The following is a 64,282-nucleotide window of genomic DNA, read 5'->3' on the forward strand; positions in this document are numbered from 1 at the left end:
TCTATTATTCTCAGGCCGGCTTCACCCTTGTGTCTACGTTTTCCATGCACCCACGCCATAGTGATATCTTCTTCCGTTTCTTTCTCGAAAAAGTATCGTTGGTATTAGTAGACTTGGAACGTCATTCTAAGTCGCGAGTTTCGGGCTGCTCGCATTGCACGGAGAGTTTACCCTGTTGAGCTCCATCCGCAAGCTTTTCAGTTATTGAGATAGTCTAGACACTCCATGTGCTCCATTATGTATTCCATTTGCTCCATCATGTACGTCATCTGCTGCACGACTGAAATTTCTATGTATCTCTTCCCATTTGAAAAGCATCGTTCTGTATGTTTGTCAAGCTTATTTACCATTCCCAGTGCGTCCCTCTACGACGCTAGAGATATTGACGGAAAATCGAGTGGGAGGCGAGTAAGTGCTCATGTGTGAACTCGTAAACCACTCGCTTCGCGTTCCAAGCACCGCTGAATAATTTGACGCCACAGGGGCGACAAATTTGGTACCCTAGACGCGTGCACACCCTGAAGAACATGCGAATTTGCAGCAACGTGCTTGATAGCTTAAGACAATGAATTTATCCCTTGAGAAACCTTCGCACTGTATTGAGTTCATAATTCAATTCCATTTTGCTCGAAGCTTTGCGTCACAATCACGAAAATGTGGAGCGCGGTATAGACACTGTTGAAAACGTACACAAACTGTCACTTCGTGGCCTTAGTTTTTCTGCTGTCAACACGGCACGTTTACGAGTAGTGGTCGCACACACGGCTCCTCAGTGTACGCATCCCCAATCATCATACCGTGCACCTTTCAGAGCGACTATAAATAAACTATCATTGAACTATTGTTATAAATTTACGAGCAGGTGCTGTGGGCATGACCCAGAAAATTTTGACCAATCATTAACAGCTAACGAACTATACGGAAGGAAACAATGCGGGCTAGTTTAACGTTGTAATCGCTCACAGCTTTTCGAGGAAAATTTGAGCTTACACAGTTTACGTAGGCTATTTACTTGGAGGAACCGGAGGGGAGGAGTACAGGGCCACTTCACCGCTTTTTCGTCCACCCACCCAAGCTGGTAAAAGTAGGAGGGCAAGGAACGAATCCTATTATATAAATTCGTAGTCATTTATAATCTTACAACTATACATAACCAGCTCAATGTGGTTTGCTTAAGTATTAATCGACTGAACTTGGTCTTCTTCTTAAGAAAGACTTTATATTAGAGGACTCTAAGAGGAAAAAAATGGCACTCGGAATATCCTGAAGACTTCTGCGAGGTACCTTGCTTTGTCAGCCACATGTTTTGTTTAATAAGTGAGAATTGAAGGTACTAGAGTCATAACAGGTTCTTCATACTGATCGTATCTACAACGCCAAACTATGTCTGGGAAGTCTGCTGATGCAATGCTCAGATGAACAGGTTAAATGTGGGTGTACTTTTTAAACTTCACGGTAATATTTCCAAAATGTTATTAACCACTGCCGTAATGTCGCGATATAGGGCGGCTCAGCCTGCACAATCTGTTTGTGCAGATTCTTCCTTGACTTAAAACGAACAGTTTTGAAAAGCAAGTCAACTGATCTGTTCTGGGATGGGACACTGCGCTTCTGCGTTGATTATCGGCGCCTGAACAAAATCACGAAGAAGGACGTGTACCCCCTCCCACGGATAGACGACACCCTGATCGACTTCACAACGCGACGTACTTTTCGTCGATGGACCTCAAGACCGGCTATTGGCAGATAGAAGTAGACGAAAGAGACCGAGAAACGACCGCTTTTACAACACCCGACGGCCTCTTTGAGTTCAAGATCATGCCTTTCGGTCTTTGCTCGGCACCTGCGACGTTCCAGCGCGTCATGGACACCGTACTGGCCGGATTGAAGTGGCAGACGTGCCTTGTGTATTTGGACGACGTCGTCGTGTTTTCCTCGACCTTCGACGAGCATCTCCGGCGGCTTAAGGCAGTACTTCAAGCAATCAAGACCTCTGGACTGACCCTGAAGCCAGAAAAGTGCCGATTCGCGTACGACGAGCTCTTGTTTCTGGGTCATGTGATCAGCAAGTCTGGTGTGCGCCCAGACCCGCGGAAAACAGCTGCCATCGCCGACTTTGCACCACCCACCGACAAGAAGGCCGTGTGCCGATTCCTCGGCTTATGCGCCTATTACAGACGCTTCGTCAAAAACTTTTCACGGATCGCCGAACCACTGACGCTTCTCACGAAGGCTAACGTGGAATTCATGTGGGAAACGGCGCAAGTGCAAGCCTTTCAAGAACTTAAACGATGCCTGCAGACGCCACCAATACTTGCGCATTTCGACAATTGCGCCGATACCGAAATACACTCCGACGCAAGCAGCGTAGGACTCGGTGCCGTCCTTGTGCAAAAGACTGAGGGGCTTGAAATGGTTATCAGTTATGATAGCCGGTCACTATCCAAGGCAGAAGCCAACTATTCCACAACAGAAAAGGAATGCCTTGCCATCCTCTGGGCTACGTCAAAGTTTCGCCCCTACCTCTATGGCAGGCCCTTCAAAGTTGTCAGTTACCATCACGCCTTATGTTGGCTAGCTAACTTGAAGGACCCTTCAGGTCGTCTCGCACGATTGAGTCTGAGGCTTCAAGAATTCGACACTACCGTCGTGTACAAGTCCGGACGAAAACACTCTAACGCTGCCTCTCTCGTGCCCCCGTCGACGCGCCGCCGCAAGACGACGACGATGACTGCTCCCTCGGAACTATAAGTGCAGACGACTTCGCCGAAAGGCAACGAGCCGACGCGGAACTGGGGGGACTTATGGAGTACCTCGAGTGCAAGACCGCCGTTGTTCCGAAGGTATTCAAGCGAGGACTGGCGTCGTTTTTGTTACGGAACGGCGTTCTCCTGAAGAACTTCTCGCCACTTCGAACCGACTACCTTCTCGTCGTGCCCTCATCATTGCGACCAGAAGTCCTCCAGACCCTACACGATGACCCGACGGCTGGACACCTCGGTGTTTCCCGCACGCTCGCCAGAATACAAGAAAAATACTACTGGCCACGCCTTGCTGCCGACGTCGCCCACTACGTTAAGACTTGCCGAGATTGCCAGCGACGGAAGACGCCGACTAGGCCAGCGGGACTTCTGCAGCCAATCGAACCACCTCACCGGCCGTTCCAGCAAATCAGGATGGACCTACTGGGGCCGTTCGCGACGTCGACTTCCGGCAACAAGTGGATCGTCGTAGCAACTGACTACCTCACCCGCTACGCCGAGATAAAGGCATTACCCAAAGGCAGTGCCGCCGAGGTAGCCAAGTTCTTCGTGGAGAACATCGTCTTGCGTCATGGAGCCCCAGAGGTCCTCATCACAGACAGAGGTACCGCCTTTACTGCGGACCTAACTCAGGCGATCTTCAAATACAGCGAGACGAGCCACCGCCGCACCACCGCCTACCACCCGCAGACCAATGGCCTCACCGAACGGCTAAATAAGACCATCGCCGACATGCTGGCCATGTACGTCGACGTTGAGCACTAGACGTGGGACGCTGTATTTCCGTACGTGACCTTCGCTTACAACACGGCCGTCCAAGAAACAACGCAGATGACGCCGTACAAGTTGGTCTACGGAAGAAGCCCGGCGACAACGCTCGACGCCATGCTACCGAACGTCACCGACGAAGAAAACCTCGACGCCGCCGCTTACTAACAACGTGCCGAAAAAGCTCGACAGATCGCCTGCCTGCGCATCAAGACCCAGCAGTACACCGACAGCCGTCGCTACAATCTTCGACGACGCTTCGTGGAATACCAGCCCGGCGACCGTGTTTGGGTCTGGACGCCGATATGCCGACGTGGGCTTAGTGAAAAAATCACAGCATATCCACGGAGTGAATGATGATGAGTGGGCGAAGCTGCGGAGGTTCATCGGTAAACCGTGAATCTTCCGTGAATTCTGCCCAGTACATCATCACCGACGTGAGATCGGGCGCGTTTATACTAAAGGTTCGATGAGTTATGACGACTTTCAGCTCACTTTAATTTTACATGTACACTGTGAATTTTCATTGTTTAGAAAACCATTGCTTTAAAAAACATCTGGCGTCTTTCGTTAAGCAGCTGGCGTCTTTTCGTTTTGCTTTAGAAACATCTGGCGTTCTTTCGTTTTGCTTTTAGAAAACATCTGGCGTCTTTCGTTGGTTTATTTCATCAATCAACGGCGTTTTGAACAAAATTTTTATTGTTTAATCACGCACAAGAGAAATCTCACCAGGCACTACCTTGGTGGTAAACAATGGCTGCTAATGGGAATGAGAGACAGAGAAGTCGGCTTTTAGCTAACACTTACACTTCTACTTCTACTAACGTTTCCTACTGGAACATGCCAATGGCTGCTAATGGGGAATGAGAGACAGAAGAATTCGGCTTTTAGTTAACGCGCACGCTGCGAATTTTTTATTGTTCAACAACGCACAGGAAAAATCTCCCACCGGCACCACCTTGGAGGTCAAGATCTGGTACTAGCGTTACGACTGGTTACGCACTACTACGAGGGACGAACGGGTGCCGCCTTAAGGAGCTTCGCCCCTAAAACTCCTTAAGGCGATACTTCGGGCCATACAAGGTTCTTCGACGTCTCGGCGCTCTTGACTACGAGGTCATACCGGACGGCATTACGAACTCCCAGCGACGCCGCGCACGACCTGAAGTCGTCCATGTCGTGCGCCTTAAGCCGTTTTTTTTTTCGCTTTAGCGAACCTGGGGACTTTACTTTTTCCTTTGTTATTGTAATTTATTTCTGTATGCACTTGTTTTTCTTTCTCTTCTATGTTCTTTCACAAGCATCGGGACGATGTTTTTCAGAGGGGGGCAATGCCATGCCCACTCATTGTTTATTTTGATGTATTCCGGTTGGACCAGCAAGGACGGTTGTCCAAGCTTGACGCTGTCCGCGAAGCAGTGTTCAAGAAGCTTCGCGATTGTAGTAGATCGTTTTGTTAAGATTGCGCGCCGCACGCGAATGTTCCAGCTTTGTCGAGAGATAACGCCGCCACCAGCGATATCGCTGGAAAGTTCAATAGCGCCTGTATAAAAGCAGACGCGCTTGACCACTTGTCAGTTTTTCGACTGTCGACGCCCAGTTCGCCGCTATCAGTGTACAGCGTGTATTGCTGTACTTTGAGTTGTCATTTCCCGGCCACAAGTTCGGCCAAATAAAGAGTTTCATCTTGACAACGCCAGCTGTTGTCTTCGTCCACGTCACGACCCCGTGACAATATGAACTTCCCACGTTAAAATTTTTCACGTCTAGTACATATTTTGTATGGACTTCCTAATTAGTTATTTGCATTCCACACTTTATTTGAAACATTATGAACTACCAATTGTAAAAAATTATTGAAATTTAGGTCTGAAAAGAGGGGGGGGGGGGCAAAAGGCTTAAGTTTTTCACTTTGTCATGTTGCAGAACTAAAAGTATGCAACTTCCAAGAAAACTAATTATATATTTGAAGTCAGCATAAAAATCTCTACAAACACCCCAAGTTTCATTGCTCTAGGATGAATATTAAAAAAAAAAAGTCACAGCTTCGCCGCAAGGTCAAAGCAATGAATGCGATAGCAAGAAACTAATGCTATACGAAGTGAGGCTCGCCTATGGATACTCTCAGTTTGAACAGCGCTCCTGTTGCAAAGGCGGCCAAAGCAGCGAAGGAAACTAGAGTGCTTCAAGTGTCGAGCTGTGACACTTGATAGTTCGCGCTCATCTTCTGTTTGTTCGTTTAGCGGCGTCCCTTGTGCTCGAGTGACTTTCGTACGCTCCGTAACATGAGCGCGGACATCACGGTGAAAGCGTGAAACATCCCTCTTCCCCTCAGCACGAGAAAACCGCGCGAGCAGACAGCGGAAGGGCAAGGTTCTCCCTGCGCAAATATAAGAAGAAGCGAGCGAGCTCGCCGACGACTTTTAAATCCGCCCGTCGCGCTCCTAGCGCCATCTCGCTGGTAATGAAGAAACGCTTATAAGCGCCTAGCGTCTCTGAGTCCGTCCAGCGGTAAAGGGTGTGTATATAACGCTCGCCGTTAGCTACGTGGTGTATCTGCGTTTCGTGGCGTAGTGGTTAGCGCCACTCGCTGTGGAGCAAGAGGTCCCTGGTTCGATTCCGCGCCACGGAAGCATTTTTCTGAAATATTTTTCTTTGGGGCTTTTGTATATATATGCATACTTATACATATGCGGTGCATGACGGCGGCGACGGCGACGGCAAAATTCAGCCGAGACTGTCCATCTAATTGCTATCGCAATAAAAGTGTCTTCGACCCGCATCTCCCCTTAAGTGTACTGGCTGTTGGTGTGAACAGATGACGTAATATGTAAAAGATAATCTATTTAAATAAAAGGGAAGCTTCAGTGGAGACATGCTGCCAGTGGGGGTGCACTGGGTAACACAGTGTAATTTAGTACCTTATGAATGAAACTCGATTCACTTATAAACTAGCATGTTTTGCGTGCTTGTTGTATTTAGATACTTAAAAGCAGCTCTCTGTAAAAGCTATGTCCCCTTTTTGTATTCGAAAAGATGGAATTACCCATGGAACTTTGGCATGGACAGTTCACTGGTGTTGGAGCACGCGAAACCAAAACACTGCCCAAGAGCATACCCGCAGCTGCACCGTTCAAGGTGACGTTGCTGCTTACGTCCCCGAATGGTGAGCAATCTGTGTTCAGCGGCCCCATCAGCATTGAATAAGATTGTGTGCAAAGCCGCAGTGCCGGCTGCCTGTTAATTATTTTTTCTTTTGCTTTTCATTCATTTGTGACAATACCAAGCCCCTCCCAAGGAATTTACACAAGGACTGTGAATTTGTTTATCTCATCAGAAGGGCAGCTTAGCACAAGTGCACTGCCGGTAAGGGAAGCTATGTAGCGGTTGCCTCCCTTCACGTAGAAAACAGCGCTACGAGACGGGACAAAGAAAGGGCACAAACACGGCGCTGACTATCAACCAAATGTGCTTTTATTCCACCAGTCCGCATATTTATACATCACCATGACTAACGAAAGCATAACAAAAAACCAGAAAAAACCGGTCAGCCTGCGCAAAGGCAGGAAAATTTTTTAACTCGACAGAAATGCTATCTCCTTCGGAAGCAGTGAAATCGAGGGGAGGCTAACACATGCCTCGCCGCCTTTACAAATGTGATACGCTTCAGAAACGAGACGCGCACGTTCGTCATAGTACTTTGATAGGAAATTCGTATCTTTAAAAGATGGCTGGCAGCCGCATTCATTGCAATGAATGGATAGTTGACTGTCTTTTGCTTGTTTAGAGACCTTGTTCGCGTGCTCGCGCAAGCGGTCATTAGCACACCGGCCAGTTTGACCAACATAGTAACGCCCGCAGGAAAGAGGAATCTTGTACACAACAGAATCGCAACATTCAACAAACTTTTGCCGGTGCTTCTTACTACATCTTTCCGTCTTGGTTTCTCTGTTTACCTGCTGACACAGGCTACCAAGTTTATTTTTGGCAGAGAATAACAACCTTACCCCAGCCCTACTGACCACCTTTTTAAGATTATGTGCCACCTGGTGCACATACGGGATGACTGCAACTGGTTGCTGGGGGTGTGTCGGTGATTGCACAGCTGCTGAGACCCTGTTCTTAAAGCTAGAAAGGAGGCTTTCAGCGATGCTGGTCAATACAGTTTCCGGGAAACCTGCCAGCTTCAAACGTGCTAATTGACAAGAAAAACTCTCCTCAACCTGGTGGTCACAGGACCTCTCAAGCGCCGCCTTCATGCAGGCCCTGGCAATGCCGCGCTTCACAATCTTCGAGTGCGCGGACGAAAAAGGGAGAAGGCTCTTCTGCGACCTAGGCGCATAACCCCAACAAACATGGTCGTTTGAGAACAAGAGTTCCAAGTCTAAGAAGCGTAACCTATTGTCTAAGGGTTGCTCAATGGTCAACTCAAGTGGGCTTAATTCCGTGAGAAATACGTCAAAAATTCCAGCAGCAGGCTGTACGTCAAGAGGGTTAGTGCAATAAAATACTAAAAAGTCGTCCACGTACCGCAACACCTTTACCACGCTAGTCTGTCTAAGTTTGCTGTCAAGATTACGGTCATAGCGGGCTAGTAAGATGTCGCTGAGGACAGGGGCGATGCATGAGCCAATGCAGACTCCTTTTCGCTGAATGAAAAGCTTATCGTCAAAACTTATAAAAGTGGATTGCATGTAAAACTTTAAAAACTCTAAAAATTTGTCGACCGTGATTCCACAAGCATTCTGAAACTTAACAATACCGTATCCGTCAATGCAATTACTAACTTCGGCACACACATCATTCTGAGGCAACGAGTAGTATAGGTCCTTGATGTCGACTGAAAAGGCACGCACACCCACTGGGCATTCATCTCGGAGATAGGCAGAAACAGTACCTGGGCTCCTTATGAGGTAGGGGTCGTCGATGTCAAGTAGGCACAAGAACCTTTGCAGGAACGCACCAACTTCTCGCTGCCAGGTACCGCGCTCGGAAACGATGGCCCGGAACGGGCAAAGTTCTTTGTGAGTCTTGGCGCTGAAAAAAGCTGAAAGGCTGGTTCCTTTGCAGGCCTTTACGGATGATGCCAGTTTGGCAAGTCCAGCCCTTTCGCACAGCTGAACTGCCCTAGTTTTCACTTTCGTGAGGACCACTCCTTTCGCTTCGTGGAAGTTGCTGTTAATGGCCACTTCTGCCTTTTCCTTGTACATGCCACGAGGCACCACAACGAATCCTCCCTCTTTATCAGACAGGAGCAGCTTCAGGCCGGCATCCCTAAGGACAGCAACCGCTGAGCGGAGCTTAACCGTATTGCCTTTCTTAACCCGCTGAGGCAGGCAGTCCACTCCTTCCCTGATGCACCGGTCAACTTCATCCGTCTTTGCTTTTCCAGCAGCTGTTCTGACGAGGCTGAGTAGTTCCGTCTTGTCCAAATCAGGGTGCTCACAGAACTTTGGCCCGAGTTTGAGAAGATCAGCCACGTTCTTCGAAACTGAGGCATCCCCGAGTACCTTGACATCTTTACCTTGCTCCGAATTCTGACGTTTGCTCCTAGGCAGTCGCTTCTTCACGGACTGCCTGCAGATTGTGAACTACAGTGAAATGTCTTCACCCAGTGCCCAAAGGAGGTTTTTAGGAGACTTGCGTTTGGCGTCTCAGACAGCTGACTTCCTCTGGGGCAACCTGGTTGTTCGACTGCCTAGGAGCAAACGTCAGAATTCGGAGCAAGGTAAAGATGTCAAGGTACTCGGGGATGCCTCAGTTTCGAAGAACGTGGCTGATCTTCTCAAACTCGGGCCAAAGTTCTGTGAGCACCCTGATTTGGACAAGACGGAACTACTCAGCCTCGTCAGAACAGCTGCTGGAAAAGCAAAGACGGATGAAGTTGACCGGTGCATCAGGGAAGGAGTGGACTGCCTGCCTCAGCGGGTTAAGAAAGGCAATACGGTTAAGCTCCGCTCAGCGGTTGCTGTCCTTAGGGATGCCGGCCTGAAGCTGCTCCTGTCTGATAAAGAGGGAGGATTCGTTGTGGTGCCTCGTGGCATGTACAAGGAAAAGGCAGAAGTGGCCATTAACAGCAACTTCCACGAAGCGAAAGGAGTGGTCCTCACGAAAGTGAAAACTAGGGCAGCTCAGCTGTGCGAAAGGGCTGGACTTGCCAAACTGGCATCATCCATGAAGGCCTGCAAAGGAACCAGCCTTTCAGCTTTTTTCAGCGCCAAGACTCACAAAGAACTTTGCCCGTTCCGGGCCATCGTTTCCGAGCGCGGTACCTGGCAGCGAGAAGTTGGTGCGTTCCTGCAAAGGTTCTTGTGCCTACTTGACATCGACGACCCCTACCTCATAAGGAGCCCAGGTACTGTTTCTGCCTATCTCCGAGATGAATGCCCAGTGGGTGTGCGTGCCTTTTCAGTCGACATCAAGGACCTATACTACTCGTTGCCTCAGAATGATGTGTGTGCCGAAGTTAGTAATTGCATTGACGGATACGGTATTGTTAAGTTTCAGAATGCTTGTGGAATCACGGTCGACAAATTTTTAGAGTTTTTAAAGTTTTACATGCAATCCACTTTTATAAGTTTTGACGATAAGCTTTTCATTCAGCGAAAAGGAGTCTGCATTGGCTCATGCATCGCCCCTTTCCTCAGCGACATCTTACTAGCCCGCTATGACCGTAATCTTGACAGCAAACTTAGACAGACTAGCGTGGTAAAGGTGTTGCGGTACGTGGACGACTTTTTAGTATTTTATTGCACTAACCCTCTTGACGTACAGCCTGCTGCTGGAATTTTTGACGTATTTCTCACGGAATTAAGCCCACTTGAGTTGACCATTGAGCATCCCTTAGACAATAGGTTACGCTTCTTAGACTTGGAACTCTTGTTCTCAAACGACCATGTTTGTTGGGGTTATGCGCCTAGGTCGCAGAAGAGCCTTCTCCCTTTTTCGTCCGCGCACTCGAAGATTGTGAAGCGCGGCATTGCCAGGGCCTGCATGAAGGCGGCGCTTGAGAGGTCCTGTGACCACCAGGTTGAGGAGAGTTTTTCTTGTCAATTAGCACGTTTGAAGCTGGCAGGTTTCCCGGAAACTGTATTGACCAGCATCGCTGAAAGCCTCCTTTCTAGCTTTAAGAACAGGGTCTCAGCAGCTGTGCAATCACCGACACACCCCCAGCGACCAGTTGCAGTCATCCCGTATGTGCACCAGGTGGCACATAATCTTAAAAAGGTGGTCAGTAGGGCTGGGGTAAGGTTGTTATTCTCTGCCAAAAATAAACTTGGTAGCCTGTGTCAGCAGGTAAACAGAGAAACCAAGACGGAAAGATGTAGTAAGAAGCACCGGCAAAAGTTTGTTGAATGTTGCGATTCTGTTGTGTACAAGATTCCTCTTTCCTGCGGGCGTTACTATGTTGGTCAAACTGGCCGGTGTGCTAATGACCGCTTGCGCGAGCACGCGAACAAGGTCTCTAAACAAGCAAAAGACAGTCAACTATCCATTCATTGCAATGAATGCGGCTGCCAGCCATCTTTTAAAGATACGAATTTCCTATCAAAGTACTATGACGAACGTGCGCGTCTCGTTTCTGAAGCGTATCACATTTGTAAAGGCGGCGAGGCATGTGTTAGCCTCCCCTCGATTTCACTGCTTCCGAAGGAGATAGCATTTCTGTCGAGTTAAAAAATTTTCCTGCCTTTGCGCAGGCTGACCGGTTTTTTCTGGTTTTTTGTTATGCTTTCGTTAGTCATGGTGATGTATAAATATGCGGACTGGTGGAATAAAAGCACATTTGGTTGATAGTCGGCGCCGTGTTTGCGCCCTTTCTTTGTCCCGTCTCGTAGCGCTGTTTTCTACGTGAAGTCATGCACCAACCAGCCCAAATCCGTACCCTACTGCAGTTGCCTCCCTGTTTTTATCATCAGATTTGGTGTAGGAGGCTGTCTTCCAAAGGGCACCATGCTGTGTAACACAATGTAGTCGCTATATTAGGTATATCTGCTTCACAGCACAGTTGTAGATCTGCCACCTTCGTCTTGGCGGGTCACTTGGTATAGTAACACCCCCGTTGGCAAAACGCCTGTGAGACCTTGACTTCCAAATCCAGATTGTCGCCCTCTTGTCAGACTTCATGGTAAGTGCATTTTCTGAGCTCATCTATTTATTCTGACGTAGCAGTTGACACGCCTTTTAATGGGCCTTCGCGACTCTGCGAACCGATCACATCCAAGGCACAGAACAATCTCAAGATGTGTCCCCACAAGCGAAGATAATAAAGAACACTATGTGATGATGATAATGTACAGATGATAAAGAAGTGCCTGATAAATGCCCACAGTATGTATTTCCTGTGGCTTTTGATACGCAGTGCAGTATTTAAAAATTTAGCTATTGTGGATAGTTACATGAGTGGGAAGACAGGTGCATGCAGATGAGCATGACCGTGCACTTATATTTAATTAGTGCAAAAGGAAGTTTTGTTCGCATAAGTGCAGACTGTTTAGAAGGAGTAAAGGCCAGCCACCCATCCATGTTGCTTTCCTGTTTTACAAAATATTTTTGTGTGAAAATTGGCGTGTTTTCACACGTGCTTTAATCTGGCACTGGTGAAAGCTCTGGCAGTACCGCTTGACATCACCTGACACAACGGGCCAAAAGAAAGGGGTCTTAATCCGCTGTAGTGTCGTCTTTTCGCCAAGGTGACCCGCCCAGCCCGAATCATGAGCTAACAGCAGTACATCTGCCTGTTTTGGCTGTGGCAGCACCAGTTGATTGCATGACCTACCAGCGACGTTATCTTTATGGTACAGCAACCCATCAATTACAATTATTCAGTGGGTTCGCACCCATGCTTGTTCCCACGCTTCTTTAAGGCTGGGATCGGCCACCTGGCTTAGCCTGAAACGCTCTCATTCACCGACATCTGCATCGCACTCCAGCGGATCCGTTTGCTGTGCCCCATCGTCCATGCACACCGCATCAACTTCCGCGGTAACTAGTATCGGTTCACCATGCTCCTTAGCCTCCGGCTGCGCCTTCTCCACGACAGGGCGTTCATGGACAACCGCCGTTTCTTCCAATAACTGCTCGTACGTGTCTGGAGTTATGAGCGCGTCTACCCCACTTGCAAGTTTATCAGTGACCGCGCACAGCATCCCCTTATCGCTTTCCTCGCGACCGATGTATCTGGGTTTCCCAATCAATCTGAGTGGAACATAGGCTACTAACTCGGCTACTGCCTGCTCACCAAATGCCCCTGTCAATTTTAGGTTGGTTCCTGTTGGTTGATATCCCGGTACTACAGCCTTCCTGATGGCGCTTATCTCGGCACCGGAATCGAAGCTGCTTTGAAACCGTGACTGGCCGCACGCAAGGTCAATTGTCTCGATAGAGTGAAATATAGGTGCTTTCACAGCGTTTTCCTGAGCAATCATCTCCACACCGACTACAGTATCACTGTCTGGATTTTCTTTCCGCACCATATTTGCTTTAGCTGCCCGCGCCGTCGGGCAGTCTCGCGCGAAATGCTCCACGGAATTGCAGACAAAGCAACCTATGCTCTTTTTGTCGGTTTTGTTTGCCCCTACTGAAGCCCTGCGTGCGTCAGGGAGCGATTTTGGCTTTCCCTCTCCCGTTATCTCGCCTGAGTTAGCCAATCCTCTCTTACTTTCTTCGAAGCTTTCTGCCAATTCTGTGACCTCCAGAGGACGCATTATTTTGCTCGGGGTTTCATTTTGAATAACGAAAGAATGGGCTTCCGCATCCGGAGTGTCGCGAAGCCTGTCCGTTACTATGAGATTTCTGAATTACTCGACGCTGCCAACTTTGTAGGCATTAAGGTAATAAATCAGGTAATTTTCAAGCCTGACTGCAAATTGGGGCCACGTCTCATCTCGGCGCTTCTTCGATTGAGTAAAGAGGCAGCGATACTCAGCGGAAGACAGTCGGAGACCTTTCAGTATGGTTTCTTTAAGGATATGATAATCCTTCCGTTCATCTGCACTGAGTCGAACGAGCAAGCCCTTTGCTCTCTCATTTAGTCGGGGCAACATGAGCCCCGCTCTCCACTCACGTGGCGCATCATAGCAATCAAATGTGGCCTCAACGTCGTCGAACCACGATGGCACGAGTGATTCCTGAGTAGGCATGGGCACCAACACGTCCTTCAAAAGGCTCGTTTACCTCAACCTTCTGTCCTCACTCCGAGCTGCCTCTGCGTTCTCAGCATTTGCGGCGGCACTGGCACTGTTGTTTCTAAGCCGTTCCATTGCTGATTCCATTTCTGTAATGCGGAGCTGCATTTTGTAACATCGCCATCTGGTCCGAGCCTGATCCTCCCGAAGGCTCTCCCGTGACCCTAGTCATCTCGGCGTTCGAGACCACATCCGTCTGCACTCTGGTCGGGTTCCATTTCGCTAATCCCGCCACTACGCAAGTTATACCCACTGGTCATAACAAGCTGCGAGCCAACAGAGGAACGATACACCCACCTGCGCACCTCGCGCTTCCAGCAGTAGTGGCTGCGGCCTCTTGAGTTCACGCCCGAGATGAGTCTGTCGCCATGGAGTCAGCCCGTGTCTGCTCTTATACCAGGATGGATGCTTACACCAGTCTTCTCAGCAGGACATCCTGTCGACTTCGCCAGTGAAGTTCGTGTGCCCCTTTCTCCGGTGTGAACTGAGAAGGCCGGCTCTCGTATGTCGATAATGAGAGTAGATTTAGACTGGGTAAAATGCAGTTCGTTTATTCCGATGCGCACTCGGCGCGTTCCGAAATCCGTCTCTCCAGACCCTCCCATCGCGCCTGTTAAAAACACTGCTACACGGGGTCTTCACGAGTTCATGCACGGCGCTCTCGAGCGAAGGTCACGTTCACACGGTTCGAGCACGGTGCTCAGATGCCTCCAGCTATTGAGATCTGCAACACCGTAGTCGTCGGGTCATTTAGCTCGGCAGAGTCGCAGTCCGTGGCGAGCACTTCAAGTCGTAAATCGGAGCCCCGAGCTCGTTGAGCAGACGCTCGCTGCCGTCGCTGTCCGAGTCCCCCGCAATGGCTTGCGCCGACCGCACGGTTGTACGAGGCGCTGTATGATGGAGATGTTCCGGCCAACACCACCACGCATTTCTAAAGGCGCGCTTCCAGGAAAACACCACCGAAGCCAGCTGATGTACGTGCCGACCCCCGGCATTCGCCCGCATCTCGGTTTTGCTTATACGAATCGCAGGCGCCGCATTGCTCCGCCCGACAACGATGATGATAGTTTTCTGGTAGGCTGCACAAATAACGGCCACCTAAACAACTTCGCTGTTAAAAAGATCACACGAACAAGGTAGGATATCGGGGAGTTATGGAACAGTGGCGAATGCGAGTGATGGCATCTGTATGCACCACCGCAATAGAGTACAAGATTGGTTGGTATTCATTGTAATAGCAGCGCAACAGGACTTGAAAACAAGACTGAAAAGTGCATAGGACACTACTTCTCTCCTGTGCAGTTCTCTGACTTGTGTCAGCGTACTTGCTGCGTCGCTTTTAAATGTACACGTGATGTACGTTGGGCCAAACGCGATAGCTGTTCGTCTTAGGTAACTTCATAATTATACACTCTGAAAATCAAGACGTGCTTGGGGAGTCTTTTTGTCGCACAACAAAAACCATCATCTGTCATGCGTGCCTCTCCTTACGCTATATGGCCCCATGTCCAGTACTCCCACGTCACGAACGGCGTGCGTGGTATCAGCGTGGCAGGGCATCGTTGATGTGGAAGTACCGAGGGCGCAGTTTTGGAGAAAGGAAACGCAAGGAAGCCAGATGACGATTATTGTTGTGTCGCAGAAAGACGCGCCAAATGCGCTTTCTTTCTTTAAAGTAGTATACCTGAATATATCACATACACTCAAGGGCGTACCCTGGGTGTCTTTCTGCCGCACTACAATAATTGTCATCTGGCTTCCTTGCGTTCCTTGCATTTGGGTCGCTTACCTGCAGAGTTGGGATTATTTCTGCTTGAAGCAAACCTTTCTTTGTCACGTGGACTGGCGGACAGCTTTACAGACTCCTGAAAATGAACTAGTATATAGGTATGAGTCGATGTCTTACCTGCACAGTGAGGGCGATCTCTTAACCCACTGTGTTAGTAGCATAGAAGGTAAAGTGCCGCCCAGCTAAGCTCGAGGATGTGGGTTTGATTCCCGGCCACGGCAGCCGCATTTCGATGGGGGCGAAATGCTAGAGACCCGTGTACTTAGATTTAAGTTCCCGTTAAACAGGGCCGTAGGGAGGGGGGGGGGTGAGGGGGTTCTGACGCCCTCCGAAATTTTTTGATGCTTTAACTTTTCGGGTGACACTAAAATACTTGCACGCCCTCACGGCGACCACCAGTTGCCAAACTTAGCCGTTCTACACACAAACACCCACCGAAAAAATTCCTGGGTACGGCCCTGCCGTTAAATAATTCTAGATGGTCAAAATTAACACGGATCGCTCTACTACGCCGTGCCTCATAAACACACCGTGGTTCTGGCACGTAAAACCACAGAAATTATAATAATTTATTCACGCGTTTGGCTTTTCTATACCTCTCTGCACAATAACACACGAACGAAAGTCAGATCATTTAGCGTATATTTATTTCGCCTCAAATTATTGCGTTGGCACTACTGAAGCATGGCGAACGTACCCGTTTTGGCGAGGTCCCGCTTACGGGCTCAAGGCCGACCAAGACAGGCGCTTCCTTCCGATGCCGCTGCATGCGAAAAAAGACGACAGGAAGAGACGTCACTTGACGAGCGAACAATGGCGGCCCCGTTTCTCTCGTGGAATGCGCTGTCGTCTGCTCGTCCTTGTCGTCTGCACGTGTACGGAGCTCGGCTGCAAACATTGCATCCGGTTAACGGGTCCCAAATGTGCCAGGTTCTTGCAGCGTTTTTATCGTTTCAGCACTTCTCTGTCGAGCGCGACGTGATCGTTTGTTTACTGGTGCCCGAGGCGTACGTTTTCCACCGACAGTGCACAAGAAGCACTGAACCTGCACTGCGAATACACGAAAAGACGACGTTGCCACGTTGAAACACCCCATGCTCCAACTGCTTTGGAGGAGAGTGTAACGCTCGTTATCAGCGGCAGACAACGTTGCTAAGGGCGAGGTTAGATAGCGCCCAACGCGCGCCGCTATCTTTCCCACCCTTGGCGAAACAAACCGGCGCAAGCCTGCCGTGTGGGGAAGCCAGGAAATATGGATTTGTGCCTTCAGAGGAGGTCGTAAAAAATGTTCCTCAGCCACCACAAAAAGTGAGCAGAGACTTTTCCTTTTTCGTAGGCGCTCATTCAATGCACGCGTACGGCTGTTCGTTTTCTACGTCAATTAACAACACCCTGTCGCTTCAAGCAAGTGTTTCATCAGCATTTGAAGGTCTTGGCAGGACGTTTTCACGCGGCCTTTCGCATGCAGTATTCGAATAAGCGCTGACTAAGCGTCGCGAAAACCGAAGACAGCTTCTCGTTTTTGTTACATTAACTCGACGCGCTGCAAAACTGCGCTAACATCAAGCGCAGAAATAACCTCCCTACGATGATATAAGTCTGCCATTCGAAACAAACTGCCAAGGGCGCAAATCTCACCGGGGCCCTCCACAAACGCCCAAATAAGCTTTAAACCTGAAAGCAGTTGATATTATAAACTCAGTGGAGTCAATTTCAGAAGCTATCCGACGGCGATAACTTTTCTAGGACGAAGTTTCACTGCAATAACAAATTGAGTGACTATTTGGAAAATTTATTTACGTGCAGGCAACAGGTCGCGGGCCGATATCTGCATTGTGGATTCAGCGTTGTACACTCCGCATATACGAAACACGATTCCCTTGCCCACATTAATAACGCGGCGATTCTATAGCTTAAAAATTGACCGATCTGAAACGTACGGTATACCGTAATCATCGGCTAAAGTCCGCTAGGTTGACTGTACTTGTCATAGGTAGGAAAAAAAAAACGCCAGGCCTGCGCTGAAACCGCAGCACAGTCACCGCGAAAGCTGGAAGAGTGGCGTTTCTAGAGCCCGCTATACGCTCTTTTGGGGCTACTAATGCAAGTACACTAGCAATGGTACCCACTACGCCATAAATCACAATTTTTGTGAAGTTGGGAAGCACCTACTAAGCCATTATTCGTCATTCTGTGGAGAAGCGAGGCACCAGCTACACGTCTGTAAGGCATTATGTGCACTTTGTTGACGCGACGACTGATGACGATGAAGAAATATGGTTCAGCCCTTTGTAATGGGTTGGAAGCTTTAAGCGGCCCACAAGGTATGTAATTTGCATTGGGTGACGCCCGGTCGCTATTTACCTCTGCCGTCATGCTGTATAACATACGTTGACGTGGGAAAGAGACGGGGGGGGGGCGAAGAACTTTACTGAGACCCCGAGAAAATGGATCATGCGCTTATGGGCTTCCTTGGCAACCAATACAAGTGCACTTGTGAGGAACCCACTACGCTATAAATCATTGTAATTTTTTAGAAGTAGGGAAGCAGGCACTATGCCATTTTTCGTCATTCTACGGAGTGCCGTGGTACCTGCTAAGCGCATGTAAGGCATTATACGCACTTTGTTAATGCTGTGCCTGATGACGATGAAGAATTATGGCGGAGCCCTTTGTAATGGGTTGGAAGCATTGAACAACCTACTCGTTGCGCAATTCGCATTGTGTGACGCCTGGTTACAGAATTCGCGTTGTGCGATGCTTGGTGCTTATTTTACTTTTCTACCACGCTACATTGCACTTGTTAATGTGGTTCCTTCCCGACATGAAGCCTGTATAGGACCTTTTTGCAAAGCAGTTTCAAGCACCGGCATGGCTCAGAGGTTGAATACTGGGCTCCCACCCAAAGGGCCCAGGTTCGAACCTCGTTCCATCCTGGAATTTTTTTTCTTATTTCGTTTTTTTTTTCTTATTTCGAGCGATAGTGGTTACGGACACCGGCGGCGGCGGACAACTACGGCGCCAAAAACCGCCGCTGAAATGATCTCATAACAACTTTCGCTGTAAAAAATATGGACACAAAATTCTCGGGCTTTTGTTTTTCCTTAATTAACAGTAAGTGCACCAGACCACTTTCCCAATCTGGTCATACAGTTGAGGTGCAAAGGGAGCAGCTAACCAGAAATGGCTTCGATATCATCATTTAGCGTCCATCGCAGTCCTCCATAGCCTGCTCGATCGACTTTCGTGCACGGAGCAGCCTTTGACAATTCGTTCAACTTACATTTGAGGGCACTAAAAGCGCCGTGCGTTAGGCGGCAGTCACGTGGTATCTTTTTTTTTTAAGTCGCGCGCTTTAAAGAAAGGCCGGACAAAAATTAAGCAGGGGAGTTATCTTATCATAGATTGAAACATTCGATGTTTCTGAACAAGCGCTACCACTTTTGTATTGAAGATATTTCTCTAGAGTGAGTTACTATTCAAAAAGTTCATTAAGCAATGTTTAATAATTGCCGACCTTTGCGGAGTGGAAAAAATATTTACGTGCTCTGTATGGCTCAGAACAATACTGCGCCAATTTGAGACGCGTAGCTCCTATGCTTAATTTTGTAATGCTGCGTGCTTTTCATCTAAAACACCCCGTAGAAGTGCTTCAACGATAACCCCCCGTTGCGAACAGAGAAACGTTCGGGTTATGCAAGGGCAAAAAAATCGGGTTACGGGTTATCGTGGTGGAAAACATCATCTACCATATTCACAATTTAACTTCGTAATTTTAGGCTCTGTAGAGCGCGCTTGCGCGATTAGATGCTTTGTTTATTATCTGTGTGTTGACTGATAAACATTCTTCAAAGGTATACTGCGCTAAAAGGAACAAGGACACAGAAAATGGGGGACAACACATGCGCAGAATGTGTTGTCCGCAGAATGGGGGACAACGCTGCGCATGTGTTGTCCCCCATTTTCTGTGTCCTTGTTCCTTTTAGCGCAGTATACCTTTGAAGAATGAACATCAACCAACTAGCCCAACTTGCTGCTCTGTTGCGACTGATAAACAGGCGTGATTTTCTGAGAATAAACCTTAGTTTAATATTGGTGCTCGCCCTGTCCTTGTGTCACAGTTTGTTGCGCTTCAAGTTCAAGCATAAATTCATGTTAACTCGCCCAAATTTCAGTCCTTGTAAACAACAAAAATCGTCGCAGTCTGATCCCGCAGATTGATGTGTGCGGTACAGTCCAGCACGACGGCATTCGTATCGTGCGCGCAGCCTTTTGCAGCGTTAGCTACACTTGCCTAGCCGGAGCCGATTTTGCGCGGATCCTCATGAGCCGTGCTGCGCATGCGCGAGGATCAGTGATGTCACACAGCTGGCTCACCGGAGCCGGCATCTCACGCGCTCCCCGCCACCGCCGCTGTTTGTCTGCGCGTTCGGGAGGAGTGGCGCCGTAGCCGCGGCAGACAAACTGGCGCCGGCGCGCGACTCGCCGCCGCCGGTCTGCGCTTTCCAGAGGAGTAACGTCGTAGCCTTGGCAGACGTATTGGCGCCAGCGCGCGCGCAGCTATCCGCCTTCGCTGTGCAGTCGCCGTCTGACACTGTGCTGTAGCCGCGTGATAGCGCCTCTGACTGGCGTTTGCAGGTGGGTAACGCCATGGAGAAGGAGAGCGCAAATGCTGCTCAACGGCGCAGAAGAGCCGAGAAGCTTATCTCATCGGATCCCGAAGTAGTTGCCTGGCAATTAGCGGTTCAGCGTACGAAGAATGAACAGAAGAAGGCTAATAATCCTAGACAATCTGGAAAGCTAAGAATAATCAGCTGACCATTTGCTAACGCTATGTATATCCTGGCATAGCCCGAGCTAAGCCACTGCAATTTTTTTTAATAATGTTACTTTCATTTCTTTAACTCTTATCCTCCTAAACGACTAACTGACAACTCAGCAATATTGCTGACTAGACCAAAACAGAGATTACAATAACATGCTAAATAATACCATATGCTGTTAAAATTGGGTTTATTTGCTTGCTCGACATTACAATCGGCAATAATTTGAAACATGGGGCTAGCTGATGTTATAGAGTAGTGGAGTAGCGTAAAGCCTTAATTGCATCCTGTGGCACACACCCACGCTGGGGTATTGGCCATGAACCGGGTAGTTCTCAAGACAATTCTTAAATTGGGAGTTAGATTGTGTCTAATAAAAAGATGAAAGAAATGAAAATGAACAAAATTTTAAAATATACGTGATCAAATTCTGGCACTAAGAAAATGGTTTACTTTCTTCAGGCGAGATCTTAACTTTTATATTTCTTAGGGTTGCATCTGCGTAGGGGCGCGTTGGGTTATTCTGTAGGAAGCTTACAATGACGTTCAAGTTGTTAGCCGCCAGGTAAGTGCTAACGACTACAAACTGCGCGCGCGACAAAAAAAAACTGGGATAAGTAAGACACATTTTATGCGCTTGTGCGTGTGTCTTACTTGTCCCAGTTTTTCGCGCAGTTCTTCGTAGTCGTGGATTACCAACTCGCCCAGCGATCAGTCCTTCTAAAGTAAGTGTCGAGGAAGCCGTGTTTTTATGCACTGGATATACCGCTGTTATATGATTACAGCTAACACATCGCGAATAATTTGAGGCAATACGCCACATGGCCGAGACCGCGCGAAACAGACTGTCGAGCTCCATGTAGCAGACGACATTCACTTTCGCACGTGCGGTCCGGCGGTTGTATTCGTCGTCACCTAAGAAAAAATGCATTGCTAAGTAGTTTTTCTGCGTTTCGCTATGCCCGTTGGCGAGGCGGAAGGATGGGACAGCATCTTTTCACAAGTTTCTGTTTTTTGAGTGAACGACGTAAATGACCAAAGTAATGTGCGATAGGGGGGGGGGGGGGAGGGCTAGTTGGTACGACAATGAAACTGAAATAAAACTCCGCGGGCGACGAAACACAAGTAGAAAGAGTTGACAGGACGGGCGCAAACTTAACAACTGAATTTATTGAAAACATCAACCTTCCACTTCTGACAACACACGTGCACACAAGCACTGACTACAGTATCACACAATGTATTCAAGGCCATCTATCTACCTTAAAAATTCTAGCTCATTTTTTGTGTAGACAAACAGAGGGTTCACTAACGCACTTATCTGGACCAAGCCTCAAGATTACGGACGCTTCCAATATTTGACGTGCGCTTTTTTCTCTGGCACGCCCCAACACTTTTGTTTCCTTAAAGGGCCCCTCACCAGGTTTGACAATTTTGAGCTGACGAGCGCAATCCATGCACTAGGCGTTCACCATTACGTCTGCCAAAATTTGCAACGCTACGCGCCGCGTAAATGGGTCAAATTTCAAGCTGAACGCTGCTTGCCCTTCTTCTCGCGTCCACGCGCCCAGAGAATGAGGGGATGACGTGCATGAGAGAATGGCCCTACGTAGATGGTAGTGCTGTGACGTCGCTCCTCTACGTAGACGAGTGTGCTCTGACGTTGCCAACAGTAGCACGTGACACAGCGATAATTATTTGACACGACGCGTAGTTTTTGTAATTTGTTGCTTGAATGGGTGAATAAAACTTGAGAGCAATAATAAAACACAAAACGGAATGTGTGCGTTTTCTTTTTTTAATTTTTACTACTGCGAATCGCAGCGAGATTCGAGACTAATCTACCTCCGTTTCGCACGCGTTCGTGTTCTCGCGCTTTGCGCATCGTGCAGACGCCACCCTTTACAACGAAACTAATATTCTACTGCGTTCCAGCGCTCATTAGGCTCATTTATCCTCCCGCGTCTAACTAGATGTTCATGCGGCACACCGCTAGTCTCGCGTCCGTACAAATGTTGCAGCTTTCGTGCTCAGTAATAGGTTGAAAGCCAAGTGATCGGCGAGGGCGCATTCGGCATAACTTGCAGAGATGAAGCGCAAAGAACGCCGCCACACACCGCTCGCGTCTCGGGGGCTCGGGCTGGTTCGGGCGCGTCATGCGCTCGTGACATTCTGTGCGTATGACGTGTTCATGCGTATGCGTTATGTGATCCTTCCGCTCGCGTGCCGAAGAGGGCAGGGAAGGGATTTGGCTTGCGAAGGCTACACGGGGCGAGCGGCAAGGGTTTGCAGCTCGCCTCCTCGCATCATGGTTTCGCGCCGCTACAAATTATTGTTTTTCTCAGCTTCTAACGGACCGATTAGAAAAATTCTTGTAGCATAATGTTCTTTATTGGTCTCGCAACAACTTCCTATGTCTAACTAAAATTCGTTATGTCACCTGGTGAGGGGCCCTTTAAAGAGTGGCTTGCAATTAGCGCACGACCTACAATGTACCGCCAATTGTTGTCCACTACCTGAACTTGCAGCATACGAATGCTCCAACAGGCGCTTATTTAAACATCTTCCCGTTTGGCCCACTGTTACTATCGGCCCCTGCGTCGAAGAGGAAACGGCGTCCCCTGTTCTTCGAACAAGGCGCCGAAGGGCTGGTGTTGCGAACAAGGCGCCGAACAACTGGTGTTGCGACCGGCCTTTGCAGGCACCGGAGACTCGGGAGGAAGATGCAGAGGCAGCATGCAAAGACTGAAGGGAAACTTAACGTGGTTTATTTACATGGCGAGCATTTCCTTACATTACGACGATTTCGTCTTACATGACGAACACCTTGTGTTACATGACGAAGATCTCGTTTCTACGTGACGACGATTTCGTGCTACACGATATCGTATTGAATGAGCCCACGGGGGCTCATTTTAAAGCGCCTCTTTTCCCCAGATCCCTAGATGGGGGAATTGCTCCAAGTTGGGACGGTCCAATCACGTCACACACAGCACTAATGAGGGTGCCGCCCACACCTGCCCAGGTCAACGTCCTCTACTGGGGCGTGGCCACAGCACTCTGCACCTGTGGCACCTAGGCGTTCTTCCTTGCCACGTGAAGGCCGTAGGGTAATGGGTAACAGGCTCGGACAACCGGGCGCATCAAAGGTCCGCTGCTTCGAAATACCTCATCGCTCAATTAGCGGGATTGGCTATATCGCTGACTCTTCAAGTAGTCTCTTCAAGGGAAGATGTCACGACCAGAAACCATTATGGTCGTCTGGCATCTCCCTGCTGTGTCGGTCTGCGTGGCGCCTCATTTCCCGTCTCGGGAGAACAATTCAAGTGTCTGTACGGCCGTCAGCAGGCAAGCAGCCCTTCGGCGCCTTGTTCGAAGAACAGGGGACGCCGTTTCTTCTTCGGCGCAGGCGCCGATCGCAACACCACACAGACCCTGCCACAGCTCAACGGGACCGCGTAGACTACCTCCGTTTTGCATCCTACAAACTTGCGTTTGTGGTTCATGCCGCAGTTGCTATTTTTCCTAACCCTCGTAAGGGCGCTCATGCGGGACAACTTGCATGGCGCTGAGCAAAAAACATCCACGCCAAATTTCTTCGCCATTTTCTTAATACCATGCGAAAGATTGTGTACGTAACGCAAAACCACAAAACTTCGCCTTTCCACCCCTACTGTACTGTCAGCACAAGAAGCTGCACCTATTAATGGTCTTGAACAGTGACTCGGCTATGGCCTTTATTAGAGCCTCCGGAAAACCTGCTTCTCGGAGTCTAGCCAGCTGGAAGGAGAAGCTGTCTCAGATTGTCTGGTGGCAGGACTTAACTAAGAATGACCTTAGACAAGACTTGGCTATGCCACTCTTAACGAGATTTCAGTGGGAAGAATCATACGCGGTAAAGCAGTCTTCGTCGACCGTGGCTGGTACACCCAGCACATGTGGGCAACATCCTTGAAAAATTGTCTGTCTAAATACTGCAGACTCGAGTTCTCTGGCAGTCCAAAAGTAAAATTCAGTTTCTTGGCTGTGGATTTAGATACTTGAAGGATATGTTCTGCTACCTCTGCAAGGTTATTGTTAGAATGAATACTTAACAAGATTTAGAAAGTCGTCGACATATCTGAAGACGCGAACAATGCGTTCATCAGTAAGCGCCCGCGAAAGTGAGCAATCTAAATCAGTCAAATAATTTTCTGTCAAAACCAGCGCTACGCTAAACCCAATACGAATGCCCCGTTTTTGTTCGTAGAAATCATCCTTGAAGCTCACAGTAGTTGAGGTGAGGTACACTTGAATTTGCTCCGGGAATCCCCCCACTGAAATTCCACTCGAACTCTGAAAATCGACCACTCCTGAGTGTCCAATGCAGTTGCGAACCGACAAGAACAAATCGCCATGGGGTACAGAGTAGAAGAGCTCCTCTATGTCAACCGAGAAGCCGGAGGTCACTCCTGGCAGGTTGCCTTTCAACACTTCCACTAGTCGGTCGGAACTGGCAATCTTGTAGGCATCCATCAGTGCCAACCTTCTCAGCTGTTTTTGGATATGTAAGCTGAGGGTGGCTTGCCATGCACCCCTTTCCAGAACAATGGCTCTGAAGGGACAGCCGCACTTTGTGGCTTTTTGCACTAAATAACATTGAAAGCACAAGGTTCTTGTTCTTTGACACTTCTTTCCTAAGCCCATCAGGCTTTAGGTTATCCAGCAAAGTGCCTTGCTCTTCCCCTTCGTGAGCTTTTCGTCCGCGTTCCTAAAGTTCTTCAAAACAGTAACTGAGGCTCTGTCATCGTACAGCTTCTGGGACATGATTACAAAGCTTCCATCTTTCATCAGCCAGAAGAATTGCAAGGCCCGATTTTCTAAAATACCCTGCAACCGTAAGCAGTTTGCGGGTACCATTTTCTTTGTAGTTACTGCTTGCGGCGTCTACGCAAACCAAAAGACATCGCTCCTTCTGCGCGTTATCCGCAGTGCTGTAGACTGACGCCAGAAGCTCGTGTTTCTTCACTGGCATTTCCATGCTGTACTTTGGTCCCTTGCTCAGTACCTTTTCAACAACTGGGGGAACCGTCGGGCCGCCCAAACAAATAACTGGCACTACGCCCACCTGATTCGTGGTGTTCACTAGCAGTGTCCGTTTTTCCTTGCACCAGAGAAACTCCGTGGACGTGTCAGCCAGTCCCTGGTAGAACTTGAGCGTTCTAAAAGCTTCAGGTCCGCATCCTTTCCAGCTGAAGCACAGGAACCTCAGCCACTCTCTCAGCAGGCTCACATGTCTCCAGTGTTCGCTCCTAAGAATCTCTGCAATTCTCTCCCAATGTCCTTCGGAGCAGCCCAGTACACCGAAGAGCCCCGACACAACCGGCGGACGCACGCTTTTTCTTAGGCAGTACCCAAGAAGCCTGGCCTCACATGCCGAAGCGGCGATGAAGCTTGTGCACAACGAACATTGTCTTTCGAATGGAAGGGAACATAAAACAGAGCCCCGTGTACAAGAAATGATCTCAAGTAATGTGCGTTGTCAGAAGTGCAAGGTTGATGTTTTCAATAAATTTAGTTGTTATTCTGCGCCCGTCCTGTCAAGTTGTTCTACTTGTGTACCGTCACTCGCAGTATTATTTCAGTTTCAAGTCGTGCCAACTAGCCGCCCAGCGCACATTACTTGAGTGCGCTATTACTGACATACACTGCTGAAACCTGCAAGGAGAAGCCCTCAAAGAAGAGTTTTATAGATTATATTGAAGAATGGCACGACGTTCTGAAACAAGAGAAATGAAGGCATGAGCTCGACAGCTATGTTCATTCTGCAGACGTCCGCAGCGACGTCCAAAGTTTGCTGTAGTGGTGAAGTCTGAGAACAACGACAGCCGACGCCTTCACAATTCGCAAGACAGATTTTGTGCAGCGCAAGCAGTAAAAGCTCTTGATAATTTGACTTTTCGCACAATAACATGTGAAGAAATGAGCTGTAAACTATGCCAAAAAACAAACTTATAAACTCTATATGCTAGCAGTGGTGTGATATATGGAAATAATGCTACGTCAAATGTCTTTCTTTTCTTTATTTCGGCTGTTTATGCGAATTTTGAAAAGTACACGTGGTGCACGGCGTTTGTTATAATTTTTATCGAGGTTAGTGTATTTACGACAAAGATAATAAATTTGAATTTTTCCCTCTATTTCTCTTGCTGTGGCAAGGTGCTAGTATACGCTGAAGACAGGTGCCACCTATCCAGAAGGGTGCACGGTTGGGCTTTCTGGTAGAGCATGCTTTAAACTTCAGACGAGATCGCAATAAAAACAAAGTTAAGAGAGCGTTCTCTTCTCAGCCTCCCCTGTTCTTACTGGCTCCCTATTGAAACTGAACTCATGCTGCAAACCACTTTTCTTGCTGCATTATCTGCTACCAAACGCTCTTGATGATTCGCATTGAATTAGCAGAAAAAAATAGCTACAGTATACCGCTGCCGAATAACCGTTCATCGTACCCAGTATGTCCGGTCAACTGCTACCACAGTGAGGCCCTTTTTTAGAAGGAATTGCCGCAGATTAAAGCACACTTGTTAGTGTAGCTTCCGCCAACAAAAACATACACATTTGCTACCTAAAACGCCTTGCTGTCGATTCCACGTTCGGACAACACCACATAGGTTAGTGGCTTGGGCCCCTGGAGGGCCCGATCTGCGGTCGGGCCGGGGAGGTGAATTTTTTTTTCTCGGGTTCGGGCCGGGCCCGGTTCCGCTTTGAGTGATCGGGCCGGGTTCGGGCGGGTAAACTTGAACGAGTACCGGGCCCGGCCCGGGCCAGGGCCAAGAATCCCGGCCCGTGCAGTGCTCTAAGGTGTAGTGCAGCTTCTTGTGCTGACAATACAGTATACGAGTAGAAAGGCGAGGATTTGAGGTTTTGCCCTACATCCACAATCTTTCGCATGGTATTGTCACGGGGTCGTGACGTCGACGAAAGGTAGTCAGCGGGTTCGAGATGAAACTCTTTATTTGGCCGAACTTGTGGCCGGGAAACGGATAGTCACACAACAGCAATACACACCGTACACTGATAGCGGCGAACAGAGCGTCGGCCGTCGATAAACTGCTCAGCGCTAAGGCACGTCGACATTTATACATGCGACATCGAACATTCCAGCTGGTGGCCGTGTTACCCCCGTATTCACAAACGCTCCTCGACTCGACCCTTCACTCGAAACACTCCTTGAGGGCCGTTTTCCGATTCACAAATCGCCCTTCACTCGAAACGCACCTCGACTTGAGGAAATCTCGAGTGTTTCACTTGAGATTGTCAAGGTAGCGCGGGAGCTACCTTGAATCGTTCCTTGAGTGAAGTTTCGGCGTCAGCGCGTGGCCTCCGAGATGGCGGGCCGCGCGCTCGCCATTTCGGAGGCCACGGTCAGCGTGGCATCCATGCGGTGCGTCGCTCACTTGTTCTTCATTTCCCGATGGATCAAGCTGCCGCTGCCTTTTTTCTTTCGTCAGTGCAGGTGCGCATTTACTATGGCGCTGTCTTCGAGTGGTTCGGCAACGGCTCCGAGAGAAGCGGGCATGATGTCAAGAGGACCGCGCTGTTTCATTCCGTGCATGAGCCAATGGATTACCTGCTTTCGGATAGTCATCGTGCGAGTGTTCAAAGTCTTACTATGGTCGCCAGTGCTTTCATCTGTACGTCTATGAACACCTTACGCCGCATCAGTTCAAGCCCTGTGCGAAAGACTTTACGCGATAGCGGAAGGAAAGTGTAATAGCGAACTTTTCTCCAATTATTGGGTGAATTATGCATGCGAGCTTCATGGATGCGTACCTGACTATTCACGCGCCGGCGTTCACCGCACACTAGAGTGGCTTTCGCTCAGGTAAATCTTCACTGCCCTAACCGAAATACGACGAAGCATACCTCTGCAAGAAGATCTTCTGTATCAACGTGAAGGTGCGTTCTTCTATTTTGTTTTTCACATTTTTCCCGTGTTTGATAAGATCCATATTTGGGACGGTTTATGGAAAACAAAAGACAATGCAATGGGGCACAACCAGCGTGCAGTTGCTGGTATTGAAAGTTTTAATGACTACGTAATTCGTAGTATTTATGTAACCCACAATATGTACAGACGTCCAAGATCCAGCCATATGACATTAACCAGCTGGTGGTGCAGTATGAAACCCGCATGAATGCAAAAATGCGTGAAATGTATCAAAACACAAAAGATACAGCAGAGAAACACTATTATATGAATGTTTTATTTTCAAGCTTAGTAATAACACTGCTTCTAATTAAGCAATGACGGCAAATTGTAAGAAAAGAATAGCACACGCAGTGTAATTGTAGACGTTTGAGCCATTATATAATGAAGCTAATGGGCGCTGGATAGCCATACGAGTGCCTGGCCCAAACATATGTATAAATATAGTGAGAGCTCATTAGGTCAACAAAAGACATGCCTGTTCTTGAAGGCGAGAGATATTGATGAATGTGTGTAGAACGAGAAGTAAAGAAAAATGCAGCTTTATTGTGCCACTATGTAGTTCATTATTTATTACCCCTTTCTTTTGTGCAGGAACCTGGCTGCTGACACAAGAATATACACCAACCTTCTTTCCAAAGTGCAGCATTTGCAGCGTTTGCATGACTGTACACAAAGGAAGAAAAGCTGCAGTTAATAGTTCAACTGCATGGATTAGTCACACTAGTGTGGCTACCACCTGTATCTTCTTTATGATGTCCTACAAGCTCGAACTTCAAGGCAGTATGTAGGCTGCATATGCTTCATTGACGGACACCTTGCAGCTTTACACACTTGTATTTTGTCACCTACGTTATTCTTCATCAAGCACATATATTAAAGATTCATTTACCCTTTGCAATTAGTTTGGAGTTATCTTTGTGCTTTCGTGTTCGGACAGGACGCAAAAACCTCATCTGCTCTGATTCTACAGAAAAAAGCAGTTCTGCAACAATCAAACATGTTCTATAGAATGCAGCACTGTTCCTCTTCCTTGGAAGGGAGGTGGCGCGGTTCCAACAGGTAGGCAAGATAATTTTTACAGTGATAGTGTATATTTACAAATATTTACAGGGTTCTTGTGACCAGAAGTAGCCGCGATGACTGCAAGGCCCTCGAGCATCTTTCACCATTTCGCTGCTGCCGTCTTCGTTGAATCAGCAGAGTAAACTACTCTGCTTCTTTGCAACACATCCGCCCAGGTTGAGTGCGTCCACACGGTCGTCGTTAAGGCAGAACAGCAGTAAAAGGCAGAAACGGCTTCAGTCTCGTGATGTGCAGAATAACCAAAAGATGCTCTGGAATGCCAAAGCGTCCCTATACAGCACAGACGCCGATGCCCTCCTCAGCAGGTATTCCCGGGGGTCACAAACTGCAAATGAATGCCAAAACATCAGTACACAGGGCAGTCGTGCACTAATTACAGGCTGCCTGCGCTTCCAAAATAAAAAGACAGGACAAACATTTTAAAATATGGCCGTTGCGTCCATTAGAATTAGTCACATCAGGTACATCGACAAATGCACGGCGAATAGAAAAACGTTGATGGAAGTAATGAACTGCTAACTTATGCATCGTGCGAATATTAAAACTTTGCATAAAGTATACCTGATGTCAAGAAACGCTGTTAAGAAGAAACCAAACACACATCAGTCCAAGTTAACCGACAACATACGCTGCCAATTAAAAAAAAAACGACTTTAAAACACTGCTTCCGTCGATAGTGGAAAAAACACAAGCGAATGCTTTCCTCAACCTGCGTTACAGTCTAATTTGAACGCTCTACCACATGCATAGCATAAGTACTCCTTAACGCGACACTGGGATAACTATGAGTAGCAGCTGCGAGCAGTCTCTACCGCATGTCTAAAATAAACGAAGCGGAACCACTACCAGTGTCGCGTTAAATGTCTCAGGACATTGCACAATTGCACAGGCTCCTGTAATTATGAACTATGCCAGCACTCCGCATCGAGAGCAAATTTACCTACAATAAGTAATTCTTGCACACAGTGCGGTGGCGAATTCACCAAGCACATCAGTATAATAGATCGTATGTAAAAATGACTCACCCGCATTATCCGTTCTGCAGCTGCATCAATGAACAGAAGGCTCTCAGCAGGAGGAAGCTAAACAAAACGACAAATCGTCCGTGCGATGGGCCCTGCTTTTCGCTATCACTCAACGTTCCTCGCGTTATCACCGCGGTCCCTGCACTTCCCGGTCACGAAAGGCGCGCGCGTTATCCACCCTTTGAGTAAACAAAAATGTTGGGGCGTGCCATAGAAAAAAGGGCACGTGAAATATTGGAAGCGTCTGTGATCTTGAGGCTTGGTCCAAATAAATGCGTTAATGAACCCTCTGTTTGTCTACACAAAAAAGAGCTAGAATTTTCAGGGTATACATAAATGGCCTTGAATATAGTGTGTGATACTGTCGTGAGTGCTTGTGCCCATGTGTGTTGTCAGAAGTGGAAGGTTGATGTTTTCAATAAATTCAGTTGTTAGTCTGCACCCGTCCTGTCAACTTCTCCTACATGTGTTCTGTCACCCGCGCAGTTTTATTTCAGTAACTGTAACCTCCGCATCGACATTATTGTCTGTTAGTTGTCACTAATATTGTGTCTAACAAAGAAAAAATCACAGCATATCCACGGAGTGAATGATGATGAGTGGGCGAAGCTGCGGAGGTTCATCGGTAAACCGTGAATCTTCGTGAATTCTGCCCAGTACATCATCACCGACGTGACATCGGGCGCGTTTATACTAAAGGTTCGATGAGTTATGACGACTTGCAGCTCACTTTAATTTTACATTTACGCTGTGAATTTTCATTGTTTAGAAAACCATTGCTTTAGAAAACATCTGGCGTCTTTCGTTAAGCAGCTGGCGTCTTTTCGTTTTGCTTTAGAAACATCTGGCGTTCTTTCGTTTTGCTTTTAGAAAACATCTGGCGTCTTTCGTTGGTTTATTTCATCAATCAACGGCGTTTTGAACAAAATTTTTATTGTTTAACCACGCACAGGAAAAATCTCACCAGGCACTACCTTGGAGGTAAACAATGGCTGCTAATGGGAATGAGAGACAGAAGAAGTCGGCTTTTAACTAACACTTACACTTCTACTTCTACTAACGTTTCCTGCTGGAACATGCCAATGGCTGCTAATGGGGAATGAGAGACAGAAGAATTCGGCTTTTAGTTAACGCGCACGCTGCGAATTTTTTATTGTTCAACAACGCACAGGAAAAATCTCCCACCGGCACCACCTTGGAGGTCAAGATCTGGTACTAGCGTTACGACTGGTTACGCACTACGACTACGACAACTACGAGGTACGAACGGGTGCCGCCTTAAGGAGCTTCGCCCCTAAAACGTGCCCTTAAAAGCCATCTTTTCTTCATTCATAGCAAGCGTCTCGTTCTGGCAAACTTTATGCCTTCAGGTAGTATGCGAGGGATTATTAGATGCGAAGCATCTTATGGCGGTGTTCAAACCGGTGGTGGTGGTGTGCGGCGTGACCACCCTTACTGCGCATGCGCGAGCCCTCTCCACACAGCTCCTCTCCCACTCCCCCTCTCTCACTTCCCCCCTCTTCTCTCCTCCCCTCTCCACTTCTCCCCTTTCCCTAACCCACTTTCCCCCTCTCCCCTAAACCACTTTCCCCTCTCCTCTTCCCCTCTCCCATCCCCTCTCCGCTTCTCACCCCTTCCCCTAACCCACTTTCGCCCTCTCCCATTCCCCTCCCCTCTCCCCTTCCCCTCTCCACTTCTCCTCTGAAACGCGGGCTCGACATGCCGAAACGCTGCTTCGCATCGCCTCATGGTCCCCTTTAGCGGAGATGGTGTGATTTCTTGGTCAGCTGCCAGCACGTAAAAATATCACGTGCTACGTGAAGCCAACAGGCAGAAAAAGAGTGTTCCACATTCGCCTCCATGGCTGCGATCGGCGCTGACTAACACACCTAAGTTTAAATGCACATATATACACTCTTCCTGTCTACGTGCTACGTGCCCGGCCCATATCCATTTCTTCTTCTTGATTTCAACTATGATATCCTTAACCCCCTTTGTTCCCTGACCCTCTCTGCTCTCTTCCTGTCTCTTAACGTTACACCTATCATTTTCCTTTCCATCGCTCGCTGCGTCGTCTTAAATTTAAAATGAACCCTCTTTGTAAGTCTCCAGGTTTCTGCTCCGTAGGTAAGTACCGGTAAGATGCAGCTGTTATATACCTTCCTCTTGAGGCATAGTGGTAGACTACCATTCATGATTTGATAATGCTTGCCGAATGAGCCCCATTCCATTCTTATTATTCTAGTTATTTCACTCTCTTGGTTCGGCTCCGCGGTTACTACCTGTCCTAAGTAGACGTACTCTTTTACAACTTCCAATGTCTCGCCACCTATCGCAAAGCGCTGTTCTCTGCCAAGATTGTTCCACATTACTTTAGTTTTATGCATAATAATTTTCAGACCTACTCTTCTACTTTCCGTATCCAGTTCAGTAATCATGACCTGTAATTCGTCTCCCGCGTTACTCATCAATGCAATGTCATCAGCGAATCGCAGGTTACTGAGATACTCTCCATTCTTCCCAATTCTCAATCTTCACGATCAATCTCCATTCTTCCCAATCTTGACGACACTATACAAGCTCTGTATTTTATTATAATTTCCACGTATAGTCATTTCATATCGTGACATATCGAGTGCAGAAAGAGCTTAACACACAATGGAGCATCACATGATTCATTTATCATCACATTTTTACTGGGTACGTTATGTGCGCCGGGGATACCCATCTGTGGTGCTCTGTAACACAACAGATGGGTGTCTCTGGCGTGTTTTACAGCTACGCGAAGAGAGACAATGAGAACGTTACGCGCATGTTTCATGTTTCCGCGAAGGAAAAAAAAAACCTACCTAACTCAGAAAGTTAATACTCATAGGAAATGTGGCGAATTTAGTGTCAAAATGCAGGCAAATATTGAAGTGTGCACTTTAACCACGGGTTAAATAAAACAGCTAACTCCTCATTTTCAGCCAGCTTAGAAGCGTTACACGAAGCGCTTCAGAACACTTACTCTTCCATTGGGTCACCTGTAACAAAAACGGCAGCTGTGTGATATTTAGAGTAAATGAAGGCATGAGCGATGTGTACATAGCAAGTTTGAAACGTGTGCGTTAATTATATGCTTTGGTATTGATTGGTGCACACTCGTCTTCTCGAAATTGCTAAGCGTTATAAGAGGTATTTAGTTCACCAGTCTCCTGCTTGATACTGAATTCTTTTACGAGGAATCACAGTATTAATGACAAAAGATACATATGTATGCGAAGAAATATTTTTGAACCAGACGAATGGACTGACGAGTGTTTACCGACTCTTTTTATCGCGATAGCGACTATATGGGCACTCGAGGCTCATTTTTGCCGTCGCCGTCATGTTCCGTACAAAGTCAAAATCGATAACGTCGCCCCGCATGCTAGTTGGGGAGCTGCGTCGCTCAGGCAGCCACTGCGAATTTTGATCAAAAGAGCGTGGAGACACTTGATATCTCGTCCGACATCAGTAGACGGCTCGTATGTACCCTTGTACGTGCTGTTTTCTCATCGTTTACTTCGCGTTGAGACGGCAAGAAAACAGCTTCCTTCCCAGGAGCGGCCGTATTTCCTTCTGTCAGTGTTTTTGTTTGTTTGTTTGGTTCTTTGTTTGTTTGTAGAGTTGAGCGACGTCTGATCCTAAAGCAGTTAGCTGCTAGCGTTACTTCGTCTAACATTCCAATTTGTTGCTATCGCATTCATTGCTTCACATATGCGGCGAAACTGACTTTCTTTCGTCTTTTTTCCAAAAATGGCTGTTGCTTCCCAAAAGCTTGTACTAATTGGGTCAACTAGTGCACTATTGAGATAAATGCTTAATAAGTTTACTGTAGAAGGTTGCTATTCAATTTTTCAGTGTGTCATAATGGCGTTATCCATGATGTTACCCAGAATCGTAGATCAAGCGCAAAGAGACCAACTTCAAATTCTGTGAAATTATGCAAGGTGAATGTTTAGCGAAATGAGTTCCGGGGCACTCACGTTTCAGGCGTATCAAGAATGAATGCAAATAATTACAGACCATCGCTTCTTTTTGTCTATTTTCAAGCGTCATATAAGATTTGTACTTAGTTTCTCTGTTATTTTCGCTTAACTAAACAAGGCAACTTGTTCATCCAAAAATAATGGGCACGTTATGGGCAATGTGCAGGCATAGACCAAAGCGTCCGGAATAATCGCAGCCTTCGCAGTAAATGATGCATACAAGGGCTCCTTCGCGTTATGGTTACGTCTTACGAGCGGCGCAAAATTTAGCTTGCTGCCCCGGCGTATATATTCAGAGCAGCGCAAAAAAAGACGGGAGCACAGGACGAAGATCACAGGACAAGCCGCTGATTCGCACGTTTCTGTGTATATATTTCTTCTGGTTTGCAATGAACCTGCCAGTTGTCAGCGCCTTGTCCTGTGGTCTCCTTTGTCTTGTGATCCCGTTTTTTTTTTCGCTGCTTTAAATACGAACCTTCGTCAGCTCGCACAGTCTTACATCATCTTGCAGCCCTGGCGTAACTACAAATGCCATAGAAATCATATTTAGCATAGGTGGGGAACACACAATTGTAAATATATGTGTGAAGTTAAATGCGCGTTAATCGCAGTTTTGTTTTGTTAAAAAAAAGATTTTAACAAGTGCTTGAAAGTGGCGTGGACGAAAGGTCTTACCCCCATTACGGTATGTTTCCGAGTATCCCGAGGCAACTTAAATTACAGAAAGCTTAAACTATGCTAAACTAGGGGTGTGTTATGGGTTGCGCGTAGAAAAAGTTAGAGTTTGGGTTTATTACGGCCTGCGTTCAAGCGATTCTGAACATACGGATAAAATTTTACGAGCGCTACAGCTGCATGCCAGAGCTCATCGCCCTGACAGAAAAACAATTGGCACCGAGCCGAAATTTAGCGTAAATGGGAAGTAACGCTATGACAAATATCTATACTATGCTGAATTAGTGTGACTCAAACACAGCCTTCGCAAATGCATTCACATCTGTTCAAAAGTATCAAACGGCTGGTATCGGATGAGCTTTCCTGGTCTCCTCAGATGCCTCAGGTGTGCGAAAGGGGGGAACGGTACACTGTGGCCAATGGTTCGGTGAATTCAAATGTGCTAGCATAAACTACTCCGTTCTTAGCAATTTCTTAAGTACTATACAGAGGCAAGGTGTCCAGTTTCAAACGGATCAGTGTCATATAAATATGAAAAGGTGTTAAAGTATGCGCCTTAATGACAGGCAACGGAGGTGTTTATCTCAAGTGCTCAAAACAAACAGTCCTAGGAACGAGGACGTGATTAGGCGACTTCATTCTGTCATTTTTTGTTTCGCGCATGTGTTGCCACCTTGTCAGCGTACATTGTGTAAATTTTGCAGACCTCGTTAAGTCTCCATGACCCCTCTTGCTGCACGCAGCATGCTAACAAATCAATCTGTAATTCGCTTTGTTTCCCCTTTCAGGAGGACATCGGAAAAAATTAAACGGCGTAGCACAAAGCAGAAGGAAATTCCCATCGGAATCTCTCAGAAACTAAAACTTCCTGTAGTTGACAAAAAATTCATCATAAACGAACCAGGAGAATTTTCCATCAAGCTTTAGTTTTTGAGAAATCCTTATAGATTTCCTTGTGACTTCCTGCTACAAAAAGGTGAACGCCGTTGTTTCCTGTGATAATAATTCCTCCACCTTGCAGGATTTCAAGTTACCATATTCAGAAGCAAAAAAAAAAAAAAATCTACGCAGAATCTCCTTTGAGAGTTGTCTAAATGATGCATAAGCGTACAGTTTTACCGTATATAGTAGCGGTATTCCCTGGAACTTTGTTTCCGGATGGTATCTTCTTCATCCTTTTCCAAGCGTTCGTTACCGTCTGGAACGGCCCAGCGAAAGGCCCATCCTGCGATAATCGAAACGCCTGTTTGATTGATTGATTGATTGATTGATTGATTGATTGATTGATTGATTGATTGATTGATTGATTGATTGATTGATTGATTGATTGATTGATTGATTGATTGATTGATGGATGGATGGATGGATGGATGGATGGATGGATGGATCGATCGATCGATCGATCGATTGATTGATTGAAATAACTTTAATGAGGCCCTGCGGACGCGCCCTAGCGCGCAGTGGGCGACTCCCACGTCGGGACCGCCAGGCCAAGCCCGTCGGCCGCTTCGCGGGCCTGCTGGACAGCCCAAAGCTGGTCGGCCAGGAGCGGACTGTGGATGGCCGCCTCCCAACTGGCCATGGAGGAATCGGGGCTTTGATTCAACACACCCCTAGAGCATTTGTGCTAATGTGGACTTCTCCCCGCATGCGGGGCACACGTCATTCGGATAGTTCTCAGGGTATATTGCAAAGATTCGGGTATGTTTCCGTCTCTAGCTATCTAAACGTAAGCGTCTGAGCCCGATTGAGTTTCGAGTGAGGAGGAGGGTATTCTCTTCGCGCATGGTAAAAATACTTCGTAATTTCATTGTACGTAGCGGGCGCGTCCCTGCCGTCTGACACCTCCTCGTCGAGCCCGATGCCGGCGCGGTCGGTGAGCGCGCGCGCGGCTGCGTGAGCCGTCTCGTTGAGGTTCGTTGGGAAACTCGCAATGTGCCCGACATGAACGCCTGTTTGGCATTAAATTTCCGTGATGTCGAAATTTTCCTGACATGTGCAATGCTAGGTGTCGACAACACACGTTGTCCTAAAAAGGGCTTGTCTTCACGAAATATTTCAACGAAGCCATGAAAGCAAGGGTTCTCTTATTGCATTTTTTATTTTTTTTTCTTCTTTTTCTTGACGTTCTGGCTAGGTGCGCCTTCGCAGTAGCTAGGAGTCTTGTCGACGTCGACAGCTGTCTCGCCAACAAAATGGGATGAACGAGGCGGACTCCAGGCAAACTTATTTTCTAGCACCGAATTAGAACGTCGTACTAAACGCGAATAAACGGCACAGCGACGCACTTCAGGACCACTTATAATTTCACCTAGTAAAGCTCATGTTACGCACAGACTGTACAACGCAAGGATGTGCGGCGTTTTCGAAATACAAAACGCGCCGCTAGCGAATAAATCGTGAATTATTGTAAATTTTTTGTTCATAATACTGGAAATTATTACGCTTACGGTGGCAGCGAACCATGTTCGACAAAAATGATAATTTTCTATCGAAAACATTACGTTTACCATTATCGATGAAATACGTACGGCTTGTGCAAATTAGTATACACGCAAATACCATTCGCATGGTTAGCCTGATTGATCGAATAATGACGATCGCTTTTAGTCTTGGAACACGCCTTGTATCGTTCTCGACTTACTATCTAGCAGCGCACAGCCCCGTAGATTTCGTGGAGATTTCTAAAAACAAACAAACAAAGGTTTCTGAACTGTAAATGAAGTTGGAAAATGCGGAGCTTGTGAAGAAACTGAGTTGCGTATTGTTAGCGCTCTTGTCGAGTGTCGGTAATCAAGATATCACTCTGCGTAAATGTGTTTAAGTGAAAGAAGATGACTTTTTCAGGGCGCTTGTTTCTTTGCTAGACACAATAATAATGAGAACTAACAGACATGTCTGTTAGTTCTGTCTCTTCGTAACAGGTGTCTGTTCTCGTTAATAAAGTGTTGAAAATACTCGTATGGCAAGGCTCCGGCGATTGTGTGCGCTTTCATAAACTTAGCGACAGGTGTATCATGTGTGATAGAATGAATGATACCTCAAAAGATGTGTCAGATCTACGGATAATATTGTATTATAATAGGCATAATAATAATTACACATATACGAGATACCTTCATAGCATCTTCATCTTCATAGTATCTAGATACACGTATGCCTTTTGTGGTTTCCGGCCTTTCGCATCACGTGGAGGCTGACGATTTCGCATCCAACGGTTGCAAGTAGCTTCCTTTTGGCCACCTTCTTATTTCGTTTAGCTTATAGTTTCCGCACTTGAATCAAAACAACAAATAGTTTCCCCTAGACTTGATGTATTGCCAGTTGGTTTCATGTGGTTATGGCTAGCAAAAATTGAGTGCCTTCGGTTCACATGGGTTGTCACTACACCCGGTAGCAGTCGATGCGTGAATTCTTGAAACCGGGCTTTTTCCTTCCAGGAGCACACGGCGGCGAGATGGCGTCTCGGCCTTGCTGGCGCTTGTCGCTACCGTGTCGGCGGTGACTGCACATTGGCTTCCCCTGGACTGTGCGAAATTTGGGCAGCCGGGTGGACCTTGCAACTGCACTGTGCACGATCGCACGCCAAACAACCAGTCCCGCAACCAAGTGTGGATCACGTGCGCCAATGTCACAAGCCTGGAGGAACTCGGTCGCATCCTGGCTCCTGCCCGACATCACCGCGTCGATAAGTTCCAGCTGGGTGTATCCACGGTACGTTTGAAGCCTCAGCTCTCGCTCTCTTTCTAAACACGCAAACACAGACAGATATATAGAAGCAGGGCGTTTGACGCACAAATGAAAAGTGTCTTCTTTATCGACGTTTCGGCCGTGGGCCAGGCCTTTGTCAGAAGGGCCCACGGCCGAAACATCAATAGACACTTTTCACTCATGCGTCAAGCACCCTGCTTCTTCTATTATTCCCTGATTCGGCGACACATTGCTCGGACAGAGAGAAGATAGATAGATAGATAGATAGATAGATAGATAGATAGATAGATAGATAGATAGATAGATAGATAGATAGATAGATAGATAGATAGATAGATAGATAGATAGATAGATAGATAGATAGATAGATAGATAGATAGATAGATAGATAGATAGATAGATAGATAGATAGATAGATAGATAGATAGATAGATAGATAGATAGATAGATAGATAGATAGATAGATAGATAGATAGATAGATAGATAGATAGATAGATAGATAGATAGAAAGTACAGGCGCAACAACACTTATAACAACGTTTTCGCCGCAGTCCGGCCTACAATGATAATAGTTTCTGAGGGTTTACACACGCCAGAGCGAATACCTTGCTCGAATGCGCCTGAAATGTGCGCGAATGGTGTGCCGTGCAGTGACGACGGCCGTGTGTCTGTACGTAGCTGGGCCACCTCCCGAGCAACCTGTTCCTGGACGTACGCGTGAGCGAGGTGCACCTGTGGGACACACCACTGGACAGCTTCGTGCAGGGCGACAGCGACGACGCCCTTCTAGGACTGCAGGACACACTGCGCTCGCTGGCCTTGCGCCGATGTGCGCTCAACAGCTCGCAGCCATTCCACAGGCACGCCCAGCACTTGCCGTGCCTATCCCGCACATACAATTTAGCACCCAGTTTCACGTTACTAAACGTGATAAAATAATATAAAGCTGAACTAGTTGGTAGGGATTCGTGATGAAAGACGACAGGCTTGAAAAAACGGACACAAGAGAGCTAGGGGTCCTGACTTTCTCTTGTGCCCGTGTTTGCACACCTACCGTCTTTTATCATGACTAGGTGTGAGCCTTATGTGAGTGCATCCAGCCTTTGTGTTGCGTGGTTTTCATTGTCAATTATTGGCATTAGTGTTATGTTTTCAATCAAGCGCGATTGGGAAGATATTTAAGGATGACTGACCAGCGTCCAAAAGTAACAAGGTTTGTCATCAGGCTAGTTGGTGTTCATACATGATGTACGACATCGCGGACGCACACAAAGGGCGATGAAACAGGCGACAATCGAAGACAAGCGCTTCACTTCGTTGTCGCCTCTTTCTTGCATCCTTTCCCTATACGTGTGCGCTGTCATACATAATGGTTAAACAGTAACACGCCAACCATTGCGTCACGGAGTTACATGACTCTATGGAAAGCGCTCAAGCTGAATAGCATTTGCGCAGCTGTCCTTATCAGCAATAATTGGGTGAAACGAGGTCACATGGCAATATTGCACCAAATGTATATTAAAGCACTAAACGTAGACATTAATAAAAACTGATTTGCATTAGGGTTGTGTCAAACGAAGAAACGAGCCCTCAACAATTCCCTTCCTTCATTTAAACGTACGCCGATTGTTTGTACTTGTACCATCCAGCACGAGTGTCACCGCGTATGATATTTTACCCTATATGCTAAAAGAACGGATGCATAATCAAGTTTCCCTTCTGCCACGTACAATCACCGAATGGAACAAGCTCGATTCAGGTGTTTGTGCACTGTCATTCAGCTGAAGCCTTGGTTTGAAACTGCTTTCTACAGTATTCCAATTGAATGAAATGTGTCGTGCGACTAACCGTATACGCGCAGGATGGGTCACTTGCGAACACTGGAGATGCTAGACCTCTCCTTCAACCAGCTGACCACAGTGCGTGCCTCGTGGTTCAAGGCGCAACTGAGTGGCAGCCTGCGCTCCCTACTGCTCAGGGGCAATCGCATCAACCGCATTGAGAACGGCGCCTTCGCCATGCTCTACCGTCTCTTCCAGCTGGACCTATCGCACAACAACATCGCAACTATAGAGCGCTCTATGCTGCCGGACACGCTGCTTTTCCTGGACCTCAGGTCAGTTAAACACCCAATCCACATTCCTTCCTCATAGAAGAACCTAATCTCGCAGGTTGCCTCGAATATCTTGCTTTCCCTGCATTTAAGAAGCTTGGGCAACGTAGGCTTCCACTTCGGTGGCAGTTCTGAAGGGACGAAAGCGCTGTTGCGTTTTCTCAAGGATACCGGACTGATTCGCCGTTTGTGATGTCAAACGCCGAACTGATACGTCGGCTGAAAGACTGAATTTTCTCTCCTCCTCTGTAACTTTCCTTCCCCCTCCTCCCTTCCCCAGTGCAGGGTAGCCTACCAGGCTCAGCCCTGGTTAACCTCCCCGCCTTTCTTTTATTCTTATTCTATCTCTCTCTGAAGGGACGCAAAGTTATGCAACGAATCGGTTTGGATCGATAAATTTTACTCTGAAAACTCTAATGTCGCTAATTTCACCATCATAGCTTTAATGGTAGAGAAGAAAATCGAGGAAATCAAAGTGATATTAAATTTCGCGCCGAAACCTACGCGCGTAACGTCACCGATTTCAAATTGAATTCTTTATATTTTCGCGACATTGGCTCAACGAAATTTTCTGAAACAGTATGTCAAGTTCCTCATTTCATCAGAGGACGATGTACTTCATCTTTACCGAATACGAACTGTGCGCACATAGGACCTAGCAAACGCCGTCAAAATCTACGACTTCATGGTGACTGGTGCGGGGATTTCAAGGTGGCGTCGCCACCCGCATTTTATTTTTTGCGCATTTTCTCGCTTACCAAGCACTCTTCTCGCGGCAAGGGTCTTGCTTTTAGCATTGGGAAAGAGTAATTTCACCAATACAAGAAAGATTGGGTTTCTCTTTAGCGTCCTTTTAATGCGAATAGCCCAATAGAAAACGGCCTAATTTGTCCCTCTGCGGTCAGAATTTCTCTGCCGATGGCACTATAACGTAATCGAGTTGCCGGACGCGCTTGTTTCCTAAGACAACTGGCTCTTCGAGAACACAAGACTTTATGAGCGAGACAGCTAGGCCCAGGGCGGCACTTTGCGAGAAGCTGGCCTCGTCGCCTTTCATACTAGAACCTGTGTGTTTATGTCTAATATTGCCTCACTGCCAAATACGAAGGGTTGTAGGCTATAGTCAAGCTGTCCGGGGACAGCTTTTTTTCTACAATTCCCCCACCTGTATCTCACAAAGATGGCAAATAAACTTATTATTATTATATTATTATTATTAATTATTATTATTGTATTATTATTATTATTATATTATATATTATTATTATTATTATATTATTATTATTATTAAATGCGAAGCATTTCTTAGCGAACCTTTGGCACTTTGAGCGTTTCTATCTATCTATATCTATCTATCTATCTATCTATCTATCTATTACTATCTATCTATCTATCTATCTATCTATCTATCTATCTATCTATCTATCTATATCTATCTAGCCGCCTACGTCTGTGTGCTCTCATGATCACCTCCTTAGCTTGGTGTAGAACAAAATTGGCATGGGAGGGTAAGAGCATTTGAGGAATATGACTGTCGGGTCATGACATGAACAACGTGAAAATCCTGTCGCGTACGTCGTCAAACCCTTTCCTCCAGACACGTGTGGCACATACCCGTTTACCACGGGCGGCGGTGCACAGGTATGCGCCACAGGTGATTGACAGTTTATATCTACCCAGGAACGGCGAGAACAGACATTGATAATTTTAATGCGAGAGCGTCAAGGCCCAACCGCATGCACGCGATTTTCGAGCGACGGCGACGAGCGACAGCGACGAGAGACAGGATTTGCTGTCGCGGAGGGCCATCCATCGCCGTCGCTTGTCGCGTCGCAGGTTTCTGGAAAGCCAGAAAAAAATCGCTTGTCGCCCGGAAGTGAGCATGACGATATCCGGCAACATGGCAGCATTGCTGGCCCTCGCTTCGGTTGCAATTTGCTCGTGATGCTTCCAATCGGCGTGTACTTCAAGGAACGCAACTTATAGACTACCTTCTTTACAGCCCCATCTCACGCGGAGAGCGAGGCAGCGGCCGTATTTTGTTGTTAATTTTGATCGACGGTTCGTTTTCATGTTTCGGTGGTAGCTTGCTGCAATGTCAACATCGTCGCCGTGTGAGGTAGCCCTTCTCCTTGCGAAGCAACGATGTGAGGCGCTGGGGCTTTTCTTAAACGTTCCATGACAGCAAGAGGAAACGTTATCGAGATGCGCCTCGTGGACTAACCCTAACATACCGCAGTTTGCAAAGTGCGACGTAGTAGCGCAGGCAGCGTACGCTTCCGGGCGCCCCATGGAGATCACAGCAGATACCACTGTCGCGGTTAAACATAAGATTGCGAAAAAAGAAAGTCACGAAACGCTTTTATGGCTTTCTTATCTCGAACAAGACAATAATAAATTTGGCATGTTGTCATTCACCTACTCTAATTCTTTTTCGCAATTTACCTGCGTGCGCGCAATAGTTTACAATCGAGCAACCATGACACTTTGTCGCGAACATGTGGGTGCTCCCGTCGCGACAGCGCGACGGAGCCCGTTTGTCGCTGTCGCTCGTCACCGTCGCTCGAAAATCGCGTGCATGCGGTTGGGCCTTTAAGAAAAACCGACATTGGCAGCTTTTACCCGACGAATGGAAACATTAAAAATTAATGATCCCAGCAGGAATCGAACTCAGGCATTCTGCGTGGCAGACAGGTATTCTACCACAGAGCCACGCCAGGTCTATAAACTGGTTTGGAAAAACAGCCTATGCAGGCGTAATGGCGGTGCAGCATCAATTGTGCTTGTGGTGCTGGCTATCTAATTTTACAAGAAAGCAATAAGCACTACATATGTACTCCTACGATGCAGGCGTAATATCAGATTAACGTCTGTGGTTCCAGTGTTAGCTCCGTTTTTATAGCAGCCTAATAAACGTTACATTTGTATTCCTATGATTCAGCAAGCTATATTGAAGCATTTCTCGACCCCGGTGGAATGCATTAACGAAAGTGACGTGTGATATTCACATAATTGCGCCATAAAGTGCACCCAATTTCGATAATACTGACGTATGTACGCTAACGTGAGGGCCGACGTTACGTTGCACCATAAGTTACCCTGTCAACGCCAGTGTTGTCGACGTGCCTGGTAAGCCCACGATGTGCGCATAGCTACTACACTGACAAAAACACGTCGATCCACCTCGTAACACTTGGCTCAAAGCCATAAAGTACAACATAGATGTACTCGCTGACTGCTTCGCATGAAACCGATTCCCACAACGCGTGGGATCTACCGAATTATTATTATTATTATTATTATTATTATTATTATTATTTATTATATTATTATTATTATTATTATATATTAATATTATTATTATTATTATTACTGTAACCTCCCACGATGTAACTGACGAATATGACGTGCGCACCACATTCAATTCCCTTAAATAACAGTGAGGCCTTACACGTTAGTAAGTCATCGTAAGTTCGGTCTCTCTTTGTTCGCGTTGTATTTTCTGTGGATCCGGCGAAGCATTATATGTATATGTACTCAAGTACTCGCGGCCTGCACGCAACCTCATCGGCGAAGCTTGGCGAAACTTGCACAATTGGCGAAGCTTGCACTATGCCGCGCAAGGCTTGAAAGAGTGAAACTGGAGGTTCTGAAGACTAAGCTGGATGCTTCTAGGTTGTTGCAAGGCTTTAGCTAAGTTAGTCACGACACGGATGTCCAAACTGCAGAACCGAGCGTTCGCATCTCTCATAGAACGACCCTTGCTTTATCTCTGCTTTTTTCCCTCTTTCTATCTCTGCTTCTTTCTCTCTCTTTCTGTGTTTCTCTTTCTATATCTTTCTCTGTCTTTCTGTCTTTTTATGTCTTTATTCCCGTTAATGATCACAATTTTTTTCTCTCACTTCCTTTCTATAGCTTTCTCTCTCTGAGTGAGCCAGTGGTGAGTAGTGGGATTTGCCCAGTTTCTGTGGCGCATACCCGTTTATGATGATGATATTTTTCTGGTAAGCCGCACAAACTACGGCTAGTCTAAACAGATTCGCTGTTAAAAGAGTCGTGAAAATGTCCATGCCTCGGCCGCTGGATGGAAACGCACAATGTTTCCATCCAGCGGCCTTGCTCATATGACCATGCTGGCGTGGCCTGCATGCGCCGAGCGACAACATTTTGAGTTTAGCCATTGGCCCACGGTCTCACACAACAGAAAAAAATCACAGTTTCGCCACAAGGGCGAAGCAATGAATGTGTTAGCAACAAACTGGAATGTTATAGGAAGTAAGACGAGCAGCTAACTCTTCTGGATCCGATCTCGCGCAACGCTACAAAACGCTAGTTTAGCGGAATACGACCGCTCCAGGGAAGCGGTCTGTTCTCTCTACGCAAAACAAGCGATGAGAGCACAGCAAGTTTAGGAACCGTCTCCAGATGTCTGTCGAGATAGCGCGCGCTACCGCGTCCTATATTATATGAGCAAAATTCGCAGTTGCTGCTCCAGCGGCAAAACGCTCCCCCCCCCCCCCCCCGGCGTCCCATCACGCTCCTTCGCCCGACGAAAGACGGCGGGGGCGTTTCCTCCGTGCTTTAGAAGCACTCGACTGCAGGCCTCGCACGCGGGATGATGTTATCGCATGCGCCTTTCGTGCTTCGGAGATGGCCGGCTCGTTTCATCTCGGCTTCAGCCGCGTTCATCCCCAACGCTGGCGTGTGTTCGCTCGCGCGTACGATGCGCGCGGCGATGTTATTGATTTGGACTTAATACGGGACTGTCGGGACATGATGGCGAAGGCAAAAACCCGCCGAGAGTGTCCATATAATTGCTATCGCAATGAAAACAAGTACGCCTGTCAACATTAAGAAGGGCAGACAGCCTTCGCACACAATATCTAAAATGATAAGCTTGCTGCAAGAATTCTTGTTCGTAACCATAACAGAGTCCTTTGACATGAATGAAAGTTAATGTTGGCGCTCGTCCTTCTTCAATCGACGCACGCTTGGTTTTGCGGTGAGTTGAATCCATGTTCACGCGATTCACATTAGCGATTTTCTCGGGCAAATAGTTTGTTTGCCACGCTGCTATTTCCCTTTGCACTCGCACCACGACAGCGTAATTGGCGGAGACCTGTTCGCAACATGCTTGAGTGTGTGCCCTGTTTGTTTTCCGTACAGCGACAACCGCCTGAGCGTGCTGTCTCCGCTGCTGTTCGACAAAATGACGAGCCTGCGTCGGGTGTACCTGAACGGGAACCGGCTTACTACTCTCGACAGGGCCGTCTGGGCAGCCGTGTGGAGCAACCCCAGGCTCGGCGTCGAGATGCATGGTAAGGTCACGTGACGAAAAGGACTCGACTAATCATAAGGACGGAACATATTACTGCGTAACTGATGTAATGATCACAAAGTAGGCAGACGCATATTGTGCTAGCTTCCACCATCTATATGTATCTCAATGACAGCCCCATAGAGCACTTTCTCATGTGGAGACGTAAACTCCAAAGAAAAAAAACTAAAAGCAATACTATTTATGAGAACTTATTATCGTCGGAGTTTGTACCAGCCAGGAGACATTGGTGGCTGTAAAAGGACGCATCTTGGGGGGCCGAACACTTTTCACGACACAGTTTTTATTTGAGGTTTTCCTAGATCAGTGGTGTGGAGACCGTAGGTCGGCAAAAAATGTGAAGCTCACTCAGACTCACTCATGAAATATACTTTGCCCTTCGGGCTTATTCGGACTCATACTCACCAAACTTTTCCTCACCCGGACTCCCTCGGATTCAAACTCACTATATTTTTTCTCGACCGGACTCACTCGGACTCAGACTCACGGCTCGATCTGAGTCTGAGTGAGTCGACTCATGAGTCCGTAAGCGTATGATTAAGTTTTTTTTTACCACTGTGCCTCTGCTCTTTAACGCCAATATCTCGCATATTTGCTTGGCACCTTTTCATTTCGTACTTTCAAATGCGACTTATTAGTAGTTGCTATCCAGTAAGGACTTTTTATTGTAAGAGATTAGTCACACGATATGTTTTGTCAAGTACTTCCCGTAGTTTTCACCGTCCGTAGCTCACGCCCCTGATCAATAAATATTGAGCTCGCATATGAACGCTAGTACCTTGAATTATGTGTGATTATAATGACGACTAAAACTGGGCTAAAATCATAAAGACAAAGACGAGGAAAACAGGACTCGCGCGAATTTAAACCAACTATCCCGACTTGGTGCTCTACTTATGTGTGATTAGATGTGAGTATAAACGCGAGTCAACGTTGGGCTGATATTAATGCCGAAGTTGAGTAGGTAGGAGTCCCATAGGTCGGCAAAAAATGTGGAGCTCACTCAGACTTACTCACAAAATATGTTTTGCGCTTAGGGCTCACTCGGACTCAGACTCGCCAAACGTTTCCTTAACAGGACTCACTCGAACTCAGACTCACTAAAATTTTTCACAACAGGACTTACTCGGACTCAGACTCACCAAAATATTTCACCCGGGCTCACTTAGACTCAGACTCACTAAAATTTTTCACAACAGGACTTACTCGGACTCAGACTCACCAAAAATTCACCCGGGCTCACTTAGACTCAGACTCGCGGCTCGATCTGAGTCCGAATGAGTCTGAGTGAGTCGACTCATGAGGGAGTTTGCCCACCTATGGTGGAGACAGTCAACAAGAATGGCAGTAGTATATAGGTGTACGCACTCCGATGTTATTGCTCGAAGCAGCTATGCAGCTTGCAATGCATAGTTAGGGAAACACCGCTGAAAGGTTACTTGGAAAGTACACAGAAGACGCACACATCGCTGTGCTTTTAAGAAAAGTTACGGTCGCCTTGTTTTGAGCGGTGCGTGCTGATGGCACTGTTACCGCAGTAACGCACAACGTGGATCCTGAACAGTGCTCGCGAGCACAGGCAGGGAGTTTCAAGAGGTTCTGACATCACGAGGTCAACTTCAGCCTCAATTTGCCCTTAACTTCGAGAGGTGACGGGAGAATCAGGTGAAGTCAGACGGTCAAAAGTTCTGCGAGTGAGATCCAAGATTTTGGCATTTACATAAAGTGTGTGTATGAGATGAAGGCGAAACCGGGCTCGCTCGGATTCAGGCTCTTTAAAATTTTCCTCAGCCGGACTCACTCCGACTCAAGCTCACCAATATTACTCACCCGGACTCACTCACTCAGGCGCACGGCCCGATCTGAGTCCGAGTGAGTCGACTCATGAGTGAGTGTGCCGACCTATGGTGAAGACACATTTCACTTTCGTTTTATACCGATTCCTGTGACGGAGGCATCAGCCATGTTTTTTGTCCTTAACAGATGAAAATTGCAAGGGTAACTGTGGTGCACACAAGTGGTGAAAGAGATAACTTAGGCAACCATAGATCAATACCGATTCTTCCCTTGTTTTCAGAAGGTTTAGAAAACATTATTCTCCTTAGAATGAGTTCTTTCTTTCACAAGCATTCTGTTATAACGTCGTCTCAACACGGCTTCAGATCAGGCTGCTCGACTGAAACTGCTCTTCTTAAACAAAAAGAAATAATTCTGAACAATATTGAGGCTAAGAAACTAACGCTGGGAGTATTTTTAGACTTCTCAAAAACTTTCGACAGAATAAGTCTTGCAACCCTATCAGATAAGTTAAATAGTTACGGCATACGCGGAATTGTTTTAGATTTGATTAGAAGTTACATAACAAATAGAAATCAATGTAAATAGACATCACTTTGTTTAAACCTATAAGGCAGGGTGTGCCACAGGGCAGCATACTGGGCCCACTTCTATTTGTTATCTATATAAATGACATTGTGAATGTTGACGATTCCATTAACTATGTCATTTACGCGGATGATACCAGTCTTTTGTTTCAGGAACCAAGAGAGAGAGAACAACTTTATGAAATGCCTGCAGAGATGATGAGGCTCCCTCCACGCAGGGAGGACGAGCTTTCATCGCGACGCCGCCATTACGTCAGTCTCGTGCGTTGTGCTCTTTGAGGCCTTGCTCCCGAGCTACTCCCGCGGGTCCGAGAAGGCCGCGGCCCACTTCCTGGGGCGCCGCCCCCCAAGGAAGATGAACTTATAAATTTGGCGAATGAAGTACTTAGTAAAACGTATATCTGGTTTGTAAAAAACTCTCTTCAGCTAAATTGCTCTAACACAAAGGTAGTGCTTTTTAGAGCGAAGTCCACGCCTTGCGTTCTTACCAAGTCTTTTACACTAAATGACACAAAAGTATATAGACGCGTCAGCTAACACATTGGGTGTTATTTTTCATGATCTGATGACATGGGACCACCATACCGATTACTTAAAATCTAAGCTTTGCAAAGTTTTAAGCATGTTACGCGGATCCCAAAGATTGCTTACAATACCACAGAAACTCATGATATATAACGCACTATTTGCTTTGCATCTGCGCTGTTGCCACCTCGTTTGGTCCAACAGTACAAAACAATCATTAGGCAATTTAGTCACACTGCAGAAGCAAGCCTTACGGGCTATTTCTGTTGGGGAGGTGGGACCAGTCAAGCTGCCTTTAAGCAGCTTTTATCCCGCCATTCTTGCTGTTTATCAATGCTGTGTACATACGTGGTAATAAACTTCAAACTTCAAAGGCGACAGTATCGCCTTTCGTGACGTAAAATCTGATGTCTTCATTAACTGAAAAAACTCTTGCACGTGACGTCATTGTTACACTGGCCGTTGGTGTTACGAATGTCTCACAACACAGGAGTGAGCGTACTTTACGAGGGCAGAGCAACCCAAGTGTGGCGTTTTGGAGCGTATATGCTGGCTTCTACGCTGTGGCCAGGCTTGGCTGTGGTTAAGAAATGTAAGTCGTGTTGAAAATGCTTTCCACGTTTTATTGCGGTAGCAGTTATATGGACACTCTCGACGGGATTTCGCTGTCGCCGTCATGTCCCGTATAAAGTCCAAATTGATAACATCCCTCTCGCATCGTATGTTCTACCGCGGGTAAAAGCGCGCTAGTGGGGGCGAAGAACGCGGCTGAACCAGAGATCAAACAAGCCGGCCCATCTCCGTCGCTCGGAGAGCGCATGCGATAAGATAACATCGCCCCGCTCGGTAGGCCTGTCGTCGAAGCAGAGGAAACGCCCCGCCCGTCTTGAAGCGTGAAAAGACGCGAGGGGAGAGGGGGTCGCTCGAGCACCAACTTTGAGCTTTGATTCTAAGGGCGACATTGCGATCGCTGGCGCACGCTCTATTTCGGCAGCCATCAGCGGGCGGCTCGTATACCCTTCTACCTGCTGCGCTCTCGACGCGAAGAGACTGTGCGGAAAGATCATCTCTCCCTGAAGTGGCCGTATTCTCTTACACCAGCGTTTTGTCGGGCTAAGCGAGATCGGATTCAAAAGAGTTAGCTGCCAGCCTCACTTCGTATAACATTACAATTTGTTGCTATCGCACGCACAGCGTCGTCCTTGCGGTGAAACTGTGACTTTTTGTGCAACTGTTTAAAGAACAGTATTATAATTAAAAAATGCAACTTTGTCGAAATGTGTTTTTGTTGAGAGTTTAACACGGCGTACTCAGAGAGTTCAGCTGTAGTTTGCCGCAGCAGCGACATCGTCTCAACATGCTGCCGGCACGCGATCAATCACGCGAGCAACGCACGGTTCATGTTCCTGGAACGTTCAAACCGCCACAAGAAAACACGCACTGGCAAAACAACGATTACTGAAAACACACCAAGGCTGAAAGCTTCAGTCCGAAAGCTTCGCTGAAAGCTTCAGCGTAAAAAATGCGGTGCACATCCACCAAGAATTGAATACTAGAAGCTACCGTCTATGTCACTGAAGTGCTAGGCTTCACCACCAACCGACGGCGGTAAGGCGTGTTCGTTTATTCCAGGCATGTCAGGATCACCGTCACGTCGACAGAAATACTACATGACGCCCTCACTTTTCCGGTTTGCTCAATCAGCGCGCACCAAAGGCGACACTATTGCGATTGTCGCATTTTGCGATCGTTTCAGAATGCGGCCCCAGGAAGGCCCGAGCTTGGTGAAACTCGGAACTTCTCCGAGCTGTGGCGACACCCTCTTTTGAACGAACTAATAGTACGAAAAGGTCAAATCCAGCCCTCAGCGCGTCCCGGATTCCATTGGTTACGATGGAACGTGGCGCCACGTCAAGGGCGGTCGACAAAGTTGGGTGGTGTCTACAAACCGGCGGCATCTTCATTCACTTGTTTGTTGTTCCACTGAGCGCAGAAGTGCACCCATTCAAGAAGTGTCAGAAATTTTTACTGATATTTTTAACTTTTTCCTCATTTTTTCAAGCGTTTAATGCCTGAACACGTGTGCCCGGCTGATTAGCTAACTAGTTAGGCGCTAGACCTAGCTAATTAAACCAAAGACATGCTATGACCAAGCTAATTAAGCCAAATCATGCTAAGAGCGAGCTTATTAAGCCACGTATTGCTAAGACCATGCTCATTAAGACCACGCTAATGAAGCGGTGTCATACTAATTAATAACTAATTAAGACCATGTTAATTAAGACGGCGCTAATCAAGACCTTGCTAATGTAGATCGTGCCAAATAAGAGAGAGATAGAGAGGTTTCTTTAAAGAAAGGCAGAGAGGTCGGCCTGAGCTATAGCATGCTCTAGCCTGCTACTCTACACCAGGGGAGCGGAAAGGAGAGAAGAGTGACGGATGATGATGGCAAGTGAGGGTACCAATTAAGATTACTGCTTGGTTCCATGCTAATTAAAGGGACACTAAAGAGCAAAAAGATTTTTCTCAGTAAAGTAGTCTTCCACGATACCAGAAACACCACGCTCGCTGCGAGAGGACGCTTAATAAGCGAGAAAACACGCAAAAAGAAAATACAGGTGGCGACGCCACCTTGGAATTCCCGCACCATTTGCCATGACGTCACATATTTTTGACGGTGCCTGCTTGGGCCTACGTAGTTCCTAATCGGTTAAATCTAAGTACATTGTGCTCTGAAGGGGGCCAGAGACTTGACATAACGAGGTTGTGGAAATTTCGTCGAGCCAGTGACGCCAAAATACGTTAAATGCTCTTTGAAACCTTTTACGTCACGAACTACAAAGTTCGGCGCGAAATTTAAAAATGAAACTTTCAACTTGGTTTATAAACCTATGGTGGTGAAATAAACTACACAAGAGTTCTCCGAGCACACTTTATCAATCTAAACCAATTCATATTTTCTCTTTGGTGTCCCTTTAAGACCATATTAATCATGATGTCTATTCAGTACCATGCTAATTAGGAATATTCTAATTAAGACAAAGATAAATAATATCATGGAAATTGATACCCAGCTGACGCGGTCTTTACTCTGAAGCAGACTGAGTTTATATTGACCCGCGTAAAAGGCTGGAAGAAGCTGCTAATTAGCGTCCACCGCATGAAACACTTGAAAGTCACACTGGCTCTATGACAGTCACGAGTTTGACTGGGGCCTTCTCAAAATCAACGAGTTTGAAGCCCAGCTCGCGCGACAAGTAGTTTAACAGGCGCCCACGGAAAGGCTGGGGCCCGCCCACCGCGTTTGCTCTTGCCGAGGCGCAGTACTCACGCCGCAACAACAGCGAGCGGCGCGATTCTGCTATGAGCTGCGACGTTACTTCATGATATTTGACGTAACATAATAATCGACGTAATATTCGATTGAAGTGAAACAAGCTGTACGAGTGCGTGTGCGCCCCTGTTGCTTTCGAGAGTGGAAATTTCGATGCTCCATGTCCAACGAAATAACCTGCCCAAAAGCGGATAACCGCCCACAAACACGCCTGGGAAAGGCACGATGTTCATTTGGTAAAGAGATAATGAGACAATCATAGTGTCATTACTACACTGTTGAAATGTTGGCCGAGTGGCGGCACGGAAGCGTTCACGCGCTGTTCCTTTGAAAACCGCCGCACGTGCGTTTTTGTCGACATGTGCGTTTTTGTACCCGTTTTTGTCAACGCTGCTTCCGCACGCTTCGCACTGTCTTCCTGTCATGACCGCCGTAGTGCGAGCTCGGAGCAAACTCGTGTTCACGAGAAGCACGGGCCATTCTTCATAGTACCCCAGATTTGTCTTTCAATTTAAAGAAACGCAAGTTTTAATGTGAAAGGCGCTAAATTCCTGCAAAATGTAAGGCGCCGAACTGGCATATTGCCTGACCCAAAGCTAACCAAAGTCTGAGGAATTTTACGTGGATATGCTTGAGATTGAACTGAGAAAAGCGAGATGTATAGAGGAATTACATTGACACTAACAAATGTAGCAACGCGTGAATTTAAACAAGGATCATTATCAAGTGATATAGTCGATTCCCACAAGCATCTTCCACTTATATTTGTTCTGAAACTCCAAGACACATGGTGAGAATTAAATTTCTTAACCAGTAAGAAATCTTTTCTACGGGGAAGAAGCGTGACTTTTAGACATTTCGCATACTGTGCCCCTGTTGGAAACTGTACGTTAACGAAAGAGAAAGGAGAGCAGTCATGCAATTGTATACCTTCTGAAAAAAAAAAAGCTTATTCATATACCAAGAAGGCAATGCCACCGCCTCTGCGAGGACGATCCCAACGAAGTAGTCGGTAATTTCATGTAAAATCTCGGCTCATTTTGAAAATCGGGTTTCTTGAACAGCAACTATGTCTTGGAAAGTTTCAAAGAAATATGTGATAACTATCAAGTCCCCCCCCCCCCCCCCCCCCCCCACACACGCATACGCCAATGTTTGACGCTACGCTTGACCCGTGTCGCAGGCAACCCGGTGGTGTGCGACCGGCGGCTGTGCTGGCTGGCACGGCTGGTGCCCCGCGAGTGCCACAGCAGGGACTGCCAGCGCTCGCCAGCCGACTACCGACAGCTGGACGGGCGGTGCAACGCGCCACCGCCCATGGCAGGTCGCCATCTGACGCACGTGGACTGCGACTCACTCGTCTGTGGCTCGGCTTGCGACGCTGCACCGCGCCGAGCTGGTGACGACTACCTCGTGAATGAGCTGAGCCCCTTCTGGTGATACCGAAGAACAAGGGAGCAGGGATACGCCGACTCCGCTGCAAAGGCTGCCATCTCGCTATCTGTGCGCCGACTCTGTTCGATGGTTAATATTATTATAGAGCTAAAATGTCAAATTACGCGCGTAGAGAAGAACACCTATAGAGGAGGACAGATGCAAGACCTCACGAGTGAAAGCGCGCCCAACTGCACCCACGGCAAACGAACCAGCTTCGGTGAGCGCCTTCGGTCTGAACAATGGCTCTCAAGTGGACCCCTCTGTCTTCAGTGGCTCTGAATATTTACGTTTTAATCTTTTTCCCAATCTAACAGCACCGCGCAAAGCCTGAACCAACCACTGTGGAGCCAGATTTTCTCCCCTTCTCCAATTCGCATCCACGTTCTAGAACATGCGACATTTCCAGCAAAACATGACCATACGGGGGACACAAAAGATTCACGCCTGTCGTACAATGAAATTACAAAGCACTCATGGAGCGTAAGCACTTTTCGTTGCCACACATAAAATTAAATAGACCACAGGCGGTCAGTGTGCGGTTACTGCAGACGGGTACCTACCCGACACTGTACAACATGAGTAAAATCTATCCGAAGCTGGAATTAAGGACAGTGTGCGATGCATGTAATGGCGTCATGGAAATCAGACACGTGATGGAGCGATGCCCCGCCTCTCTCGCCGATCCCGACCGAGAATGGGAGGAGTGGATGCGGCTCGTCAAGAGCGACAAAATCGAAGATCAATTAAGGGCTGTCCAGAAGGCCCACAACGAAGTCACCCGTCTCGGACTGGTGGTGCGACGTGGACGCGGCCCACCTCGGCCTAAAAAAACCGAGCTTCAGGACTGTTTTCAATAAAGTTATTCAATCAATCAATCAATTCTGCGAACGTATCTGTGCTTACATTTTCTTTCTTTCTTTTTCTTGCGCAGACTTCTGCACTACCTTAAAGAATTAACATTAACCAACTCGCCCAGTCTCACATTCCCTTGCTGTCCTCATCGCGACACGAGGCCGCCCAGGAGCAAGCGCTGGTTGCGGCCGTTTCCTTCGACGATGTGTCAACACGACTCTGCAAGAACTTCGTGGGGCGATGATATCGTGGAAGGAGACTGCGATAATAATTACACTTCTGTGAGCAAGTTTGTTGAGATTCATGGCAAGCAAAGGTCAATGGTCAACCGTGGACACAATTGAGTATTGTACGAGATCGGTGATGTGACGACGAACATCACTTATTTATTTACTTACTTACTTACCTACTTACTACTTTACTTACTTAAATACTTACTTTTAATTACTTACTTTACTTACTCACTTTGCTTACTTTGACCTTACTTTGCTAGCTTGCTTTGCTTACCTTACTTATTTACTATTACTTACTTCACTTACCTTGCTTACTTTACGTACTTACCTTACTTTGCTTGATTGCTTCACTCGCTCGATTACCTACTTGACAGCACTTGATTGTCGTGATGCAGGATGTGAAGGCTTACGTTATCGTTCACCTGACTTGCAGCACCACAGTACGCATTCTCCACACATCACATCCAAAAGTTGTCGCAGGATTCGGAACGAGCCTGAGTACCGCGAAAGTTGTTTTTCCCCCGAAACGAAAGTATTTTAATGCGGGGCTCCACCAAGAATCGACTCACACTATTTCCGTCACGGAAGAGACGTCGGTAATACTTGTTGCTGGGAAAGTTCATACCTTCTTTCTGGAATGCACAAGACGTGCAATCGCCAAAAAAGGAATAAGAGACAGAAAAGGGCGTCACTCGATCGCAACTAACGTTTCGAAAAGCAGCAATATATATAGCCCTATCAAACATGCACAAACCATATCGTCTCACACGATCAAAAAGTTACACTATAGTCGTTACAACCCAAGAATCAAAACAAGCTCCACCTAAGCCGTCCCACCCAGAGGGCGTTCATAAAGACGTTCCATCCAATCCGAGCTGCTCTAGAGTTCGTAGTTGAAGAACCGCCACAGGCGTGGTCAGTCTTCTCCGACTCCAAAGCACCTCTCCAGTGCATTACGTCACCATATTGTCATGGACCAAATGAACAGTTAGTCGCTGACATAACACTGCTTCATCACCGCGCCATTGAGGAGCAGCACAGCATAACCTATCAGTGGATACCGGGCCATTGCGGTATCTACGGAAATGACCGTGCTGGTGAAGCCGCCCGATCCGACCATGATGCTCTCCATTGTGCTGCTATACCGCTGTCAAGAACGGACGCCGCAACAAGGCTTCGTTCACTTGCACGTGAACTGACACTGGCACAGTGGAACTCGACGGAATTTACCAACGCCTGTCTTCACAACTTGGACCCGAATCTACAGTTCCGCCTTCCGTCGGGAATAACTAGAGGAGAGGAGACGATTCTGTGCCGCCTGTGGCTCGGGGTGGCCTTCACGAAGGCCTACTCATTTCTAATTGGAATGGCCAGCAGCCCGACACGTGATAACTGTAGCTGCGAGGAGACAATCGCCCATCTTCTTTGTGAGTGTCCTCGCTACAGTGTACCAAGAGAAGAACTGTCCAAAGTGTTTGATAGACTAGACAATTGTCCATTGTCGAAGGAAAAGGTCTTAGGACACTGGTCGAAACCGTCCTCGGCACGGAAAGCTTTGAAAGCGTTCTTGCGCTTTTTGCGCGCAACTAGCCTCAGAGATAGACTTTGCGCAGTGTAAATTTCTATCATCTTTCACTTCTCCTTCCCTTTTCCCCAGCACAGGGTAGCCAACCAGTCTGAGAACTGGCTAACCCCTCCCTGTCCTTCCGTTTTTCTTCTCCTCCTCCGCCTCCTTCCATCCAATCGCACGACGTGAAAACTCACAAGCTGCCTTATGCATTCGCCTAAGAGGATTCGAAGGCGAAAGCCATCTTTTTTTTTATTGTCCTCAGTCAATGCATTGATCTTCCCCCGCCCCCTTCGAAAGCTTTCTCCACCTAACGTGGTTTTGATCTACGTCCAGGATCGGAGGCATTGCAAGCTATCTGCAGCTCAGCTCCTTTTGCACTGCCTCCGTGATCGGCCCATCTGTGCCCAAGCGAAGATGTCGTGTGATGACGCCATCACGTGGCTTCACGTTATGGGGGTCATAGTGACGTCACAAATTTTTGGCGATCTCTGACGTTATGCAAGAATAACAGCGCTAAAAAAACAAGGACCTGGAAAGACACCACACTGACTGACCGACGCGGGCTCTCAACTAAAAATTTATTGGTAGGCACATGCACACGCAAATAAAGCTACCGACCTAGTCACGTGACAAGTCATAGCATCTGCGCAGTAGAGTAATCACGATCAGTAGAAATACCTAAATGTGACAAAGAGATCCACGTGTATCATGAAGCCGAAAAAAAAAGTGAAAATCAAATACAATGAAAAACACAGATGACGGTCCAAAAATTACACGCTTTAACGCGGCAGGGTTAAATCCAGTTATCTCACTTCCCTTTCGCCAAGGGCTACCGACGGTTTGCTCACGCATTTTATATTAAAAGGGAGGGGCAAGGTTGCACTATATAGGCTACGCACTATAGTGGAGGTTGCGCACGATGTCTCCGTCGGTGGGCGTGGCTTAGCTACTGCGCATGCGCGGCTTGGCCAGGTGGTGCGGTATCTGGTCGCTAGACGACGCAATGCTTGCTTACTCTTTCTTTCTATCTTTCTTCTCTCTTTATTTTTTCTCTTTCTTCGACGTTCTCTCTGTCTCTGCATTTCTTTCTCTTTCTCATTCTTTCTGTGCTACGCTTTACTCTCTTCCCTCCTCCTCACCATCACATCTCTCCTCACGCTCCTTTTTCACCCCCTGCTATACATACACTACACACTGTACACTATACTATACACCATACACCATACACTATACACTATACTATACAAGGCTATGCTATGCTCTCCTAGCGTGCCTGGAAAGCCAAGTGCTTAAGACGCTCGCCTTCGGACCGAGGGGTAGGCGGGTTCGAATCCCGCCTCGTGAAGAACTTTTTTCGCAAGAATTTTTCTCTTTGTCTTTATAGCTTTGTTTCCGTCTCTCTCTTTGTTGCTCTCTCTCTCTGTATTTGTTCTCTCACCCATCAGGGTTATTACAGGGCGCGCCGTAGCGGTGAGTAATGGGATTTGCCCAAATTATGTGGCACGTACCCGTTCATGATGATGATAGTTTTCGGGCACGGTGACACACATTACGCCGAGCTAGAATAGCTTCGCTGTCTAGAACATAGAAAGACAAAGAAGTAGAAAGAGATAGATGCAGATAGAAAAAGAAAAGGGAGCAAGCATATCCATGTATAGCATAGAGTAGCAAGTGGTGAGAAAGATGGATGTGAGAGGGTAAAAGCTGACGTGGTCAGGAGTTGCCCATAGGATCGGGGAGTAGCCAGGCCTCAGGGAGAAGTCGAGATCACGAGCCGGAGCTGACTACAAGAACGTTTATTTACATGACGATTTGGTAGCCTGTGGTAGCGTGTAGGTGCGTTATAAAGCCTGGGCCTTCCCAGGATTCCCTGTTGGAGAAAACAATCAAGTCCAGGACAGCCTAATCAGCACGCTGTCTTCATCTCCGCCCACTAAAAAAAAAAGTAAGCACCACCTCCTTCCCACCCCAGGAAAGAGAGAAGCGGCGCGCCTGGCACGAGGGACGGTGCCCGGGAGGTGAGCAAAAGACACAATAGGGCACCGTACACACAATGGTCATCGACTCCTGCACTGTGGCCTTCTATACCGTCCAAGCCATGCGCCAGAATTTTAGGTTAGCCGCAAACCGCATCTTTAGCCTTAGACGCCTCAACAAACGCGAAAATTGGCCGTCGGCGTAAACATGAGCGATGCAAAAAATCATCACGTGATGACTTCGCTATATGAGGGCGTCAAGATGACGCCACATATCGCCAAAATTTCTGCCGTCACCACGTGGCATTGTCGCTTGCTTAAAGGTGGGCCGATCACGGAGGCAGTGCAAAACTAGATGAGGTGCAGAAAGCTTGCAATGCCTCCGATCCTCGAGGCAGTGCAAAACTGCATTAAGCGCAGAAAGCTTTCGGAGGTGGGCCGTGGAGGACCAATACATCGGCTGAGAACAAAAAGAAGAAATTGGTTTTCACCTTCGAGTCGTCTTAGGCGAATGCATATGGGAACTCCTGAGTGTTTCCTCCAGCATACATTGAAGAATATATGGACACGCAGAGCTTGGTTGTGCGATGGTTTAACTGTAAAGCGGCGACTTGAATTATTTTGTCAATGTCACGCCCTTTTCGGGATTGTAGTGTACAATCCGTTCTCGGTTTGTAAATATCAGTTGACAAGTTCGGTGCCCGACCCTTATTTGCAGCGTTGAAATCAATTTCGAATCTTTACACGTGACCGAACCATGACAATTATGCAGGGAGGATTCTGATGGAGGTGGGCGTTATACCGAAAATAAATATTGAAAATAAGTGTTTTTCTAAAAATAGCCGCGGCCTTCAAAAAGTGCCCCCTCCCCTCGAAAAAATTTTTGGCTACGGGCCTGCAATAATGCTACTGAAGGGTGTTAAACGAACCCCACTTATATTTTAGCATGTAGTGAAGTATGCATTAAAAAAAAGAAAAAAAATCACCAACGATTACGATGCTGCCTAATGCAAATTCTGAGCGCAGCTTCGTGCTGGGGCAAGGCCAACTGTGTTTAAAGTTTTGGCTTTCCGCAAGGAATCGACTACGCCATAAATCATAATTTTTGGGAATGAGGACAGCACCCACTACGCCATTATTCGTCTGTCTGCGGATAAGCGAGGTACACGCTACACACCTGTAAGGTATTATGTGCACTTTGTTGATGCTGCATGTGGCTAATGACGATGAAGAATTATGGCTGAGCACTTTGCAGTGGGTGGGAAGCATTAAACCACACACTAGTCGCGCAATTAGCATTGTGTGATGACTGGTTGTTATTTTATTCTTCTGCCACGCCATATTACAGAGGTTAACGTGACTCCTTGCCCGACATGACGCCTGTATGGGGTCTTTTTGCAAAAGAGTTTCATGCACCAGCGTAGCTCTGTCTTTTTTTTTCTTTTTTTACTGGTTTATTAACGCCGCATGTGCATTATTTAATTGAAACCACTTACAGTAATACACAATACTACAACAATGTCAAGATAACCAACAAGAAATAAGGAAGACGACAAAAAAAGGAGCTTAAAAAACAAAAAAAAAGACAGCGTGGTTGTGTTGTAGAATACTCGACTGCCAGGTAGAGGGCTCGGATTGAAATCCCAGTTGATCCTGGGTAATTTTTTTTCTCATTTTATTTTTTCATGTCTGTCTGTCACGCCGCTGACGGCGACGGCGACGGCGGACGCCGCTCAACGCAGGGACGTGCGCCTAAGAGCTGCGCTCTAAAACTTTATATTAACAGCACGAAAGAACTGTTGCCAAAAAATGTCCATTTCTCGCTTCTTGTTCAAAAGTCGCTTTTTAGATGCGACGCATCTCTTGCTCGGGGTTATGTAAGGCGGCGTGGTAATCCGCAGGCGCCGTGGTAGTCCGCACTCACACTACGCATGCGCGCTTCTCCTCCTTCCTTCTCTCCGACAGCTGCGTGTTACTCTCTCCACTTCTCTACCAGCACCTGCTTGCGCTTCTCCTGCGTTCTCGCTGTTGCTTTCGCGGCGCATGCGCTACTCTCTAAGCGGTTAGAGAGCAGCGCGCGTTCAGTGCAGCGCTTGCTTTGGTTGACTCCGCTTGACTCCATCGGTGCTTCCGATGAAGCGTGATGGAAGCAACAGTCCCGTCAGTGAGTGGGCTGACGCAAGCACACGTCAGCATCAGCCCAATTGCGTCCACTCAAGACAAAGCTGCGAAGCGTAGGGCAGCGAACTACCATTCACGGCACATGCATTGATCACGTCTTCACCAATTTCAAGATCCACCCACTGCACCAAGATCCCCTCACGGTTCACTTCAGCGACCGCAAAGCCATCCTCATCAAAGCAAAGTGCACACCTCAAGTACTAGACGCTGCTCAGTAAAGACCTTCGTTAACCGTTTCACTTTCGTCTACAACGTTAACAACACCGTTAATAACGATCCGAGGTCGGTAGCATGCCCAACGAACGCCAACGGAACGCGATCGTGCAAGTGCTCCGGCTTCGCATCGCCTCATGGTCCCCTTTAGCGGGAGATGGTGTAATTTTTTCCCGCTGTGGGCTTGCACAGAAAATTGAGTTTATTTTATTTATGTGAACATACTTATGGAACATAAGTATAAAAAGCACGAAAACGTAGAAAAATCAGCACTTAATTATGTTTTAAATATTGTCACGGGGTCGTGACGTCGATGAAGGCAGCAGTCGGCGTGTCCAGGATGAAAGTCTTTATTTGGCGGAACTTGTGGCCGGGAAACGGAAAGTCAAACTACAGCAATACGCACTGTACACTTATAGCGGCGAACAGAGCGTCGGCCGTCGATAAACTGCTCTGCGGTAAGGCGTGTCGGCATTTATAGATGCGGCATCAAATATTCGAGCTGGTGCCGCGTTAGTTCCAGAATGAACTCAACTGTTCGCGTTTGCCTATAAGACACTCAAGCCTATAAAAAGATTCTGAAATAATCTGGAAGGTTCCCAGACATTCGGGCGCGGCTTGCGCAAGACAGTGATTATACGTGCAACGTACCAGTTACACAAACATAGCAAAAGAAGCGCGTGGAAATACGTTTCAGAATCGGAACATCTTAAAACCGCAACTTCGTGAGCTGAATTTTTCCCCTTGTCTCAGTTAGTATTCATTATTTCACTACAAAATAACCGCGCGCGTGAACTAAAAATTAAATTCGGGTACAACGTTCTGAGGGATTTTGCTGTGGCATATAAAATTTTGTCCGAGTCTAAACACAGTCGGGACACCCTTCCACCTAAATATATGAAGCAGGTAGTTTGTAGTGCGATTCTCGTTGGAATAACCTTTAGTATTTCATGTCAGCTTCACCTACACCATAAAGGGCTGGAAAGTCTGCGGAACTGATGGCAGGAATGACACCGCAAGCTTGAAATTTGATTGCATGTCGGCTGCTTTTCGTGGAATCATTTGACTGTGTGGAAGCGATAGACTGTCGTTAGAGCACTGCCCAGACCGTGATTCTCGACCCGGAGCTCGTTCAAGTTCGCTCGCCCGAGCCCGGCCCGGTGACTGAAAGCGAGATCCGGTCCCGGCCCGAACCCGAGAAAAAATATCACCTACCCGGCCAGGCCCGACCCGACCGCATGTCGGGTCCGACAGGGGTCCGAGCCAATAGGTGGTGTTGCCCGAACATGTAATTGACAGCAAGGCGTTCTAAGTGGTAAATATGTAGGTTTTGCTGGCGCATGCTTCGCTAACAATTATATTTTAACCTGCGGTTATTTCTTGTAAAAAGGGGCTCACGATGGAAACAGTTGAGCGGACGTACTGCAGGCACGATGAACGTTTGTTCGGCAGTGGTATACTGTGGCTATCTTTTCAGCAAATACAGTGGTGATCATCAAGAGCGTTTTGTAGCAGACATTGTAGCTAGGAAAGTGATTTGCAGCATGAGTTCAGTTTCGACAGCGAGTGCAATAAAAACAGAGGAGACAGACAACAGAACGCTCTCTTCACTTTGTTTTTCTTGCGTTCTCTGTTGAAATCTGAAGCACGCTCTAACCACAAAGGCAATCGTGCACACTTCTGGGCACGTGGCACCTGTCTTCACCATAGTATAGCACCTTGCCACAGGAAGAGAAATAGAGGAGGAAAGCCAAATTTATTACCTTGTTGCAAATACACAAACTTATAGATAAAAACTACAATGAACCTCGGGCACCACGTGCACTTTTAGAAATACGTATAAGCAGCCAAAAGGAAGAAAACAACTATTTGTCATAGCATTATATTCAAATACCGCAGCACTGCTAGTATATACAGTCTATAAAATATTTTGTGACATAGTTTATTTCTTTACATGCTATTGTGCAAAAATAAAACTATCAAGAGATTCCGGCTTTAAGCACGCCATGCGCTGTCGCATTAGATATCCTGCCGCGCTAACGTTTCGTGCACTGCTTGCGCTAGCCGCTAGCCGCAGGGGCGCGCAACTTCTGCCTTGAAAATTGTGAAGGCGTTGGCAGTCTTTGTTCTTAACTTCCACCACTGGAGCAATTCAGGACATAGGCGTATCTAACGGAAGGGGGGGGGGCAAGGGGGCGCTAGCCTCCCCAACTGAGAAATGTTGGGGGAACGGAGCTCCCCCCCCCCCCCCTTTCGACAGTGATTATTGTCGGCTGCAGACTGGGCTAACTCAGCAAAGTTTTACTTGAACACAGCAATAACGTAATTTTGTAATAAAATTTGTCCTACGATTCTGCTGTGACGACTGTCCTCCGTGTGTCATGACCACGCAGTGTAGGCTACCTGCGGTGCGGGCTGCCTATTCCACGCTTTCGCGTCTTGCGTTCGAGCATTGCAGAGGAGGCTATCGCTCAGCTGGGGCTTTATAACACTACAGCATTCTGTCATGATTGTATTTCGTGGTGCCTGGCCTGAACTTTAAGTAATCGGCGATGCAAATATGGGCGGGAACCAGTAAACGTTTTATAGCCCGATCAAACGCTCTCCCTTTTCAGGAAATTCAGTTTCTTTCTTTGAAAACGAATAGCATCGCCACTGCTTCATATCCAAACTGCTGTGAGTTGATGAGTGTGCAGAAGTATCCAGTATTTTAGTTGTGCCTAGTCAAGGCAGCTGAAATAGATTCCCACTTTAGTCTCCAATTATCCTGCTTCACTTGGCAGCCCTCCTAAATTACGTTCAGAAAGAGACACTCTCTGGCTATTCTGAAGAAAAAAAAAAGAGTTATAGTTCATCACAGTAATGTGCTGCTTATTGTGCACACTTCATTTTAACTCCGCGAGTTTTCGCAGACTTGTGGCGTCGCGTAACAAGGAGGCGATTTTATGGCACATTGAAAGTTTTTGACGAATAGCGAAGAACCAATGACAAACAATACGCCGTATTGGAAATAGTTCATTGTTATTATTTTTTTACGCAGTCATGCGTATGTGGTAATTACGTGGTGGATCACTTACGCATCATTTGTTGCGTCATTTTACGAGCAGGTGCTGTGAGCATGACCGAGAAAATTTCGACCAATCATTAACAGCTAACGACCTATACGGAAGGAAACAATGCGGGGTAGTTTAACGTTGTAATCGCCCACATTTTTTCAAGGAAAATTTGAGCTTACACAGTTTACGTAGGCTATTTACTTGGGAGGAACCGGAGGGGAGGAGTAAAGGGCCATTTCACCGCTTTTTCTTCCACCCTCC

At 47.2% G+C, this 64,282-nt stretch overlaps 1 protein-coding gene across 1 annotated transcript; it reads left to right on the plus strand.

Moving 5' to 3' along the window:
* Positions 1-16,305: 16,305 nt before the first annotated feature.
* On the plus strand, positions 16,306-54,820 carry LOC119378106 (leucine-rich repeats and immunoglobulin-like domains protein 3). Its single transcript, XM_037647353.2, has 6 exons — positions 16,306-16,814; positions 38,538-38,811; positions 39,488-39,669; positions 40,671-40,925; positions 46,089-46,240; positions 53,687-54,820. The coding sequence occupies exons 1-6, from the start codon at positions 16,792-16,794 to the stop codon at positions 53,941-53,943; spliced, it is 1,143 nt and encodes a 380-aa protein (XP_037503281.1). The 5' UTR covers positions 16,306-16,791; the 3' UTR covers positions 53,944-54,820.
* Positions 54,821-64,282: the final 9,462 nt, after the last annotated feature.

This window comes from Rhipicephalus sanguineus, unplaced genomic scaffold (genome assembly GCF_013339695.2).
Source record: "Rhipicephalus sanguineus isolate Rsan-2018 unplaced genomic scaffold, BIME_Rsan_1.4 Seq691, whole genome shotgun sequence".
Lineage (NCBI taxonomy): Eukaryota > Metazoa > Arthropoda > Arachnida > Ixodida > Ixodidae > Rhipicephalus > Rhipicephalus sanguineus.

What these genes read in the sequence shown, in the direction of transcription:
- LOC119378106 (XM_037647353.2), top strand. Translation starts at nt 16,792, where the DNA reads ATGTTCCTCAGCCACCACAAAAA. An exon ending in AGCTCGCAGCCATTCCACAG is followed by an intron (nt 39,670 to 40,670) that starts GCACGCCCAGCA and finishes GTATACGCGCAG; the next exon opens with GATGGGTCACTTGCGAACAC. An exon ending in GCTCGGCGTCGAGATGCATG is followed by an intron (nt 46,241 to 53,686) that starts GTAAGGTCACGT and finishes CCCGTGTCGCAG; the next exon opens with GCAACCCGGTGGTGTGCGAC.